This window comes from Motacilla alba, chromosome 14, assembly GCF_015832195.1.
Source record: "Motacilla alba alba isolate MOTALB_02 chromosome 14, Motacilla_alba_V1.0_pri, whole genome shotgun sequence".
In the NCBI taxonomy this organism is placed as follows: domain Eukaryota; kingdom Metazoa; phylum Chordata; class Aves; order Passeriformes; family Motacillidae; genus Motacilla; species Motacilla alba.
In genome coordinates, this window is record NC_052029.1 from 684,768 (window position 1) to 754,879 (window position 70,112).

At 54.9% G+C, this 70,112-nt stretch overlaps 1 protein-coding gene across 2 annotated transcripts; it reads right to left on the reverse strand.

Moving 5' to 3' along the window:
- Positions 1–22,051: 22,051 nt before the first annotated feature.
- Positions 22,052–54,999, reverse strand: NTN3 (netrin 3). Of its 2 annotated transcripts, none has more exons than XM_038150915.1 (8): positions 54,863–54,999; positions 53,984–54,095; positions 44,150–45,145; positions 37,696–37,884; positions 31,830–31,979; positions 30,831–30,884; positions 23,999–24,073; positions 22,052–23,729 (listed from the first exon to the last, which is right to left on the reverse strand). In XM_038150915.1, the coding sequence occupies exons 3-8, from the start codon at positions 45,114–45,116 to the stop codon at positions 23,401–23,403; spliced, it is 1,764 nt and encodes a 587-aa protein (XP_038006843.1). In that variant the 5' UTR covers positions 45,117–45,145; positions 53,984–54,095; positions 54,863–54,999; the 3' UTR covers positions 22,052–23,400. The 2 variants fall into 2 exon arrangements, with proteins under 2 accessions (XP_038006843.1, XP_038006842.1); XM_038150914.1 differs by lacking the exon at positions 54,863–54,999 and adding an exon at positions 54,516–54,614.
- Between the last annotated feature and the right edge of the window lie 15,113 nt (positions 55,000–70,112).

Genomic DNA, 70,112 nt, shown 5'->3' on the forward strand with positions numbered 1-70,112 from the left:
GGGTGGAAGGTTGGGAGGGGGCAGCCCCGGGGCTGGGCGGCTGTGGGAGCGAGGAGTGGGAGGCAGCCATCCCCACACACCCAGCGTGTGTGGATCTGGAGCTAATCAGCCTGACACAGGATGCTTGGGTGTCTGCTGGGGCTGGGCTATGAAAGCAATTGCTCTCAATAAAACGTTTCCCTCCTCAGTTGCATTCGGAAGTGAAGCTGTGAGCCCAAATGTCCTCAGCTGACTTTCCTGGTCCTTCTGCCCCCTCTGAGGGGAGGAATTGACTGAGACTGGTGCAGACTGGTGCAGCTGAGCAGGAGCACGTGTGCCTTCACATCGCACACTGCAGGTGCCCCCAGGCCAAGTCCCATGGCTCAGGGCGCCGGCTGTGGCTCCAGGCAGCTGAGCAACTGGGTCCTCTCAGGTGCAATGAACCCCCTGAGGTTGTGGGGACAGCCCTTCCCTTTGTTCTTCCTAGAGAAGCTCCTGTTGCAAGAGGAGCAGCTGTAGGGCTGTATGGTGGTGAGAGAAAAGGGATGGAATGGCACTGGGAATGGTGGGGAGCAGCTCTGGGCTGGGGCAATGGTGGAGCACAATTCTACTCAGTGCCTGCTCTCCTGCTGGAGGTAGAAATTGTCCCAGCTGGCTGGGAAAGTGCTGGGTACCAGGTAGAGGAGCAGATGACTGTGGCTGTCCCGGGGCACCTCGGGGTACCCCTGCCCCCTCCCAGCCGCTGGTGGCCCTGCTGTTCCCCACCCTTGCTCCTGATGGGCACAGCAACTCTGAGAGCAGCATGAGATCCCTGTGTGGGCACAGCTTGGCTTTGCTGTGCAGCGCCCTGGGAAGGGCAGGCGTGTCCTGCAATTTCCCCTGCCCACAGCCCCGACCACAACCAGTGATGTCCAGGGTGGCCTCCTCTCCCCATCAGACACATTTCATTTTCATTTCTGCACAGGCAGCAGCACTTCTGTTTGGTGTCTATTCCCAAAATCTTCAGGTACCAGGTGTGAGTTCCGCAGCTCCAGATGGTGACTTGGCGTCTCTTCCCTGCACTCCTGCTCCAGGCCAGGCTGCCCCAGGACCCCTGGCTCACACAGCTTTCCACCACCTCTCACACTTAGTGACAATTTGCAACAAACCCAGTGAGGGGGAAGATTTGGGAGATCCTGGGGAGAGGGTGATGTGGAGAAGCAGAATTTGGCCTGTTCTTAAAGGTCTCAAAAAAAAAATAATTCTTGCCTGTAAAAAAATTAGTAATTTTAAACTGCAGGCAAATGCTTCACATTCCTGAGCAATGCTGCCCTCTGTTTACTGCCCTTATTGTTCTCAATGAGCTGGAACCGTGGAAATGAATATTCGCTCTGACCCCATCCTTTGCCCTGAGAAAGAAAGGAAGCAAGAAAGCAGGAAAAAGAAGCAAAAAAACCCAAAAAAACCAAACCAAACCAAACCAAAACAAACAAAAACAAACAAACAAACAAAAAAAAACCCCAAAAAACAAAACAAAACAAAAAACTCAACAAAAAACTGCCGAAGGAAAACAGAGTCATTCTCCCCGTGATTGAGTGAAAAAATAACATGGGAGCGTGGAAATAGGGCTGCCAAGGCGCAGCAATTGATTTACAGCGGGATCTGAATGCCGTCACCGCTGCAGCGCGCTGGCCGTCCCCGCCGGGGTGGCTGCTGGGCTCCCCGGGGCTGCTCGGGGCACCGCGGAGATGCTGGCCGTGGGACGGGGGCCGGGGCTGGCGGGGGGCTGGCAAAGGACGGGAGGATTTAAAGTGCAGCCCGGGGCTCCTCCCGCTCGGGTTATCTCCGGCCGGGGCGCGCTGCAGACCACACAGGCACATGCCGGGGTGAATGTTAAGGCTCCGCAGGACCGCGGGCAGCTCACGGGAACCGGCTGGCGCTGACAGGCGGCCTCGGCTCGCCCTGGGGCCGGCGGGGACACACAGTGAGGGGACACGCGCGGGGGGACGTGCTGAGGGACATGCCACGGGCTGCAGGAGGCGTTCACGGGGCTGCAGGGAGAATGTGCGTTAGCAGCGACTGCGCTGGGCGCAGAGGATCCGCTCCATCTGCCTGAGGACTCCAGGCTGCCCGAGGCCAGGGAGCAGAGACCCTGCCCAGAAGAGGACTCCAAGCCCCATTGCTTGGCTTTCTCTCCCCTAGTCACCCACCAGGCTGGGAAGAGCAGAGATGCCAGGCCAGTTTCAGGCTCTGTGCCAAACATCCTTATGCCCACAGCAAGCAGTTCCTGAGATTCCAGTTTTGGAGGGGACAATTACTCTGAGTCCCTGGTCCCCCCAGCACCTATCATCAGCAGATCTCTTCAGAGGCAGCAGTGGATGCTGGGCAGCCCAGAGTGGGGGACCCACCTGCCCCCACCACGGGTGAAGGCAGCGGCAGCTGGCAGGGGGAAGTCCCCGTCCCTCCTGTGCTGCCTCAGTTAATCATCACGTCGGGTAATTGCACGAGTGGCCAAGAGGGCAGCAAGGATCTGACTGCAGGTGTGGGGCTGTGGACGGGCACAGAAAGCTTTTAACTGGAATAGGGTTACAGTCAGGCAGCCCAGCAATGCCAGGGATGTGAGGAATCCCCTACCTGCTTCAAAAGGACGCTTTCTTTATAGTCTAATTAAAAAAAAGGGCAGTGGTGGGGGGGGGGGACCAGAGTGCACCTGTGCCGGCAAACACCCGGCCAAGAAAGGGGGGGAGCGAGGGCCTGAGCATGGAGCAGGAGCGAGGAGGGTGCAAAAGGACTGCACTGGAGGCCAGTGGCAAAATGACAAGGGCCGGGATGGGTCAGCACCTCCGGGACTCCACAGCACCTCTGCTGCCAGTCAGTCGTGCCAGGTAGCCCCTGCTTGGTTCCACTGCGGCAGTGCAGGGCACACAGCCTTTCCAGCTGTAGTCAGGTTGCCTTCACCCCCATGCAATGACATCCCTCTGTCTCTTACAGGTCTAGAAAGCACCCCCACAGTTGATTTATTGGCAAGGTTTAATATTAATGTGTAGGGATTAATCCTAGCTGGGTAAAATGGTGTGAGCTCTATGCCCTGACACAGCTCCTGGGCAGTGCTCTGGACAAGTTTCAGACAGCTCAGCTTTTCCTTTCCTTTTCCTCAGCTGGTCTTATTGGAGCTTGTCAGGGAAGCTTATGTGGATATCAGGAAAAGGTTCTTCCCCCAGAGGGTGCTGGGCACTGCCCAGGCTCCCCAGGGAATGGGCATGGCCCCGAGGCTGCCAGAGCTGCAGGAGCATTTGGACAGTGCTGCCAGGGATGCCCAAGGTGGGATTGTTTGGTTTGTCATGTGCAAAGCCAGGAGTTGGACTGGATGACCCTGATGCATCCCTTCCCACTCGGGAGATTCTGTGATTCTGTGATTATTAGATGGGAAGAGTGTTTTAAAATTGATGTTTCAGTCAAAATGACTCCTGCAGTAAATCAGCTTAGGTAGCATCAAGGAAAAATTTCCAGTAGGAAAGAGCAAATTATTTTTAGGTTTAATGGCGGTGAACCCTGGCTTTGAGATTTGTATCTCAAAAGCTCCTGCTCTATGTGGCTCCTGCTGTGTCCAGTGAAAACAGGGCTGGGGGTGCAGCATTTCCCACCCTTACTAGAGAATGCATGGGGATGGAGCAACCCTGAACTCTCCATCCTTCGACTGACTCCAGCTGAAATTGGCTGGTGGCTTTGACAGTTACAGAGCTGGACACAGAGACATACCCACACATACCATGAGTGCAGGAACTTTGAGTGCTTTGGAAACCAAGCCAAAAAAGAAAGGAAAAAATGAAAAAGAAAAGGATGAAGCAGAGTGGAATCATGTGCTGTGGGAGCAGTTTGGACCAAGAGCCCAGCACGGGTTTAATGAGATCATTTCACACCTCTAATTAAATAGGTGCAACTCTCTTCAAGGAGGAGGCTTTGGGCTCTGGGACACCCCAAGGATTTGCAGGATGGAGAAGTCAGGGATGGAGGAGAGAGGCTGTTTGCCCTGGATGTGTTTGCTGGCTCTGGGGAATGGAGTCATCTCTGAGTGCATGCAAGTAACCCCAGAGAGGTTGTTTGTATGTAGAGAACTGTCACATCCCACTTCCACGCTGGCACGCCATAGGGATGGACACCCCTAGATCCTCAGATACCCAGAGGTATGCTAGCAGCACCTTGCTGAGGCCAGGCTGGGAGAGGTTCCCCCCTGCCAAACCTCAGTTTCCCCAGCTGTGATGTGCAGGCGGGACCCTAAAGATGCACTGCAAGGAGCTGAAATCCAGCTGTGTGGGAGAGCTGGCTCTTCTTGCAGCCTGTCCCTCCCTGGCCCCCCCAACTGGGACATGGGTTTCCCAGGTGTTGCTAAAGGTTCTGCTTCCCCACCTCACAAGTGGGAATTGGGTGTCATCCTGCTGACACCTGCAGCAGTGATGGATGTGTCCTGTGGTCACAGCAGCCAGCACAGAGCCCAGGATGGGCACTGGAATCTCACCCCTAGGAGTGATGTCCTGCACCAGGACACAGCCCCAGCCTGTGCCCACCCCTCACAGGGTTGGATCTGGATGAGGACACAGCTGGATGTTGAGGCAGCAGCATGCTGGAGGATGCCTGGGTTTGGGAAGGCTCCTGGAGCCTCCAGCAGCCTTCCCTTTGTCTCCAGAGCAGAGGGGCTTTGCTGTAGCTCCTGAGCCCGTGGCTGCTGCAGGTGAGCGCATCCACTGCTTCACTGTAGCCCTGCTCGCAGCACAGGCAGAGTCCTCTGGGGACAGGGGTGGGAGAGAGGAACGGGATGGAGGACAGCTAAGCCTTGAGCTTCACATGTTAATTCTACAGCTTTTGGCTTCACCTTGCCTCCCCTCCCTGCCTGGCAGCTGGGATCTGCGTGGACCAATGCCAGAAGAAAACAAACGCCCTTCCAGCCTGTCATGGGGGGCAGTGAGGCAGGAGGGGGGGAGCAGAGCTTAGGTGCTGTGCTGGAGAGGAACAGCCCTAAAGTCCCCACTGTGGTGCAGGAGAGGAGCGGGTCTCTGGGTCATGAGGGAGATAAAGCCCCCCCTTCCCAGACACTGCACCCTAGTGATGTGCACACTGGGCCCCTCTTCCTCCATCCCCCTTTTGCAGGAGCAGGAGTGGCAGGAAGTGATGTTCTGCCTTGGCAGCAGCATTGTGGTGGCATTGCAAGGTGGCATTGCACGGTCCCATCCATGCTGTAGTCCCATGGGAGCTGTGGCACAGACGGGGTGCAGCCCTGCCACAGAGCTGTGCCGTGCTGTCCACTTCCACCCCAGGACCCAGTGAGGGGACGAGCAGCCTCATAATCCCCCACCCCACTCCTGGAGGGGGATGTCTAGGCTGTGGAAGGCAGCCTGGGTCAGTGCTGCCTCCAGACACTCCCCGTGCTCTTCAGATGTCCAAGGCAGATCTTGCAAGGACTGTCCTCACGGCGTGATGGATCTGTGCCAGTAAGAGCTGCAGGCAGCTGGACATCTGTCTTCATCACCTCCTGCCAGGCAAGGTCTGGGATGTGCTTCCAGCCTGAAGTTATTTTCATACCTAAGTCTCTTTCTGAGGCAGTGCAGCTCCTGGATTTTCAGTACATCCCCCCCTGGCCAGGGGCCTGGCATGTTCCTGACCCCTGCCCCTTGTCCCTGCAGTGGGAAGAGAGCCAGTTCCCTGTCCCCTGACAGCTCTTCCCCTGGGACAGCACACTGCTGCTGCCCTGTGCCAGCAGTGACACAGTGCCTCCAGAGCCCCCACCTCGCATGGGCAAACACATGGAAATCTGTCCCCAAAGCTGATGTGCCAGCTCCGTCCTGGAAACACCTGCTCAGATCCTGTGAGCGTGGCACATGTGCGAGCTGGCTCATCCAGGCCCCTTGTGACCTGGCTGGCAGCTCCTGGCAAGCAGAGCCTGTGGCAAAGCTAACACTGCCCTTCCTAAAGCTGTTCCTTTCTGTCTCCAGTGATAAAGGAAAGTTCTGGGGAGAGGTTGTGGAGCCTAGCAGATGCTGCAGCAGTTTGAAGCTGAGTTTAAAATTTGGCTGATTTTCCACTCTGTGTGATGGTTCCTCAGCAGTTCACATGTCCCTGCTCTGCATCGAGGCCCGGTGGCTCAGCACAATGGAGTCTGGGGTGAAAACAACAGATTTGGTTAAAACATCCCTCCTCTGAAACCTCAGTGCTGCATAGCCCCTCATGGTGTCACCGGGTGCTCTGCACAGCTCCTGCCCCCTCCCATGTGATGAGCTGTGCCCTTCCCTCAGGTTATTGCTTTGGCATGCTGCACCCACCCCTGCTCCAACGATCTCAGTGTTGGCCACCATGGGCTTCCTCCACACCGTCCTGCTCCTGCTGCTGCCTGCATCCTGCCTGGGCCCTGCCTGTGGCCTGGCACAATGTTTTTCCTCTCAGGCCCCTCCGATGATGCTGTGCTGGAAAAGCCCTACTGCCTGGCATAGCATGGGGAGGTGCTCCTGGCTGGACATGCAGCTCCATGATGTCCTCCTTGTCCAGGAGAGCTATGAGAAACTTGAGCCCAGAGGAGAACCGAGGGGTAGGGGGAGCAGGAGAAGGGAGGAGGGGGAGTTTTCCCTCCTAATTTCAATAAACTAAATGAAAGGGGTGGAAAATTGGTATTTCATGCAAAACTTGGTGAGAGTTAAACCACTTCCAGATGCTGTCTAAGAAGGTTTTGCTCCAACTTGATCTGTTGCAGATAAAGCTGTAGACGCTCCTGCCAGATATTTATTACAGAGCAGAGTTTCCAAGCAGTGCTGTGATCCAGGTGGCATTTTGTGCCATGCTGTCTCTTAAAGGGAGCAGAGACCACTCAGACACGTCCCTCCCGAGGACAGCACTGAGCAGCTTTTGGTGAGGACAAGGTGGGGCAGGGGGCCGGGGTGGTAGCAGTCCCGTGGAGGACTAGGAAATGGCAGATGCTAACATGAGAGACCCCTTGTCCCTAGACACCACTCTGGCTTCACCCCCTTACACCATCCCTTTTCAGCAGGACTATCCCTGGCTTTTCCCTCTGCTCCTAGCCTGACCTGCTCCAACCTCTGTGGGCTCTGCTCACCTTGGTGGCACCCATGGGCAGGTGGAGAAGACATGGAAGGGCAATCAGAGGTGACAGAGGGCTTTCCTTCCCATAACGTGGCAGAGCAGGAGCTCCCTTGGTCATGGCCCTGAGTGAGGTCCAGGGCTGGCACAGCAAAACCCTGCAGCTCTCAACCCCATAGACACCTTGTGCCCACCCCAGCAACCCCAGGATGGGTCTTGCCACTCCCTGTGACTGATGCACAGGGTGATTTTAAAGTTGGGGAAACTGAGGCGTAGCCAGGCCAAGCGTAGATGATGAGCTGACTGCACTTCTGGGGCTGCTGCTCTGCTCCACGCTTGCTCACGCGAAAAAAATGAGGGTCCCACGGCCGAAGCACAGCTTTGGCGCAGCCGGCAGCGGGTCCAGCAGTGGGTGCAGTACACCTGCCCAGAGCGGGAGCATAGCCGGCATTCCTGCCCCCGGAGCCCCCTTCCTGCCCCCCCGCCGCCGCCGCTGCGCCCCCGCTGCCTTTCGGCCTCTGCTTGTTTTCTTAGCAGGCGGGTCCCGCGCTCTCCGAGCCCAACAATTTCCTGCCCGGGCGAACGCATTCCTCTATTCCCCCATCACAGGTCACTCCTGCCACCTCCCCACCTTGCTGCTGGATGCTGCCGCTCTCCACTGCTCGCACCACATTACCCCTCTCTCCTCCCGCCCTCCTGCCTCAGTTTCCTCAGCTGGGACCCCCACGCTCCTTCTGGGAAACAGAGCAAAGCCTATGGACACGGGATGCTGCAGTCAGCATCTTTCTACAGTTTTGGAGTGCTAAAAGAGGTGATGTTTGCCCCCGTTTGCCATGTCGGGGGGCCGGCCAAGCACCAGTGGGTAGGTAGTGACTTGGAGTGCAATCCGAGAGACCCATTCCAGCCCCAGCCTCACCATCAGCTTCAAAGCACTGCTGGCAGTAGTGAGGGCAGTGGAAATGTCCCCAGGCTCATCGCTGACAGCTGGTCCTGGAGTCCTCCCTGCCCCCCAGAAGCAGGATGTGCAGAGCAAGGTGATGCCAGGCACTCTGCTGTCGCTGGGGGAACAACACACAGGTGGGCTTCCCCACTCTGCAAGTTGGGAAAGCCAAAAAGGGAGCAGAGCAGTGGTGAGACAGTGACCTGGGATAGACAGTGACTGCCAGGGACATCCATGGTGACACTGGTGGGATGGGGATATCACCTTGGAGTGCAGAGTCCAGGGCTGATGGAGCTGCTGGGGGCAATAGTGGGGGTGAAGCACTGGGCAGAACTGGACAGAACCCAGCAAGTCCACTTTGGAGACCAACTCTGCGTCACCTAGGGACCACTGAGTATAAGGTTTTGGTATGAGCCAGAGAGACCCTGTCGCTGGGTTTGTGCTGCTGGCAGAGGGTCCAGGAGGTGGAGGGCAGGGGCAATGAGCACAGTGCCAGAAGTGCCCTTGCCAGCTGCCCCCGGTGCGCTGCCATCACTCCAACGCACCCATAGCCCGAAAAGAAAGAAAAAACCCCGTCCCACCCGTCAGGAAACCTCAAATCAGGGCCAATGTTTTTGAAAGGTTTTTTTCTTCTCTCTCCTTTAACACATCTGCCAATATAATCTGACCTTTTCCATATAAATAAAGCCCGCGCGCTTGGGCTTTGATCCCGTGCTCTAAATTTTCTATTTACTTAATTGGCCCATCCAAGGGCTGAGCGACTCGCGGGCCGGCAGCTGCCGCCGCCGCCGCATTCCTGGGGGCTTATCGCCACCCGCTCACCTGGTTGTCATTACCACGGCCCCGGCCCCACGCCCCCGCTGCGGCCACCTGAGCCCGGCTGCCCGGGCACTGCGCTCCCCTCCCACCCGGCCCCCGGCCCCGCTGCCGCGGGGTGGGGGCACGGGGGTGGGGACATCCCGCGGGGGTTTCACGGAGGATCTTGCTTGGTTGGTTTTCTGTCACCCCACTCCACACCGCCTTCACCTCAGGAGGGCAGCTTGCTCCAAGGGAGAGGGAGCCCCATGTAACGTGAGGCTGGATCCCCTAATCCCATCCCTGTATCCCTGTGGAGGGATGGAGTGTCAGAGATTGCCCCAGGCAGTCTGCGGAGGGTGGTCCTCCAGAGAGGGGACCAGGGCTTGATTTACTCCTCAGAGTTGCTTCTGTTTCCATACCGATCATATCCTGGTCACCCTTCCGTGGATTAAGGACCATAAATGTCCCCACACACAGCAGGAGGGAGCACAAAGCCTTGCTGTCACAGGCGGCTGAAGGCTCTGGGCACTTGGAGAAGGTGACCCCTGAGCAGTGGCCATCTGTTCTCCCCCAGACTTTCACCGCTGATGCACCAGGCCATAGCAAGGACCTAGCCCTTCTGCTGCAGGTCTGTACTGATCAGCTGGGAGAGTGGACACCTCCTCAGCAGATCCCCACTGTCCTGGCCATGGGGAGCCCAGCCCGGGACCTGCAGGGCTGGGACCAACAGAGATGGGAGGACTGTGTGTCTTTCTGCAATGCTGCCTGTGCAGGGTAGTGGGGGCTATGGGCCATGGGGAGATATACAGGTCCCAGGAGTGGACTGTGACTGTGCTCTCAACCTTCTAGCTATTACTTTTTGGTCCAGGAAAAAGAAACAAGTGCAGGGAAGGCTGTAGGCAGACTTGGACATGTGGCTTGGTCTGCTGGCTAAGGTGGTGCCTGTCCCAGCTCTGAAGAGGCAGAAGATGCTCCTTCTGCCCATGGTTATTCAGTTTCTTCAAGCATTAATAAGGGCCTGAGTGGGCTTTGGTACCCTCCAGCTAGCAGGTAGATGTGGAGAGCAGCACCCAAAATGACCCCTCTCCACGCAGGAGTTTTTGCCTGCTCATTTGCAGGTGTGACTCAGAGCCTCTTGTGGGCAGATCCCAACCATCACTGTGCAATGCCTGCTGAGGTGACACATGCAGGCAGAGTTTGGTGATGGGAAGGTTGGATCATCTGTCCTTAACTTCTTCATCCTCCTCTCCCCACTCTCACTGGAAGGGGAGGCAGGTCTCTTCTTAACCTGGTTCGGCTCGGTAGGAAGACATTGGTGGTCATCCTGCACCAAGTGTAATCTCTGATGTGTGGAAGGCCTTCCATGAACCCTGGAGGGCTCCTCCTGGTACCTGGACAATGCTGAGGCGTGAGGATAGAATCCAGCTCCCAAAACCTCCATACAGCTGGGCATAAGGGTTCCTGATACCCACCATAATGAGATGTGGGAGCAGAAAGCCAACTACAAGACCCTAGACAGCACCAGAGTTGGACTGACAGCAGAATCATAGAACCATAGAATCATAGAGGGACCTTAAAGATCATGTAGTTCCAACCCTTGCCATGGGATGGAACCTTTCACTGAATCAGATTGCTCAGAGCCTTGTCCAGTCTAGGCTGAATACTTCCAGGGATGGGGCACCCACAGCTTCTCTTTCCTTATTAATTCTCATGACAGTATGAATGAGGGAAGAGGATGGTCCTGTGGTCCTGGCCATGGTGACTGCCCTGGACCAGCAGAGCCCTGTAGGATGCTGAAGAGGTTAGACGAAGCCATGGGTTGGCCCTGAAGTAACAGCACTGGGAGCTGAGGCCAGAGGCTGGGTCAGGCACAGTTGGATGGACCTCAGCCTCTGCAGGACACCCAGCATGGAGAAGGAACTGTCCTGGCATGGCAGGTACCACCCAGCACTGCTCTTGTCCTGAGGTGCCAGTCCTTCTTCTGAGCAGCCAATGGGGATTTTCATCTGACCAACTCCCCAAATTCGACTTTTTCACACTGTGGTTCATAATTAATACACCAGTGGTGGGCAGAAGGAATATTTAACTCCCAAGTACCTCTGTGTGGTGCTGCTGGATGTGCCATCTCAGGTGATGGATGGGCACCACAGGGTGGGAGCAATGGACCGCATCCAGCATGCTGCAGAGGGGCACCCCCAGGAGCTGAGAGCTCAGGCAGCTGTGCCAGGTCCAGCCAGGAGGGGTGACAGCTCCAGCTGTGTTGTGGGACATGAAGCGTGTCCGGCTCAGGATGGATGTCACCCCCTCGGCTACACCAGCTCTTGTTGACCCGCTCTGCCTGCTCCCCCAGGCAGCCCTGAAGCTGCTATAAATCCCCGCAGTCATTGGCACTGATGCCGGTGAGTCAGAATGACCAGTGTGCCCAGGATCTCCTTTCTCCAGGGAAGAGGCTCCACGGCCTCCGGTGTGCCGGTGCCCTCCCTGCCTCGCTGGCAGCTGTCTGCTCAGCTGTGCTCACCAAAGGATTGAAAGTCTTTCTTTGCTTCTCCAGTAAAGCTTTGCTGTCAGGGATCCCAGATGGCTTTGCCTGCTGAAGCCCTGTTCCCAGCTCTTTGGAACCTCTTGAAGATGCCTCCTCCACTGCCTGGCTCTGCCTCGTCCAGTGCAAGCAGCATCACTGTAAGCTCACCTAGCCTCTCCACAGCCCTCTGCTTGGTGAACCAGTGGTTTTCAAAGTAACAAGCTTGGCCCATTGGTGCCTCACAGTGACACCCGTCGAGGTCCTAGACAAACTACCCCTTCCTCTTGGTGCCATCCCAGTGGGATGATGTGGGCAGCACAGGAAGAGCAGGACAAGGAAGAGGGGAAGGAAGCTAAGGAAGAGGGTGTCGGGTGGGATTTCAATATCTGACATGTTGATGTTTCCCAAGTAAAAGCCAGTCATTCAATATCTGGCCAAGAATATTGGCGTCTTGCTTAAGAGCAACTCCAGATGTTCCCAAGACCTTTTTTCCATTATTTTATTTATTTCATTCTTTTCTTTTCTCCGCTCCCTCCTAGGCACTCTCGACTCACTAAATCAAGGGAGACAGGCTTTTAACTCTCTGGAAAGAAATAAATGACTCAATGGTGATATGAAACAAATTTTCTGGAACCATGTGAGCAGATGTGTGTTGGGGGAAGGGAAAGGAGGGAGCAAGGTGAGTGAGATCAAGAGAAAGAGAGGGGTTCATCTACATGGGCATCTCTTCATCATGAGGTGTCCCAGCTGGATGTACAGCCTCATAGCCAGAGGGATGTGCAGTCTTCACATGTAGGGCTGGCGAGGACAGGATTTGTGACTGGAGGAATAAAGGGAAATGGACCAGTTCCTGCTTCAATGGGTTGACAGGTTTTCCTCTCTCCAGTGTAATTTGGTCCAGTTCTTACCACCTGGAAGTGACTCAGAGCCAAGGAGGTCAAAAGAAGGATGAGTCTGGTATGTTCATGACACTCATCTGTAGAGGTGATTTATCATCCCTGATAGGAGTGGGAGAATGAGCAGCCAAACAGCAAGAAACTTGGGAAAAGAGAAAGTTTGGCAGGAGGAAGGGAGAGGTCAAAGGTGAGAGAGATGAATGAGAGAAAGATGGAGGACGGCAGTGAGCATGTGAAAGGATGACCGGGATATATGGAAACGTGGTTTCTCAATCAAGTTCCTTGACTCTTGCTAATGTGCTAGTCAGGCGTGTAGTGTCAGTGCCCACCGTGTGCCACACAGGCAAGGGCTTCATGGGCCTCTGATGGCCTAGATCTGCCACCTCCGCAATCTTTTGGCTAGACAGAATTGCTAGCACTGTTCTTATCTCCCATTATCCACACGATCCCCTCCTGAGCCATCACCTCCAGCTCTGTCCTTTTGTCAGTGCTGCTTTGTCTGGATTTGAATGCTCCCAGCCTCTTGCAATCCCACACTTCCTGTGGTAGAAGGGTGGTTTGTAGATTCTTTAGGTAAAGCCATGAGACTGAAACCATTTGCTTTCTCCTCTTCCTGCCATTTTGTTCCCTTCTTGTTCCCTTTGAGTTGAAGAGCTAGACTGCTGGATGACCACTGCCGTCAGCCGAGAGAAGGACCTGATCACAACCTGTGTATGGTCACAACAGGCCTGAAAGGGCTCACCTCAGAGAAATGTGCCATTAAGAGGCAGTGAGGATGGTAGAATGCAGCTCTACACCCATTTAACCCACTTGAGAGACCTGCCACTGGCTCCAGAGCACCCAAGGAGCCAAACACCTCTGGTAGCACTCAGCCCAAAGCCCTTTGCAGGACACATCCCATTATTAGCAGAAAGCCAAAAATTCAGCAGGTGAGGTTGATGTTTTGGCCTGGTGAGGTCCAAGCTCCCCAGCTGGGGAAGTTCCAGGTGCCTCCCTTGTGGCAATGATGGAAAAGCTCCCAGCTTTGATAGAGCTTTCTTGCTCAACATCATCTGAGATATCTGGGTCTCCGAGAGGTCTGGGGGTTGGAGGTGCACACACATAACCTTGCTGAGCAGTTAGTGCTGTGCTGTACACACTTGAAGCTCACGAGAAACCCTCAGAGACCTTCTGTCTGGCAGTAAGAGCCCTTCAGAACATGATAGAGGAGATCTTGAGAAACCACAAGTACTGTCCAGCTAATGGCTGCTCACATGCTTCTGCAGAGCAGTTCAGCTCATTCATGAGCAGGAATTCTGTCTGGAGCTTTGGAGCAGGAAAAGATCCCGTGGGATGACGGCTCCGGGGCTGCCGAAGAGCAGTAGCCTGGTTTCCACACCAGCATGTAGCCTACACCAGTCCCGTATTTCATCCATGCCCAGCTCCATCTTGGTTTTCAAGAGCTGGTTAGGAAATCCCCAATCCAACTGGTTTTACTCTCTGAAAAAGCCAGTTTGCCTGAGCTGAGACAGCTAACTGTCACTCTCCTCAGCATCTGGCCCAGTTCCCTGAAGCTGAATCCCTGCATTTGGAAAGCCCTGGGGAGGCTCCAGGTGGGTTCGTGTGGTTCCAGTCCTGTCTGGGCTGCAGGTGGCCTGCAGTTCCTTTGGGCTCCAGCCTTAGCCGTGGCTATGAGAGCATCCAGGCTTCCTGCCCTGGAGCAGGGTCTTGGCTCTTGGTTCCTTGCTATGCAGAGCAAGGCCGAGAGACCGTTCTGGCTCTCAGGAGGACCTGCACTTCAAAATTTTCCAAACAAATCACTTGGATTATTTCTAACTGACATTTTTTGGAGGGGTTTCCTCCCGCCAGAAAGGAAGGACTTGATTTATTAATTTTTCAAAAGTTTTTCATCCAAACTTTCTGAAGGCTCAAGTGGGGGTGGAGAGAGGGACAATGAGTTTGGGCAGACCAGATGCACCAGCCCTGCCTGAAGCTGGCAGGCACAGGGGACTTTGTGCGGAGGCTCCCGGCTCCTCCTCGCTGTTCTCAGCTTGCAGATGAGTTCTCTAGGACCCCTTTGAGTGCCCACAGCCATCCCAGTGCCCTCCAGCACCCTGGCACACGGGCTGGCGATCAGGCCACTATCAGCCCTGTCCCCTCAGCCCACCAGTGGTTCTGGCTAGGACGGAGACACCAGTTCATCTATGAGTAAAATCCATATTTTTATGCTTTAATGTCTTTTAGCTTTCCCTTTTTTACCTTTCCCTTTTACTGGAGGAACTGAGGGGGATTTCCAGGCCATGGAATAGGACCCATAACCATGTCCCTGCCCTAACCATGGGGCACCATATTCCTGTGCCAAGGTGCAGACTCCAGTCTGTGTCGACGAGTCCCTCCCAGCTGAGTCAGCATCAAGGAACAGCAGGCAGAGTGGTGTGTCTGCAGCCCTTTAGCATCCCCCACCTCCCCAAAATTCCCAACATTGGCAAGCACCATGGGGGTCTGAGAAGGGAGAGATCAGGACCTTGCTGGGAGGAGCCTTGCTGTGCCCATCTGCCCCCCTGTCCTGGGATGGGTGGCAGAGGAGTGCTTGCACTGGGGATGGGGAGAGCTTGGGTGGTCCCTAAACATTCCCTACTCTCCCATCATCCTCCCACTGCCTGGTTGTGGAGTGGTTCCCACCTCTTGCCCTGATACTGCCTTCACTGCAGGGAGGTGGAGGCACCTGAAAGGCTTCACCACAGCTTCTTTTTAGGGGACCTGATGGTGACACCTCTTCCATTGGCTGCTCTCTCCTGTACCAGCTCCTGGCCTGTGCCCCTGCCAGCAGCCCTAGGAGCTCCAGGTGCTCTTCCCAGCAGTGGAGAGCAGTGTTTGAGGCTGACCACCCTCTCCTGCTCCAGGGAATCATAGAATGGTTTGAGTTGGAAGAGACCTTAAAGGATGTCCCTTTCCAACCCCCTGCCATGGACAGGATACTTTCACAAGACCAGGCTGGTCGGAGACTGATCCAATCTGGCCTTAGACAGTGGCTATGGGAAGTAGGTCTTCATCCCCACCCCACACCGTGGAGTCTTTGAGGTCTTCACTCCCACCATCGAGGCCATGCAGTGGGAGAGGTGGTGGCAGCGTGCTTCCCAGGAACAGGAGCCATCTGGGCTGGGCAACGAGGGAAACAAAGCCCTGAGACACCTGCATCCCTAGGAATCACACTCTTTACAGGGAACAGGGCAGATCTCTCCTCTCCAGAGAGGCTCTGAAATTCAGATGGAAAAAAAAGTATATTTTCCAACCATTATATTTAGTGAAAAGAGCTGTTCATCCGCTTAAAATATAGGTGACAAGTACAAAAGGTATTTGTCATTCTAGAGCAGGCCAAATCTTCAGGAGATCCAAGATATATGGAACGCACCCATGGCCCAGCTTCAATCTGCTCTTACACTGTAAATTCCAATTACATCATGCTGCCTTGTTTAAATACCGTGAAACCTGGCTCATGCCCTAAGTATGTTTTATATATTGCCACATCCATTTGAAATAGATGGGCAATGTGTTTTACGGCACATGTGCAAATATCTCCATATTTTTCCATCTGGGGGTTTATGGGATCTTTCAGAAAATTAATAATGGGGCTCAGAGGAAATGTTCGACTTGGAGGCAGTAGCGGAGATTTATGGCTGTCCCACTGGATGCCAGGGAAAAGTCTGAAAGCACCCGGAGCAGACGAAGGCCCCACGATTTCACCAGCCATTCCCTGAGAACTAATTTTGCATAACAGTCAGGACCAGGAATTTCCCCCTGCAGCCAGCAGGTTGACAGGAAGAGATTGCTCAGGAAGTGAGGAGCAAGGGAAAGGGATGGGGATGGAGGTGCAGGTGGGGACCAGCATCCTGGGGGCTGCTGCCAGTGGCTCAGATTTGGGCAGGGCACGGGGACAACTGAGCCTTGCTGCTGTGGGGGTGGCACTGCCTGGCCACTCCAAGGGCCCGCTTTGGCCACCCTGCCTCACTCCCAGCTCCAGGTGTGTCACTATCCGCCCTCATGGACAAGATTGTGATGGTTGGTTATCTGATCTCAGGGTACAAAACACCAACACGGCAAGGGGGTTTGCAGTAACGAAATCAATGTACTTTATTGAACAATCACAGCAAAATGCATTGGAGGGAATTGGGGAGAGAGAGAGAGAGAGAGAGAAAGAGAGAGAGAGAGAAAGAAAACCCTATAGGAAAGGAAGGAAAGGCAGAGTAAGTATATCTACCAACATAGAGGCGATGCAATTCTTCGAGGTCCAGTCGGTGTCCAGTCGAGGAGTCGCCTTCACGTTGGGGAGATCTCGAGAATCTAGCTGACTCGAGGGGTTTTTTTATATTGAAAGTTGGGAAGGAGGGGGGGGAAGAATACAATAGTCTTATGATCTCAACAGTGGGGAGAGCTATTATTTTCCTGGTTCACTGCCTGCAGGCAAACATGATCAGTTCGATTAGCTGTTCTCCCCACACACACTGCCCTCCTCCCCCCAGATTACAGGTTTCAGTCCTTGAGGAGAAAAAGAGTCTTGTCCACATAGGGGTTTCTCCCATCTCAGTCCATCTGCCATGGTGGTTGTACAGTAGATGAAGGGTCTTCTGTGGAGACCACCAAAGGGTCATTCCAGAAGAGAGTCCAGCCAGGCTTGGGGGTGGAAAACTCCAGGCCATTGTTACAGAGCGATGCAGGCGAAGGAAGGTCAAGATGCTCCTTGTCCTTTTCACTGGGAGCAGTGTAGCGTGAGGTACAATAACTCAAGTTCCAGTCCCGGGAACTTGGCGAACCCCCACCAAACCAGGATGTAGGATCCTCTCTCTTTCAGTGGTCTCAGTCTTCTTTCACGACGATCGTGAGGCAGATGAGAAAGCAATCTTGGGCAGAGTCTTACAAGGTGCCTCCTGGTTTTGCTTGAAAAGGGACAGTCTGTATGTGTGTGCTGGCCAAAGCCACCTCATTTCTGGCTCAAGAGGCCAGCTAGAGGACAGCCTAGAGTTGTGGTCTGCTGGGTTTCCTGATGGATGAGCTGCCCCAGCTGCCCCAGCACAGAGAGCACCCAGGGCTTCCAGGACAGTGACCTGAGCAGCACCAACCCTGTCCCAGGGCCACGGGGATCACATCATGGGTGGCCAGCAGGGCTGGGAAGGGACACTCAAGAGTCACCACATACCAAAAGCCACAAATGTCCCTGAGTCGGGTTAGTGACCCGAAGCACAGTCCTGGAGCTTTAAACATTGGAGATTACTTTCTCCCACTGTCATCTGTCTGGCGGGACACAGGCAGGGGTCAGGAAGGGACAGACAGGATGCCAGCAGCACCTGGCTTCTGCTGCTGCAGAAGTCTCTGTGGGGATGTCAGTGCCAGGGAGAGACACAAATCCAGGCACCTTTAGACTCTTCGAATGTGCTGAGCTGGGTTTGCTCTGCCCATCTTCATCTCCTCACTCCCTGTGCTGTGAGCAGGACCATGATCGTCACTGTGGCCAACCCAGGGGTCAGCTGGTGACTGTGTATGCCTGGGCTGGCTGCTGCCTGCTCTCAGACAGAGAATTCTCCAGGACCAGCCATCTTCTGGGAGTGCCACCTCTCCCTGCTCCTGCACAGCTGATGGTTTCCCATTGTGCAGATGTGAGGGAGGGAAGCAGTGTGTGGTGTTTATTTTGACAGTGGAGAGGCTGATTCTCCAAGATTTTGGGGTAGAGCATCTTGTCGAAGAGGAAAACATTGTCTGTTTATTGAGTCTCACAGTGGCTGTGTAAACAGAGGATCAGCTTTGATGGATGCTGAGGATCCGATCCTGCCCCATGCAGAGAAATCATTGATTTCTGCACAAGGATGCCGAGCCCAAGGCATGGGGGTACCAGCATGGCTCTGATGGGGCAGCAGCACCCCTGGGTGGATGTTCTTTTTGTGCCATGACTCCTGTGCCACTGGCAACAACACCACAGAGATGCCTCTGGGCCAGCTTGGGGCATGTGCAGGGCCAGGGCTGCGGCAGGGCACTGCTGGGGACCCCTCTTCCCTCCTGCCTCATCCTCTCCATTGCCACTGAGGTGGGAGAAAGCCCGGCAGGAGGGAACTGACAGGTTTCTCCAGATGGTGCCCCGCTGACCCCAGCTGTTCCTTGTCTTCGGCTCTTCCGTAGGAAAACACGGCTCAGGCCAGCCCATCGATTAATGGTTTCCTCATGTTCCCCCCACACAGCTGAGAGGAGAAGCTGTCTCCCTGCTCCTCAGGCCCTGCTGAACCGAGCCCCCTGCCTCCCTATGCCCCCAGACCCCACACAGGTACTGCATATCCTGTTCACACAGGGAGCATGTGTTTAACCACTGAATTGTGCCCTTGTAAAGATGAACAAGGAGATAGGTTGGATGAAAGACTACATGAACAAATGAATGAATGCCAGGTAATTAACGCTGATGTAATAAGTGTCTCCAAGGCTGGTAAAAATACACTAGGCATATTGAAGAACAGCACATTTCTAACAGCTCTGCAAGGACAAGAAGGGCTTGGAGCAAGTAAATTCCCCAAACACTTGTTTGACATGGTCATGAGTGGGAAAAGTGTGCCCTGGTCCTACAGCCCCTCTGGAAGCAGCCTGAGTGGGTGAAAGAGCCCTGGTTGAGTTTGGTAGGACAGGAGTAGGGCTGGGAATTGCAGAGGCTGTGTTTTGCTTAGGAAGCAAAATTTAGGATGTTAACAGGACTTGTAAGGGTGTAAAGAGCCAAGTAAAACACCATGCTTGGGTAAGGGGTGATGGACAGAGTGCTGCAGTACCAAGGGCATGGGACAGAGGATGTGTCACTGATTGGATGGACAAGATGTGGTTGATTGGACACATCACCACACCTGAGAGTGGCAGCAGGCCACGGTTGCCTTGTACCATGTCCACAGGTGGCAAAGTATGACATGTCCATGTTACTGACCATAGCAGCCTGAAGAGCATGGGCTGGCACAGCCACCATCACTGCTCTCTGACAGCTGAAGCCACTACTAAGATCCACTTGGATCTGCATGGTAGCATGAACAGGAGTTGCTCTGTGTACCAGAGAGCATCAGGGGAACAAGGAGAGCAAGACCAAGTCAGACCACAACATGGGTCACTCTAAATGGGTCTTGCCCCTTCTTAGAGGCTCAGCTCCTCACCAGGAAGAATATTCCCACACCCCAGTATTGAGCTGTGCCCTGTTGGCCAAGCAAGATGCTCTTTGCTTGATCTTGTTTCACCTAAGGAACGTGTTTTCCTGTCTGATGCAGTCAATTTTATTTATGTGGACTTTGGTTACCAAGGGCAAAATAATGGAAAATACTTTACACATACATCCATTTGTCTGTCCACTCAGGCTGGGGTTCAGCTGTTCAAACTCCTGTGATCTCTCATGAGTGAGCTGGCTGAAAAGCACAGAAAAAGAGCATTGAGTTTTCTGTAGTATTCTCACAATTTGTGTCTTTCCTTGGCCAAATACTGGGTTTTCATGAAAGATGTCTCCTGGCGTTTTGAAATGAGAAAAATTTCCAACAGCTGCAAAGTTCAGCCCCAAAGCAGGGGGGAAATTGCAAATTCGGCCTCTCTTTTAGCTGCCTCTGTGTCTCAAATGCTTTGCCCCAGCTGAATACTGGGAAAAGACGTGTTAAATAAAAAAACCCGGACGGAAATGTGCGTGGTGGTTTCAGCCCTTCCCACATGGGCCGGCATTTGCCGCCTGCAGCAGCCAGAAGCTCGGGGCTTCTCTGCACAGTGAGCTCGGCCAGCTGCTGCACGGGGCGGGGGATCCCTGCTCGAGGAATTGGGCGTGCACCAGAGCACACCAAAGGCTTTTCAGATGCTTTGCTGAATTAATACTTTTTTCCTTGAAGAGCTATTTTGGAAAACATACGGCTTTGTAGTGCCAAGCAGAGCTTGCACTGCGGTCTCTCTCTCTTGCCCTTGCAAAGCCCACAGTTGTTGGCTGCAGCCACCAGGACTGTGTGACATACCCTGCTGCCACCTGAGCCCCCTACCCTGTGTCACCCACGGCCTCTGGCCGCTCCCAGTGGTGTAAAGCACTCCCCACCACCAAAGGGATGGACAGGGCTAGGTGGGTGCTGCGGATATGGAACTGCCCTTGGATTTGCAGCCTTCCACCAAATGATGCCTGTGCTGGTGTGTGCTCCAAGCCCTGCCCGATCTATAGGGCAGGATGAGCAGCATATCTGAGCAAATCCATGGTGCCTCCTCCACTGCCCTTGGTGTGCTGGCACCATACAGTGTCCCAGGCACAGCCAAACCCATGTGCAGTCCCCAGTTCCCAGCTGATTGTGCCAGGCAGAGGGAGAGGAATAAGAAATGTGAATTCTTGCTTTGGACATGGAGGTGACATAAGCAGGAGAAGTCAGGAAAAGTCCTTCAGGGATCAGATTCAGTGAAGAATGTCTTCCTCAGTCTAGACTCAGTGCAGAGTGGCTTTGTCCAGTCTTTCAACCAGGATTTCAGGACATTCCCCAGCCAAAGGGAGAGAGGGAGAGAGGGAGAGAGGGAGAGAGGGAGAGAGGGAGAGAGGGAGAGAGGGAGAGAGGGAGAGAGGGAGAGAGGGAGAGAGCTCCTCTCCTCAGCACAGACCATGGGGTGGGGGTTCTGCTCTAGCATCTCTGATCCGCCCCAGCAGGACACTGAGATGCCAGCTGGGAGCCATCCTTCCTCAACAGTCCAGATGGCAGAGGTGAAAGAAGAGGGAAGAGCTGCTGGGAGGATAAATGGAGAACTCCGATCACCAAATTCCTCAAAGAGTTTGAGGTGCCCCACTTGAGGGGAGGAGAAATCAGGTCCCAAAGTAAACCGTGGAGTTCCCTGCCTGAGAAGGCTGTGCCCAGTGTTTTTGGGGAACACAGACACATTGTGCATCTCCTTGCTTAGAGAAACCACGTGCTGCTGAAGCCCTTCCCTGAGAAGTATCCATGCCCATGGAACAGTGGTGCTGCCCTGGTCTTTCTGGGTGGTGGCTGCTGAGAAGAGGGGTCAGAGACCCCCCACACCCAATGCAGTGATGTTGAGGGATGATCTTGATGAAAGTCCTGTCCTTGCACACCCAAAGGCTGTTCCACCACTGACTTCTGTGTCAGGACTCTTGCATTTGTCCAGAGAAGCTGTGACTGCCCCGTCCCTGGAAGTGCCCAAGGCCAGGTTGGATGGGGCTTGGAACAACCTGGTCTAATGGAAGGTGTCCGTGCCCATGGCAGGGCTTGGAAGAAGGTGACCTTTGAGGTCCTTTCCAACCCAAACCATTCTGTGACTGTTGGGTGTATGGGGTTGGAATGAGCCTGAGCCAAGGGCAAGTCTGGTGAAAGCAGCCATGGGAGGAAGAGGAGAACTGGGTGGCCCAACTACATCAAGAGTCATCTCATGGTAGAGGCCAATAGTCTGTGACAATCCAGCAAGAGTAGCCAGGGATGGGAGGGTCCCCTCAGCTCAGAGAGGAGGAAAGAGGGTCTGTGTAGGGAGGGGGATAATATCAGCTCATCCAAGCCCAAGTGGTCCCACCCACCCATTACCCCTCAGCTTCTAGCCTCCCCACACCTCTGCCTATGCCCTTTGCAGGCACCCAAGTACCCATGGGACCTGAACAATGGCACTGCAGGCCCTCTACATCTCTGAAGTGTCACTTCCAGCATCTCCAGCAGCTTCACCAGTGCACCTGCATGTCCACACAGACATCCCCAGGGCCTAGATCCTCACTCCCCAAATTCCCTTGTCCTGAAACCCAACAGTGCTCTACTAGTCTCTTCAGCTGGAAGCTCCAGCACCACCCTGGGATGCTGAAGCCCAGAAGCACCATCCTGGAATGGGGAGTCACACAAGCTGCTGTGGACTGGAAAGGGCAAAGTGTCACGGAAGACCACTAGGCTACAAACCCCTCACCGAGCCGTTCAATAAGCAAGGCAAGGTTTGTGTGGAAAGGAAAGTCTATTGTCAGAGCACCTATTATTTCTATTTGTATTTATTAAGCCAAGGCCTCTACAATCTCAACATGGGAAGATACTGGTGTCTGTTTAACCAGAGACTAATACATGGTGAAGAAGATATAAAAGCCTAGAGGTGGATCAATGAAAACTCTTCTCTCTTCCTGTCACCTCTGCCTTGTGCATCTCCTTGGACAACCTAGGCCAATTCTTCCCAGGAGAGCATACAGTCTGGCCAGCTCTGAAGATGCACACCAAGGCAGATGGTCACTTGGTGTCATCTCAACAGAAACTGGTGGAATTATGTCAGTTGGTACCAGGTGAGAATACAGGCACATAGATCTGGGTGGATGAATGATTATACATGACGGCTCTGGTCAGGCTGGCCAATCCAGTTCAGGTTCAGATGGAGCAGGTGGACATGGGAGGGGAAAATGGTGTGTCCAGGTCTTTCTCACTGGGTTGTCTGGACTAGGCACCAAGACAGTGGCAACCAGGAGTTGCCAAGTCTATCCCTTTCTCCCTGGTGGACACAGTCCTGCCTGGTAGTGGCCACCAGCACACTGCCAGGGCTTGGCTTCTCCCTATGGCACTGCAGCACTGCACAGGTCCTGCCCCAGCCAGCAGCACTGGTCCGTGTGAGCCCAAGGTCACCGGGGAATCAGGCCTTGTAAAAGTTCATTTGTCCTTCTTGATGGAGGTCCTGGGGCTGAACACTCCGCAGCACTGGACAGTTTCCACTCAGCCTGCCCACACATCGGAATGAGGGACAGAAGACTCTGCCCTCCTGTTCTTCCTGGGCAAGGAGAAAGGCAGAGAGAGGTCTGGCAGCAGACCAGAGTGAGGAAGAACCATACCCTGGATGCTGGAGAAGGGAGAGCTGTCAGCTGAGATATCAGCACTGGGCAGAAGACAACTGTGTTAAAGGGAAAACAAAAGCCTTGAAAATGAGCTCCAGAATGCCTGGAGCAGGGCACCAATCCCCTTCAAGCTCCTTCAGGTGACAGGCACCCACAGGACCTTGCTCCACTTTGCTCCTCATTAAAGGTTTGTCATTACTGCATTATTTTTAATACACACTTAGAGAAAAGGACTGACACACACACCCACCGTGCACACGCACACAACAGGAAACCATTGCCAAAATATACACTATAGACAAAGAGTCCATTCACACTGTGTATATGTACAGAGTCTGTGGGTGCAGTCTGGCAGCGCCCAGCTGGGCTGGAGCTGGACATGGGGGACAGGGTGGGTGCAAACCCCTCAGGGCTTCACACACTTGCCCTTCTTCTCCCGCCGCTGCAGTTTCCGAAGGCGGCGTGTCCAGGCATCCCGCCACTGGATGACCAGGCTGTTCTTGTCGGCCATCAGTCCGGGCCGATCAGTGGAGTTTTCGCTGATCCCCATGACCAAGTACTTCTTGCTGATCTGGATCTTGGGGCACTTGCAGGACAGGTCTTTCAGGTGGATCCACAAAAAGTTGTCACCGCGCTTGACCCGCTCGTCACGGCACTTGTAGACAGAGAGGATGTTGATGGTGAACTTGGCCCAGTTGGCCACTGTCTCCATCTCAAGGATGTTCACCTGGACCACTGAGGGTAAAAAGGGAGAGACACAGTGATGGGGGATGCTTTGCCTTGCTCCCCAAAGGAAGGTTGGGGACAGGAACTGCCCTTTCCCAGCAGCCCCACCTGCCTCATCCATTGCAACTTTGGGAGGGCTGATTTGGGGACCTTTCTCCATAGGGAGTGTCTGAGTGTCTCACTCCCCCTGGATGGTTTCATCTGCCCCACCCACAGCCAGCCCTCATCTGCCTCTGGGCCAAAGCCCAGGATGTCTTAGGGAGGTTGAAGGTCCTTACCATAGTCCTTCTTACAGTACTTCTTCATGTTAATCTTGTAGTTGCCCTTGGCTGGTTTGCAGTAGGAGTCACAGTCTGCAGCAGAAGAACAGTGAGTTGAGCACTGAGGGGCCTGGGGGGATTCATCCCACCACGGGGAAGAGCAAGTGGGGTGGAGAGGACAGCAGCAAGACCCAGCCTGGCAGAAGGTGGTGGGTCCTTGACTCCTCCTGAGCCAGGGTCTGAGCTGGGGACAGGGGTCTGTTGAGTCCAGCTGCTCCCCTGGCACCTCACAGGGTCTGTGAGCTCAAAGACCAGCACGAATGGCTGATACCACATCAGCTGGGAAGAGGAACCAAGTGGCCTTGCATGCATTGAGAAGACTCTCTCACTTGTGGTGATGGTGTCCTGCAGGGTAAGTCAACAGAGGGGTAGTGGAGGAAGCCTGGGAATTCCTTCCAGACACAGAATGAGATGGATGGGAGGAATGCAAGTGAGGTGATAGTGGCCTCCTTGGAGAGCTGGCAGGGGCTATGGCTAAGGAGAGTCAACAGAACAGCTGTGACTCTGCAGTCTTGGAGGATGTCTTTCCTCTTGGGAAAAGAGGATTTGGCACCAGTCCCACAGTCAGCCGCACAGGGGACACATCCAAAGGCAGGTGTGACACCAGACCAAGGGGGTCATGATCCTCAGAGTGATTCTGCTCTCAGGGGCCAGAGTGGTGGGAAGCACCCTCAGGGGACAGCCCCTCCAGGGACCTCGTAAGGTCCCACAAGTGGGGAAGGGGACTCAGGCTGTGGGAAGGAGACAGGTGAGGAAAGTGGCTCTGCTCTACCACATCACTCCTGTTGCCCAGGCATCCCCTGCTCAGGCTGCTCCAGAGGGGCTGGGGAGGCCACCAGGCTGTCCTCCGCCACTCTGTTGTCCCCTAAGGCTCCTATCCTCCAGGAAGATTTTTTCTGAGCATTTATAAAGTCCCCAGATTTGCATCTGAAGCAGAGGGAGGGCAGGGAATGCCTCTTTCCTTCTCCCCAAAGCCTTTGATCCCAACAATTGCCGAAAGCAGCCCTGCTCTCCTTTCTTTACTCTGCCATCTTCCTTTGAACATCTCAATTTGTCTCTTTCCAAATGGCATGTTTTTTTCTGAGCCCATCTTTCTTCTTTTTTCTGCCTTTTGCAGGTTCTCCCTCTGGTTTGGCCCCGAGTCCCAGGACAGAGCCAGCAGCCTCTAAAGTTGTCTTTGTTTGTGGGTTGCCACAGTGATCACTGGGGATGGAGGCAAAGCTCTGGGGGGAAGACGGGGAATAACAGAACCCTGTGCCAAGGGGAGGAGGAGAAACAAGGAAAGAAAGAAGCCCAGGAGCAAAAACTCACCCGGGGCTCTGCTGTTCTCCTCTCTGCCCAGCTCCTTTTTATCTGGGACTTCATGCCACCTGTTCCAAATTTGTCAGTGATAGAAGCAGTGCAGCGTGAAGCTAGTTCTTGGCAGAGGGGGATGAGCTCTGATTCTCAGTTCAGCCCCCCCATGCTGCCACACTGCGCCTCTCTCTGCCTGGGCTGGCAGAGCTGCCTTGGCCCTGCTGCCTCCCCTGAAACTGCCGAGGTGGCTACAGGGGAGGCTCAGAGCCTCTCCCTATGGGGGGTTGGCTGCTGAGTGTGCTGGAGTCCTTGGCAGTGGCACTGAAGGTGCTCTCACCCACTGCATCCCTGGGATGTGCTTTAGCCTCAGCCTGGACCCTGCTGTCTCCCCGAGATGTGCTACAGCCTCAGCCTGCTGTGTTCTCTGGGATACAGCCCCATCCCAGAGCCCGCAGCACCCCCTGAGACAGGCCACAGGCCCAACCCGACACACCACTCTGCCCTTTCCTGCTCCATGAAAGGGACTCTGGGGAGAGCCCCCCACCTTATTTTGGGGCACGCCCATCAGGACATGAGCCCCTTTCCTCCCCAGGCAAAGGGGCACAGACACCATCCTGCCCCTGGCAGCAGTTGCCACAGGCCTGCCCATGGACACCAGGCATGGTGGGGTGGAGGGTGGCATGGCCTGGGGGCTTGGCTGGAGCGTGGCCTGGGCTGGGGTGATGGGTGCTTTGCTGGTGGAGTGTGGGGTGATCTGTGGTGGGAGGAGGCTGTGAGGCAGCTTCAGCCAACCTGCCACCCCCTTCCCTTGGCAATGGGGATGAAAGAAAAGCAGAAAGAAATTCTGTAACTGCCCTGGGCTCCTGCTCATGATTAACAGCATAACACTGTGATTCAAAGGAGCTAGAAAATGGTGTTGGGAATTAACAATTTAGGATTAGTTTAGGGATTTTTTAAACCACGACTTTGTGCTGTGGAAGAACATTCCTCAAGTGTAAAATCAAGTCCTGTTCTCCTTATCTAAGAAACCTGGGAAGGAAAAAATGTCCAAATAACTGGAAACATTTATGTTCCTTGGCCCTGAGCACATGGCCTCCTCCATCCCTGGGTGTGGGGCAGACATGGGTGCTGTGGCTGGAAAGTGGCTAGGGATGTCAGGGCAGAAGGATTCTGCCTGCACCTCCCCAGACTGCCTCTCCCTGAGCATCCTGTCCTGTTCCTGCAGGGTTTTGCCATGGGAGGGCTCTGCTCAGGAGCCACCCAGTCCCGATCACAAGACAGCTGTGCAGCGTGGTTCCATCCTCCCTGGGCTGCTGTGTGCCCGATGGGGTTGCTCTCACAGACAGGCCCTGAGAGCCCATGGCTTTACACATTTCGCAGGGCAGTGGGGAGAAGAGCTGCTTTACCGGCCTTTCTGCTGTGTCTGTGCAGCTGGATTGGGCAGCCAAGCTCCACAGAAGGGCTGGGGGTCAGCAGAGACCTGACATAGCCCATGGCAACAAAGTGCACCCACAAACCCTGAAATGCTTCTGCATCTCCAGGATATGCTACAGCCCCATCCCTGGCACTGATGTATGTCTGGGATAAGTTGCAGAGCAATCTCTGAGACTGAGATATCACTGGGATGTGTTACAGCCCCAGCTCTAACACTGCTGCATCCCTGGGAGATGCTACAGGTGCAGAGTGGGAAGAGGCAGCTGAGAACCAGAGCCACTGGCCTGGTGTGGGCATTCCCCATCCCCGTGGGGGAGCGCGTGTGTGAGAGGTGGCAGGTTTGCACATCTGGTTTACTTCTCCTCTCCTTGAAAAAAAGGAATATTTTGTTTTAAGAGAGAGGTAACTTAATCAGGTGCTATGGCTGCAAATCTTTTACTGCTTACTTTGAATTCCCTTAAAGCCTTGTTTTGCACTCCACGAGTTTTGTTAATTCTGCTAATGGGGAACATGGATTTTATTTTTTTTTCACTAAGTGGAAAATATTTTAAGATAATAGTAATAAAAATTATGAGAAGTGGACCCAGGACATTTCATCACCAAGCCAGTCAGTTGCTCAAGCACAGACATCAAAGCTGGACCTCAAAGGCTTTGGAAGATTGAAAAGGCAGGACAAAGCTGAGAAAAGTGATGCAGAAGATGGCAATGTCAGTGAAAAGCCTGGACACAGCCAGGGACTGAACCCCAGCATGGAGGAGGATGGGGAGAAGGCAGGAAGCCCAGCACCTGAACATGGCAGCCCTGAACAATGTCCTCCTGTTCCTGTAGCCAGCACCTGCTGCCAGAGGCAGGGTGAGAGGTGGGGAAATGGGGGGAGAAGGGGCTTGGAGGCTGCCTGAGGTGCTGAGGGCCCCTTGGGGAACGCCCTGCTCAGGGACAGCTGGGGGCTCCTGGGGCAGAGGGATGTAGGCAGAGGGGCATCAGGGAGCAGGCAGGGTGTGGGTAGAACTGGCAGCCATGTCTGCAGGACAAGCACACCAGGTACAGGTAACCCTGGCAGTGCAGCCAGGGCAGCATCACCCCCATCTCTGATCCCCCCAGCGGAGGGAACAGCAGGACCCCCACTGGGTCCCCTGATCCTCCAGTAGCATCAGCTCTGGGCAGAGGCAGCTACATTGCATTAAGGATATTTGAGCCAGAAGCTAGAAATCTTAAACCAACAAACCCACAGATAAACTGGAGGCAGTTTGAGGTAGACTCACTCTGCTAAAACAGAGCAATCAACCCAGCTCTCTGACAGTGCTGTTTATTTTTGTGCAATTGAACAGCACAGACATCATTGTGAGACTGTTCCTATTTATAAAGCATTGGAAGGGAGTCACCTTGATTAACTCTGCTCCACACTGCACTCTCTGTTGGCAATAAAACCGGCCAAATCTCTCATTCCATCCCTCCTTTTTTTCCCTTTTCCCAAAGCTGGATGTTCTCAGCTCTCCCCTCACAGCCAGCAGGGTGGGCAGGGCAGGCAGCAGCAGAGGTGGGGGTGGTTTGTCCTGTCCCACACAGCTCCCCCCAGCAGTGGTACCATCACTTCAGCTCAGCATCTTCCCATCGGGCAGGATGTGCACTGCAGGTCTCATCACTCCCCCTCTGCCACAGTGAGGAGTGAAACCTCTGCCAGATCCAGGCAGGGCTGCTCCTCACTGTCCTGAAAACATCCTCTTTTCCAGAGCCTCTAGGGGCAGGGCTGTGAGGGCTCAGCAGTGCCCATAGGTGCTGGGTGGGGTGCCAGGCTGTGCAGAGCTCCCAGGCTCAGCACTACTCCTTGGGGTCCACGTGTGCTAAGCCAGCACCATTCTGCAAGGAGCTACAGGCTCCTCCTTGTGCATCTCCCTTCTCCATCCCCATCCACACACTGTACTCCGGCCAGAGGAACACAGAATCATTAAGGTTGGAAAAGGCCTCCAAGACTATCGAGTCCAACCTTGACCCAAATACCACCATGCCCACTAAACCACATTGCAAAGGGACACATCTACTCGCTTTTTGAACACTCTCAGGGATTGTGACTCCACCACTGCCCTGGGCAGCCTAGCTCACTGCCTGACAACCCTTGCAGGGAAGAAATTTTCCCTGGTGTCCAACCTGAATTCCCCCTGGCACAGCTTGAGGCTGTTTCGTCTTGTTCTATGACTTGTTCCCTAGGAGCAGAGCCTGACCTCCCCCTGGCTGCCCCCTCCTGTCAGAGAGTTGTAGAGAAGAGGTCCCCTCTGAGCCTCCTTTTCTCCAACCTGTGCCAATTCATCTCCTTCAGCTATTCCTCATCAGACTTGTGCTCTAGACGCTTCCCAAGCTCCTTTCCCTTCTCTAGCCATGCTCCAGCCCCTCAGTGTCTGCCTTGTGAGGGGCCAAAAATTCCATCTCTTCAATACACCTCGTCCCTGGCTCTCCTGCAGCCAGCGAGTTCATGCACAGGACTGCAGTGGCCATCCTGGAATATGTTCCCAGAGGCCTGGAGAGCACATCCCAGGCACACACCAGCCTGAGAAGAAGCTGTTGGCATTTTCCACTGCCAAGGCAAGGTGGTCATGGTAAGGAGAGGTGGGGAGATGGATACAAACAGAGCACTGGCTCTCCAAGAAAGGAGTAGGCTTCCTTGGGATAGATGTACCCCAAACTGGGCACAGGGAAGTTGCTCATTAAATATGGGTGTGAGGAACTGGAGGGGCCCCTGCTGTCTTCACAGGAGCATGTGCCATGGGATGCAGAGGAGGATTGTTTGGGATGTCTGTTCAACACAGTGGAATGCAGGGGCAGACCAGGCTCTTGGGGACAGCAGGAAGAGGGGTGGCCCAAGGAGGGAAGCAGCTGCTTCTTTCCCAGCTTTTCCCCCTCCACCTGGCTTGAAATCCCTACAGGGGATAGACCTGGGATGGCTGGGAACAGCCACACTGCAGTGCTGAGGGGACTGCAGAAGGAAGAGGAGGGGAGGGAGGAAAGCCCTGCTACAGCCCTCTTTACCCTGCTGGATGCATTCTGCAGCACTCAGAGGGCTCAGCATGGTGGCACTGGATCCAGGGGCTGGCACAGCACTACTTGGTGGCACTGGGACGTGCCATGACACAGAGGGAGTACAGGACACTTGGGTGGGACCTTGGTCCCTGGCCAGACTGGAAGAAGGACCCTAATCCATCAGCACAAGGAGCATCCGTGCACCCACCCAGCAGTGCCCAACCCCAGCCAAGCCTCTGCAGGAGCAGAAGTGAACCTGCAGCTTGTGCTGAGATGTCAACCTTCCCACTCCAGTCTAGGGAACCAGGGCAGCTCTTGAGAAGCTCTGAGAACCATGGCAGCAATGCCTTCCTAGCCTGTGCAAGGCCTGCAGTCTGTCAATGGAGCTGTCACCTCCCTCTGGGTGACCACATCAGTGACAATGGTACCTCCATGGTCCAATTACCCATGATCCCATCACCCCGTGCAGCCAGGACAAGCAGCTCATACCCAGACCCTTGTCACCCATGCACCATGTCACCATGTCCAAGGGGAGACCTGGCAGCCTGTGCCCCAGCATAGGGGCCCCAGAGCCTGGCTAAGATCAAGCAGACCCCCTGTGCCCCAGCACCTCCCAGAGAGCTGGGGTCTTGCAGAGGCCAAGGACACTCAGGAGAAACCTCTTGCACGGGCGCTGATAAAAGTAGGTCAAGCAAAGCCAGCCCCTAGGCACCCACTGGTGCCATGTGCCACAATCCCTGCCTTTAGCTGCTAAGGCATGGAGAGGCCCCACTGGGCTGCAACCCTGCTCTCCTCCTTGGAGGCGATGGAGGAGGCCTTTCCTGAAAAAGTCCATCAATCTTAGTCAGTTCCTTTCTAGAAATACACAAGATTTTAAATCTCAGTCACATCTTTCACCAAAATTTTTTACCAATAATTTTTTGCCAAATGGTTTGGTAGAGCTCAGCCCTCCCCTGTGCTGTGCCAGGAAGAGGGAAGGTGGGATCTGCTCCCAGGTCTCTGGGTAGGGCTGAGGCCATGGACTCGGCCAGGGACACGGAGCACTTACCTGCAGGTGCCTCTGTGCTGGTGACCAGGGAGGTGGGGTTGATGGCAGGAATCTCTGGAAAACAAAGGGAGAGGTATCTTAAGGATGAGATCCCCAGCTCTGGGGATGACAACTGGGCAAAAGCCCTCTGAAAATGGGCCACAAGGAGATTTTGTTGGTCACAAATGAGAGATGATGGCATGAATCTGACCTGACCGTTGCAGACCATTGAATAGATCTGGGGATGCACAAACTGAGCTCAGTAAATTGGGCTAGGCTGAATTCTGCAATCCCCAAGGGCTCTAAGTAGTTGTACGGGGATGTGTGCTCCAGGGATGGATGCTTCCCGAGTGCTCAGCTCATCTGAACTGAGTTTGGGCATCAAACAGGTGCTTGGCTGATCTCAGCACGCCTCAGGCTGCCCAGTGCAGGGATAAATGTAAGAAAAAAATAACACTTTCTCAGGACTCTTGGCAGCAAAACCTAGGGAAATTTCTTTTCTAAACACAAATCTGGGGAAGAACAGAGAGAGAGGAGCCAGCTCCACCAGTCACCTGCACTGCCACTGCTCCAGCAGCCCAGCAAAAGCTGCAGAGTGGGACGTTGTTCTTCTGCCACTTGGGTCAAATTCAAACCCACTGTGATGATAAACACAGTTTTATGCTGACCACAGGCTCTGGCCTTGCCCCAAAAGTGACTGCACTCAGGGCTCAGCTGGGTGAGGAGAGCATGTGCTGTAACAAGGATGAGACCCAGCAGAGCTGTTTCAGACACCTGGAAGCACTGACCCAAGGGGTCATCCAGAGCCTCCTGCACTAGGGCAGGTTAAGCCCAGGTCACCCAAGAAAGTGACCAGAGAGTCCTACTTGACCACTTCCCAGAGAACATCCGTAAGGACAGACAGCCTCTTGTCTGAACCTCCCACCCACCACAAACCATCCAAGATGAGCGGGGGACCAAGGGGCATGCCCTAGTGCCTGTGGGGGTCCCTGAGTGCAGGGCAAGGCGTGGGGCACTCACTAATGCAGGGGGCCACTGGCGAGCGGCTCTGCTGGTAGCCCTTGGCACAGCGGTTGCAGGTGAGGCCGGTCACGCCGTCCTTGCACGGGCATTGCCCCGTGGTCTGGTTGCAGGTCTTGCCGGCTGCACCGACTGGGTGGCAGTCACAAGCTGGGTGGGAGAGAGAGAAATCATTATGTGAGAGGAGAGGCACAACACAAACCCCAAACTGGACCCAAGGTGCAGTCCCAGAGCAGTGAAGAGGAGGGGCACCCTTCCAGAGCACCACTGGAAATCAGTTGCTGGGGCTAGCACAGCACAGACCCAGCTGGACCCATGGGTCTGGACCAACTGTGTCCCTACACGTGCTGTGAGCAGCACAGGCAGGATGCTCAGGAAGAAGACCTGGAGCCTCTGCAATTCCCACAGGTGTCTGCAGCCACCAGCTCTCATTTAAGATCTTCTCCCACCTCAATTCCAGGGAGATGTTCCAGTCACAGCAGTAAAAACCATTTTCTCCACTTGTTCCCTTACCTCTGACTTTTCAGTCCATGGAGCTGAACCAGCACTGGATTTTTACACGAACCACAAACCGTGTCTTGATTTTAGAATGAAGCTGGTTTTCTCAACGTTTCCTAAGCTCATAAGCCTCGATGCCCCTCCTGACTCCTGGAGACACTAGGTAAAAGATGACCCCACACCTTTCTACCACAGTCTCTCTAGGGACGAGCCACACCTGAGGTGGGTGAAAGTTGTCTTTGCTCTCAGAAGAATGCTCCATCACGTCACACTGGATGATGGAGCCACTGAGGGTTGTCTACATGGAGGGATGTGGGAAGGAGATGCTTGCTCAGAGGAGGACCTTCCAATATGCTTGCCTGGAGCCGGGCTGGCAGTGAGCTGGAGGAGGTTATCTTGGCCTCCATCAGTGTAAGAGCTGAATGTGATTTCAAAGCAAAACAAAAACATCTCCCCCACCCACCCCCACAGCCCCCTGATGTTACCGTTTCCCTAATTTTCACCAGATGGGACTGGTGGGAGCACCATGGCACTTGAGCCCCCCTCCTGCACAGCCAGAAACCAGAGCAAGCAGCCTCTAATGGGGACCAGATGCTCCATCCTTATCAGATCTTGGCTAGAACTAGAAGCGGACATCTTTCTGACGGGGATATTTTGGGGGCTCAGCTGTCATAACAAATGGCAGCAAGCAAGGGAGTCTTGGCATGACACAGGACTGTTGGAAACACAGGGCCTTTCTTGGGCCCCAGTGGTCTGTTCCTGGTGTAAAGTTTATGGACAGACATAAATCTCAGCCCAATCAGGATCCAGTCCATCTAAGCTGATCTCTCTGCATGCGGTGGAAGGTGGATTTCAGTGGATTTCAGTGACTCCAGAGGTTTTACCCAGATCAGTAAGTAAGGCAGCTTTGCTCATCTTAAGTGCACACCCAATCATTGTCATCAGAGTATGAGCTCGGTCTCTTCCAGACCAATCTCTGCCCACTTGTCCTACCATAACAGGATTTCCCACAGTCCCACAAAAATACACTGCTCCCTCCCGTTCCCATGGGATGAGCATCCCAGGCAAGAGTGCTTCCCCTGATGGGTCCCGCATTGCAGCACGGTCCATCCTGGCACTGCAGCTTTAGCATCTCTGTTCTTCCTCATCCCAACATAACCTGTGGAGGGGGCTGGCTCAGGGAGCCTATCCCAGCCTCAGGGAAGGCAGGCCTGGGGGCACGGTGCAGCTCTGCACTGCTGCCCACACACTGAGCCCTGCTGCTCCCAGCCTCTGGCTGCCAGGATCTGGCCCACGGAGCTTGAATGGTGGATTAAGTCACTAGCTTGGAGCTTAACTCATCAAGCTGTGCTTGCCAAAAAGCATGTCTTGCACCTCATTTTGAGGGTATTTTTGCATCTTGAGGCTTAGCTGCTACTGCTTCACCAGTTTCATTGGAGAAAGGCTCATGGTTTACAGCTTTGTTTAAATTACTGGGATTAATGCACAGCCATCCTTTATTTGACTTTTCAATTAGCACCATTGAATTAATCCTGAAGGTTGCTCTGCCTTTTCCATCCTCCCAGCTTTTCCATCCCGCAGGGTCCAGCAGTGATGCTGGCAGTGGATGGAAGCACTCTTCACTCACTGGCCAGTGGCCGAGGGCTCTGCTCAGTTTGACACAACCTGCAGCTGGTATTTCTGTGCCTATTTCGAGGCTGCTGCATCCCAGCAGAAGCAAACCGTGGTTGAAGAGTTATTTAGTAACACATCCTGGAGTTTGTTTAAATAGGATGTAGTAGTTCCTGGCCTCTGGGTTAGTGATTTGCCTCCTGAATATTAACTGAGCCATCTGCAGCCTGGTCTAGTGGAAGGTGTCCCTGCCCATGGCAGAGGATTGGAACCAGATGATCTTCAAGGTCCCTTCCAACCCAAACCAGTCTGTGATTCTATGAGCATCTGCCTTCATTGCAATGCTCAGCCTCTGCCCTGGGCCAGCGCTGTGGTAGGTGCAAAAGCCTTTGTTCAAATCCACAGCACACTGTTCCCATCCACCTGCTCCATGCCTGCTCTAAACATCCACTGAGAGGATCCTTGCCTTGCCTTTTTCCTGCAGGAGTGTAGGCACCTGAGCTGCAGGTAAGGGACATATCTTAGGAAAAAACAAGTCCAAATTCTCTTGTCACACCTCTATGTATTTATATGCCTCTCTGGGAGGAGCAGCTCTCCATTGCCAGCACCTGGGACCTTGCTCCTCCTCTAAGGAGCTCCCAATCCCAGCAGATCCACCTCTGTATAAGGGAGGGGTGGAAATGCTTTCTGCTTTACTGAAGGAGGGGCAGCCAAAGAAGAAGCAGCATCAGGGATTTTATTATTAACTCTGTTCTCTGAGGGAGAGCCGGAAACTGGCTCCCCAGACCCAGGGTACCACTTTTGCTGCTGGTACCTCCTCAACATATGCACCATGGCAGGGGTTGGCCCTGTGCACCTGTTCATCTGGCTCGGCTGAGCTTTGCAGCACTTCCAAACCACAGGCAAACCCTGCCAGCCCTCTGGAAGCAGCCTCCCCTGGCCAGCCTGGCAGAACCCTGCCCATGGCTTGGCACAGGGACCAAGGTTTGTCTGTGAGGGGGCACCTGTCCCACTCCTCTGCTCCTCTGCAGCCCAGGCACTGCTGGCTGCCATTTCTCCTATGCTGCAGCATCTGCACTCACCCCATGCCATCAAGTCCTGGGCATCCTGGGATGCTTTGCCCACCCCGTCCCCTCCAGAGGAACCACCTCAGATCAGAGATACTTTCCATCACTGTAATGCTGCACAATTACTACCCTGTGAGGGTGGTGGAGCAGGACTTGCACTGACAAATGGTGGGCACATGCAGGTGGGAGCAGCCAGGCCCCCTCTGTCTCCCCCATTCCTTGCAAGCAGAAGGACTTGAGCCATAGCCAGGTGGGAAATACTGCAACCTGCATCTGCCCTGCTCCCACAAACCATGCTATATTCAGTAATCCTCCCTGGTCCCAGCCATACCCAGCTTGCTTGTATAGGTTTTGGCATTTTTTCTATTATTGCTCTTTGGTAAGGGCTCTCTTTCCCATCTGGAGAAGAAACAGAGCCCAGGGAAGTGGTGCTGGGGGCCCTGGAGAGGTGAATGCCTGGAGGGCGTCCACTTTGCTTGGTATTGTATCAGTTTTGGAGCAAAAATAGAAGGAGCTGGTCAAAGAATTACAGAATATCCCAAGCTAGAAGGGACCAAATATGATCATTGAATCCAATTCCTGTCCCTGCCCAGCCACCCCAACAATCCCACCCTGGGCATCCCTGGCAGCGCTGTCCAAGCACTCCTGGAGCTCTGGCAGCCTCGGGGCTGTGCCCATTCCCTGGGGAGCCTGGGCAGTGCCCAGCACCCTGTGGGGGAAAAACCTTTCCTGATCTCCATCCTAAACCTCACTAACGCAAAGAAAAGCAGGAACTGTTCCTTGGGGAGCACTGGGAGGTGAGGTGCTGCCTGCAAGAGATGAAGGGTGAGGTGGAGGCAGCACAGCCACCCCAGTGCCTCTCAAGTGTTGGGGGAGAGCCGGGGCTGCCTGGCAGCCCTCAGCACTGGATGGAATCCTCATGGAAAAGAGAATTTTGCTGCAGCCGCCCCAATTTGGTGGTGCTGCAGCAGGAGCTGGGGGCTGCTGCCATCCATCCCTGGCCTCAGCAGAGCCAGGACCCCACCCGGTAATGGAACACAATCTGGGATGCTGTGCCATAGACCATAAGGATGAATGCCTTGTCCTGCCTCCTCCTCTTCCTCTCTCCCAGTGTCTCCCCTGTGTCACCCTGAGGATGCTGGCTCCTGGCACAGCTTGGGACCTGGCTGACACCTGACACAATCTTCATCAATGGTGTGGTGCCAGGGGCTGCCATGCCCACAGCCATAGTTGTGGCATGGCTTGGCCAAGGCCATGGGGTGGAAACAGCTTGTGGTCCCTGGGAACACGGGCTGTGAGGGGGACGTGTCAAGTCAGCTGCTTGGGTTGTTGGAAATGATTAGCCCAGTTTGCTAATGAGCTGGCTGCAGGTAGGACTCCTCCTACCAGTGCCCTCTCAGCCCTGCTCCCGCTGTGACACTGCACAAACATGGGAAGTTTCTCCCTTTACTCCATCCTCTCAAGCATTCCTGGTAGTAGCAAGGATGAGAAGAGGCACTGGCACAGACCAGGCAATGGAGGGATTTCCTTTATTATATCCCAGCCTGAATGAGCCAGACCTCCAACAGCACTAATGCACCTGAGAGGGGAGCCCCAAAAGTCAAATCCTTCAATTCAGGTTCATGCCCACAATGTTAGTGGTCCAAAACCAGCTCCAGTAATTCCTGAAGGCCCTACATAAACACATGAGCATCGTGTTCTTGCAGAAGTGAAGGGGCCCAGTGCCCAAGTGGCTGCAGAATGCATTGGAGAGAGATCTGAGAGGGACACTGTGCTCCCTTCCAGGAGGGACTCACAATCAAAAACAGAAAAACAGGGATCAGGGATGAATTCTCAGCCTCTGAACAGCCATGGCTGACTTCCTGCCCATCTGATGTTCCAGTCTGGATCTCAACAGTCCTTAGGGACAGGCAGGGTGATTTCTTACCTCAAATTCTTTGGTGAAACTATTGTTTTGAAAAGGCTCCATAGACAGGCTGAGCAGGGAGAGGGAAGAGGAACCAGACAGGCTTGGCCAGGAGTTAAGAGGAGGGAGAGGAGAGGTACAGATCCCATGATGTTTGGCACAGGCTAGGGACCTTGAGAGGTCAAGCTGCAGTTTGATGGCTTGGAGCCAGTGTGGCTCCTGGCCAGCTCAAGGCCAGTTACCAGGAGCCACGGCGCTTGGCATCTCCTCCAAAACAGATCCCAAGAGCCATTCCACAGCTGAAAAACACAACGTGGGGTCCAGCCCCACGGCCCACCTGGGAGATGTGACTTTCACCAGTATCCCCAGCCCTCCAGAGCAGGGAACCCGTGCTCCAAGCATGTCTATATCCCAGGCACCATCCATATCAGAGACAGGTTTCCAGCACATTTAGTCATGCCTACTTCAGCACCTCCCCAGCATCTCTCCAAACACTGACCAGTGGAGATAGTAACTGCAAACACACCAGAACACTCCCAGGCTCCTGGCAACCTGTTCTCTCCCTTCCTGTAATCCTCCTCCACATCGAGTTGATGCTGAGCTCAAGGTGCTATCCCTGCCTGGTGCCCTTGGGGTGGTAGAGGGGATCAGGGTGGTGGTGGCTGGAGCTGACCTGCAGCTGCCAAAGCGAGCAGAAGGAGATCCCAAGGATGGGAAGGGAGAGCAAGGAGACCGAGAGACATTCTGTCACTCATCTGCCCCCACGGAGCCCCCCCCAGCTTACCCTTGCAGGCTTTGCGGTCAGTGATGGCCTTGCTGAGGTCGCGGTAGAAGCCCTCCTTGCAGTAGTGGCAGTGCCTGCCCGCCGTGTTGTGCCGGCAGTTGAGGCACACGCCGCCGCTCTTGCGCCCTGACAGCTTGAACAGCTCCATGTTGAAGCGGCAGCGCCGCGCGTGCAGGTTGCAGTTGCAGGCTGTGAGGGAACGAGAGAGGATGAGGGCTGAAGGTGAGATTCAGGACCCTCTGGGTGGGCTGGAGCTGCCCTGGTGTCCCCCACTGCAGTGGGGATTGTGCTGGGACTGGGATGGGCACAGCACAGCACAGTTTGTCCCAGCATGCCATCCAGATGTGCAGCACCCACCACCCTGTAGGGCCAGAGCCAGGGCAGAGGAGGAAGGACATGTGTAGGAACTGGCACCACTTGGCTGAAGGCAAGCAAGTGTGGGATGGAGGGCTGCAGCTAGGAGGTTTGGCAGTGCTGGCTGGGCACTTGCAGCCCCATGGTCCCCTCTGCCCCTTCCCTGGCAGCTGGCTCTGGTGACAGAGCCCACCCGGCCTTCCAGCAGGATCACCCACCTCATGCCAGGCTGTGTCACAGCCCTCCCCTGCAACTGAGCCCCCAGCTCTTTATATTTATGGCTCTATCTTGTGTGCATGAGCCACACAGACAGAGAAACCCACAGAGCAGCCCCTGTGTGCTCACATCCCTGTGCGTGCATGCACAAACATGCACAAGCACACACGCACACAAACGTACCCATGAACATGTGTGGACACAGACATGCACCAAAATACTCCCAGAGCTACACACGTGCCCACAGGCAGGGACACACAGATGTGCACAGAAACATCTGCACACCCTTACATGTGCACACAGAAATTAGCGCCGGGAACCACACAGCCCCCCGGCCGATTCCATGTGTGTGAGATAAAAAGGCAAAGCACTGCCTATTCCAACTTAACACTCTTGCAAAAAGATAATGGGAACAAGATTTCCTTTGGCAAAACGTGGCACCCTGCTCCCCCAGCCCTGGCCCCCTCCCCGTGCTGGTAAATTGAGGTCGGGTGAGAGCTTTTCCAGGCGTACTGTGAAATTCATTAACGTGTCGGCCCAGATTTAACTGCCTGGGCCTGGCCTGTGTGAAGTTGCCTCCCCGCAGCCAGCGGAGCTTCGCCCCGCACAGATCAAACACTGCCTTGCCTGCCCCGGCGCTCTGGCCACAGGCATGCTACAGGGAGAAAGAGCAAACCCCAGCCATAAAAAAGAGGTTTTTGGAGGCTTGAGCTGAGCAGAAGGTTAGTGCCAGCACACTCAAACCTCAGCTGCCCCCAGAGCTCCCCTGAGTTATGAGATTAGTGAGAAATCACATGGCAGGCATCAAAATAACACCCAGTGTGGCTGTAGCGCTTGTTCCTTTTGAGCTATTTTCTTTTTCCCTGGTGACAGTGGAAAATAGGGATTTTTAAGGCAAATTCTGGGTTGTGGTGGTGTGGAGATAAAGCAGCAAATACTGCCCAAGGCCCCAGGTAGCACAGGATGCTACTGAGCTGGGGATGTTGACATTCAAACAGGCTTTGCCAGGGCTGGAAGAGACACAGCGAAGTACCCTGACAGCCAGGGTGCCCTTACAGGCACCAGATAATGGGACAGGGACAAGACAAGGTGGTTTTTGCCACAGAGCTGTGGCAAAGGAGCAATTTTTGGGAGGAGAGGGGCCTTGTTTTCCCCTTGCAGCGCTCAAAGGCAAGTGAGGTCATCTGAAAAGGCAGTTCTGTGTCCCTCTTGGAATGCCCCCAGCACCCTCTGGGGAAGGAGAAAGGCTGGCAGCCCAGAGGGGAGGTGATGGGCAGTGGAGGAGAACTGTTGGGTAAATGATTCGCTGCCCTCGGTGCAGGTCCCTCTCTGTCTCCAGTTTAATTGGTGACAGAGTAACTGGCGGGGCCTTCTCCTGGCATCATTGACCCTGGCACATCCTAATCTGCCCCAGGGCCACCTTTCCCTCAGAACATGCTGCAGACCCTCTGATCATCCCAGGAGCTGGGTTTGGGGAAGAAACCTCCCTTGGTAACCCAGCATTATTCCCTCTCCTTCAGGCAGAGGTGCTGCCTGCTCTGGGCCGGACTGGGTAGCTGCCAAGCCGGTATTCCAGACCCAACAGGGGAACCTGGCTGGGCTTGGCCACCCCGGGTTGGGTGGCTGTCCCCACTCAGGGACAGGGTCACACCAGCACGTACGGCAATGCCCTCACCCCGTGGCGCAGCCATCCGGAGCTAATCGGGGCAGAAAGGTCCCTCTTCTACCCAGCTAAATACTGTCACTGTTCCTCAGTACTGAGGCAGTTGTAAGCTCTGTCTGTCTCCCGTTAATCACTAATTAAAGGCTTGAATGTTCCCTGCTGTTTGAGGTATTAATAAGAATTTAATTGCACAGTTTGGGGCTAATTACCTGGTAGCTCGCTTCCGTCCTTGTACAGTATGCCCAATTAAACAATCATATGATCAATTAAACAATCACAAGATCTAATAATTTGCAATAATAGACTAATTAAACGTTGACACCTTGCAATGGAGCAATCTTTTGTCTCCCTTTTGATAGTGTTTGAACCCCTTCCCAGGCCCTGGCCACATCAATACCTCTCCTCCTCCTCCAGGGTGCTGCAGATGTAGGAGCCTGGAATGACAGCACGAGGGGCTTTGGAACAGAGACCCTGGCAAGGGACAGGCAGCGCCATGCACTGAGGCACACATGGGGCAGGCAGTGGAGCCCGCAGGCCAGGAGCAAGGCTCACCACCCCTACAAATTCCCTGGGAATAATTAGAGAAGGCAGCTGGATCAGCGAAACCCTAGACCGGCTGCTGCTGCCAACCCGCAGCGGATTTGAGCTACGCCCCTGCTTTGGCTGGAGGAGAGCCTGGCTGGGACACAGGGCAGCATGAGGCTGCACCTCTCGGTTCCATGGCAGCCGAGACCAGAACAGCCCCTTTCCTCTCATCCACGCTGTCCCTCCATCCTGGGGAAGGTGTTGGGGGAGAAGGGCTCACTCTGCTCCTGCCGAGAAGCAGAAGAAGCAGGAGAAACTCCCAAGGGGCTGCGCGGGACAAGGCTGAGGCATTCCAGCCCCATCCCGGGAGGAGCAGGACTCAGGACGGTCAGACAAGTGTAAATCTCCTCTGCACTCCAGATCCGCTGCGACTCGGGGGGCTGGGGGGGGCTGGGGGGCGGTTGTCCAGGGGTGGCAGGGGCATGCTGTCCGCTTGCCCACCTCCCAAAGCCACTCGCCCTCCCCATGCGCTCCCCAGGAAAGGACCGTGGCTGGTGCTGCTGGGAACTCACTTGTTTCCAGCACGTCTACTGGGGAGCAGGTGCAGAGAACCCTGTCAGGGGAACTCCCAATGGAAGGGAAAATGTACAGGAAGGGGCACAGGGCATAAGGGAATTACATGTGATCCTCCCAATCCCACCACCGCTCCCGGGATTGGTGTTTTCAGGCACCGACATCCCGGGTGGAATACCCCACATCCCCCCCCCGAGCAGCCTGCGAGGTTTTCCCAGGAGAGCGCCACCCCTTTCCCGCTGAGGCCCCGGATCAAAGCAAGCCCCGGGCATTATCCTGGTGCTCCGGAGAGTGCTCCTGCCGCGGCGGCCACAAAGGGAACAAGGGCTCCCGCATCACCAGCGAGTGCATCAATTACTTCCAGTGACTGCCTCGTGCTAATCCACTTCCCCTCCTTCCCCGGGCCGGGGGCTTGGGGGCCGGGCTGCCCTCAGCAGCTCGTGGGTGCAGGCTGAAACCGGCAGCAGCGGAGGTGTAAGTCTGCAGAGATAAAGATGGGGGGTCCCCAGGATTCTGGCAATCCTGCTCCTGCCAGCCGCTCTGCTGGGATTATCCTTCACACAGCCTCTCCCAGGCTGAGGGATACATTGATGGGGACATGTCCCTCTTCCCTGCCCTGGACACAGAGAGCATCCCAATACTGGCAGGGCAAGATCCGTGTGGGACATGAAGCCCCTATGGTGTGTCAGGAGAGCCTCCCGTGCCTGCGGGCCGACGATCTCCAACACCAGGCACGGGGCCGTGCACTCTGCCATACAAAGCTGGCACGGTGCCCTCTTGCCAAGCCAGCAGCTTGGCAAATCCACTGTCACTGTCCTGGCTGCGACAGCCCCAAACCTCCCTGCTTGCCAAACTCATGCTGGCCTCAACACTGCAGCACAGTGATGTCCCCACGAACGCCACAGTCACCCAGCGGCAGCCGCGCTGGGGCTGTGCCCTGCGCCAGTGCTCTGACCTCAGGCAGTACTTGCCTGTTTCGCCTGTGCATTTCCCAGAGGCACAAATTCTAGTGAAACAACAAATGTTTGTCCTCACCTCCAGCTGAATGGACGCATGTCCCAGCACTGTGACATGCTGTAGGACATCAGTTTGAACCCGTGCTGGAGCAGGCAGAGACTCCCATGCACTGGACTGAGAAAAACCCCCATGCAGAGTGCTGGGGAGTACAGAGCCAAGACCTGACACATCCCAACATGACCTGAAGCTGTACCAGCCCCATAGATCCATTCTCACCCCCTTTCAGGGCGCTGGGATCCCCCACCCTGCCCTTGGGCTGTCACTGAGCTGCCAAGCCCCAACATCCACCCACTATCCTCCTCTTCCTCCCCACTCCCCAGCTACGTCTGACATCCACCACTACGAGCCAGCATCAGCGCTGTCTGACCACAGGACAGAGTCAGAAACCCCGCAGCCCCCAGGCTGAGCAAAGGGAACTTCCCGGGCAGCCTCTCCTTTTAATTGGTGCTAATTGCTGCGTCTGTTCGTGCTGGCTGGGGAGATGTCATTGTTGAAAGGCACAGAGGGGAAGGCTCAGGAAGCTAATCCAGCTTTCAGCCGCTAAGCCCTTCGAAGGCGGGTGATGGAGAAGCTCTTTCAGGTCTCTTTAGAGAGGGCACAAAGCCCGAGAGAGGGAAGGGAGAAAGAAGGGGAGCGAATCAACAGGAAAAAAATATTTTCACACGCAGCTCGGGGAAGGGTCTTTGTGTGCGGGGCTGTCGGGGGGGGGTTGAAGGGATGGCGCTGCGGCCCCGCCTCCTCTTCCCTCTCTCGTTTATCTTTTCAGCTTCATCTGCCAAAAGGGTGACACAGCTGGGGGCTGGATGCTCAGAGCAAGGGACCCTCACCCCGCCCTGGACGAGATGGACAGAAAACCTGCAGATGCTACTCAAAAACGAGCCTACTCTGGTTTAACCCCTTCAGTGCCAGCAGAGCCACCTCCACTGCTATCGAGCTGCTTTACTGGAGGATGTGGCAGTGAGGCAGGTGCAGAGTGCGGGGCACAAGGGAGCAGCCAGTGGGGTGAGGTCCTCCTTGTGCCCTGGGGGTTTCCATGGGCTCACGCACCTGCTGAAGGCCTCCCCTGCCTGACCTGCAGCAGCCTTGGCAGGGTGCAAAGTGAAGGGTTTTTTTCCTGAGCTCCAAAACTCATCTTTCTGAAACAAGTGGAAAAACACAAGGGCTGACACATTCCCACAGGGCAAGGGGGGGCTTAAAGCATCAGCTCCAGCACTTGCTTTGAATCCACTGCCTTTTTAGCCATTCTTAGAAGAAATCTGCTGTAACATGTGTATATTGAAGCGGACAGCTGGGTTCTCAACAAGACATCGATCACAAATACTAACAAGTCCTTCTGACCTCTGGCACATCCACTGAGCCTTTCAGAGGCTGATTAATGGTACAGCTCTCCCTTGTCTCCATCTTCCTGCCACCCCCTGAGACCTGGGCTCCTGTCCAGGAGGAGCAAAAGGCTGTTCCTCCCTCTCCCAGACGTTCACAGGGCTCTGGCATCCCCCAGTTCCATCCCAAAGCAGGACAAATAGCAAAAGTCTCCACCAAAATCCCATAAAGATTCATGAGCAGGAGAGCCAACCAATACCCGTTTGATGTTTTGGAAATGTTTCATTTTGTGACAGTATTTTTAACTTAGGGAAACCTTTGCAAGGACAGACAAGCTAAAACCATCACACAGACTGAACATGAAGGATGAAATTTCGAACTGGGAACCTCAACCTCTGCCAGGTTTTTCTGCCTGCTCCCCATCCCCAAGCACATCTCACAGGGAACTCCTGCGATTGCCCCTCCAGCCCAAAGACAGCTAGTTTGCTGCCCAAGGGAAAAAATTCCAGAGGGGCATCCCACACTGAGGTCTGTTGACTGGCTGGAAGACACCAGTGATTTTTGGGAGGGTTTTGGTGCTTTGGCTCATGGTGTAATCACTGACAACTGCTGCAGAGACAAGGTAGATGGTTGAGCATTTCCCAATACTCCAGCACAGGAGATGCTCCCCAGCATCTCTGAACAAGCACACTCCATTGCTTTGGCTCAGCACCCATCACTTCCTACCCTGATGACCTGTTTTAGCATTTCAGCCCCAGAAAACAAAAACGTTTAAAAATGCCTTACCCAGACACTCATTGGCCTCACGGGCACTAGCCCGCTGCCAGGGCCGGTCGTAGTGGAAAGGCTTGCAGCGGTCACACTCGGGTCCCTCTGTGTTGTGCTTGCAGTCGCACACCAGCTTCTGCTCCTTGTCCTTAACGCAGCGTGCTGCGTGCCCGTTGCACTTGCAGCGCCCGCCGACCTGTAGCTCCCCCACGGCATAGTAGTAGGGGGTAGAGCCCGTGGCCCCCTCCTCCTCACTGGCGTCCCGGCTGCCCAGGTCCCGGAAGAGATGCGGGCGGCTGAAGACCACGCGGATGTCGGTGGCCGTCACCCAGTCCTGGAGCACGGGGCTGCTGTCAAAGTCCTGGGCCGAGGGTCGCCCATCGAGGGTGCTGAAGGCAATGAGCCCCCCGGTGAGTGGGTAGAGGTCGGTGAGGCCATCGGTGCACAGGGCCTCCTGCTCATTCTGCTTGGTGACCGTGGCTTTGCTGGGCTTGCCGTAGATCTTACGGCACTGGGAGGAGTAGTATTGGTAGGGCACCCACGTCTTGCCATAGTCCATGGACTTGAGGATGGCGGTGGACTCAGGCCGGGGTGAGCAGAACTGGAGGCTGACGTAGACCACCTCAAACTTCTTGCCGAGGGAGAGGGTGAGGGTGACGTTCTGGGGTGAGTGGTGGAGGGTTTCCGAGCGCCAACAGGTCATGTTGGAGGCGGTGTTGAGGTCAGTCAGGTAGGCGGGTGGGTGGGCTCGGCGGGGGTCCGAGGCATTGCAGTGCCGTGTTGGGGGCTTCCCGCATGTGCTGGAAGCTTGAACCTCCTTCCCAAAGGCAGCATTGACAAATTCAGGGATGCAGCGTCGAGGAGCACCGCTCTCATCATAGCAAGGGTCTGGGGGGGTCTGCTGGGCCACGAAGGGGTTCACTGTCTGGGACAGGCCCAGCATGGCAGTGGTGAGGAGCAGGCGCAGGAGCTGCAGGACCTCCATCCTTCTGGGGAGAGGGAAGTGGTTCCTCCCTGGAGGAAGAAGAACAAGAGTGTGTGGTACCAGCAGTGTCATGGCTACAGCACCACCCGTGTTAGGAGGGCTGGTAAGGGATGGAAAATTGCCCCATATATGGTCCATCACCTGTACCCACTGATGCAGTATCCTGGGAGTGGGGCAGGGAGTCAATTAGTTTATGTTGCCTCATCCACACCAATCCCTCACTGCTAATCAGAGGGACTGAAATACCATGGAAATGGGAAAAGGGCCTGAGTTTTGGTTGCAAGGGGTTGAAATCAGGGTACAGCCCTTCCCTGGCCTCTTACAAACTGTCCTGTGGTGACAGGTATGTTCCTGTCTGCCATCAGCCCTGTCTGTCACACAGTTCAGAGACCCTGTTACTACATGGCTGACAAGGACTGGTGGTGGGGAAGAGTTAGGGAAGATCTTTCAGATACAACAGGAGCTGCAAACCCCAAGTTATCCACCTGTGGCTCAAAATAGCTCCTGATAGAGCAGGAGAAACAGACAGCAGCAAAAACACCTTGAAGGCTCATTGTGCAAGAGGCAGGAGCTCATTGGGATGAAGACCTGGAGCTCCTGAACACACCACTACTTTCTTTGCTGGCTATGGGCACAGTGGCTTCTCCAAGCCAGGGGCAGGGTCCCCTCCGTATTCCTCTGCCACACTACCCAGCAGCAAAGGAAGTTATTCTGGCCTCACCCCCAAGAAATCCAGGTCTGGGTCGGGTATGTTTGTTGACTGGGAGAAAGGCCAGGACCAAATGCAGGATCTGGCTGGGCCCCTCTCACAGCAGCTGCAGCACAGGGCCAGGGAGCTCCCAGGTGATGTGGCCCCAGGGGATGTGGCCCATCTCCTGAGTTATTGGCTTGAAGAGTGGAAGAGCTCTGGAGGTCACATTCTCTCCTGCTGGCTCTGAATGCATGAAGGACCTTCTATACAATGCAGATTGGCCATGTTCTGTTCTTGCCATAGCAGACCCCTGAGCCTCCTGGTGGCATCAGCCTTGCCATCCCATGTGTTGTGCTGTGCCAAAGCCAAGTTGTCCAGCCTCAACCAGCCCAATGCCATGACCAGGCAGGAGGAGGGAGTCCTCTGATTGTCCCCTCTCCCACTAGTAAATCTTTACAGGATGACTTGTGGTTCTCTCTGGGGAGCGGAGCTCTGCATGACCTAGCCCAGTATCCCCAGCTCCAGCCTCCACCTACAGCCCCAGTGCCACTCCTGCCTGTCCAGCTGCCCACTCTGGCCAAAGGAGGCTCTATGGAACAGCCCATTTCAATGATGCAGGACTTTTTTTTTTTTGGTTTGTTATTCCATTTTGCTCCAAAGAAAAAGGAGCCATGACTGTGGAAGAAAACAGCCTCTCCAGGCTGCCAAACCGCTAATGAGGGGAAGCACCTCCCTACCCAGCCACAGTCAGCCCAGCAGCCACTGCCTGTGCCTACCAAGGGAGCAACAGGGACAGGGGTCTCAGCCCATCCTGGGATATCTCCCCCAAGGCAAAATCTGCCCCTGCCACTTCCATCCTGTTTCCTCATTGCTTAATCCTCTGCTGAGACAAAAAGAGATGTGAAAAATTGGCAGATCCCTTGGTGGTCCCTGCATCACCCCAGCAGCACAGTTCCAGCTTTACCACAATGCTGCAGAGGACATGTTTTTGGGGACATGTCAGCCCATGGCTTGGTGACTTGGCCAGCAAGACAAAGGATACTGTCCCTGGAGTGCCCAGAGCATTGAGAACTCACTACTTGAGGAGTGTGGCTGCAAGATTAGAGACTGCAGGGATGTAGCAGTCACCACCCAGCAGAGGAGGTGCCATGCCACAAGCACCAGGCAGTGAGGAGCACTCCCCCACTGCAGGCAGCCTACAGGGCCCCGTTGGGACTCCTGGTCCCACTGCAGGCAGCCGCCTCCTGGGCAGGAGATGAAGCTATGGGTGCTGCCAGATCCCTGCATCTGCTTGTTGAGCAAAGGCTGCAGCTGGTGGAACCCCCAGAACAATCCTGACAGGATGATCCCCAGCTCCTGCCTGGTGCTGAGCAGTGCACAGTGGGCACAAGCCCCTGCCAGCCCCTTGATAGAGCCCTGCTCCTGTATTCTCACCCACTAAAGGGGCTGCTGATGGACCCCCCTCAATGCCTGGCAAGACCTGGCCGTGCACATACCTGCAGAAGCCAGCACAGCACATTCGGCCCTGCCAGCTCTTTCCCCCTCACTATCCCCCTCCAACTGCATGTCCCACAGAGGGCACACAGTCAGGTGCTGCAGCCATCACCTCATATCGCACTTCCCACAGAGCAGCACTAGCAGGGACACAAACCTGTGGGAAAACCTCTGCACCTGGAGGAGAGAGAAGAAACCCCCAGGGGCCCTCAGCAGCTGCATCCGTCTGCTCCAGGGAGAATCAGGATGTATGGAACAAGGCATCTACTAAACCCTGCCAACAAAGAGTCTCCTCCACCTCCTGTCTGCTATGTGGCAGCAAGGTGACATGCTCAAGCAAAGGCCTTTTAATTTCCTCTCTGGTAAGACACAAAGGTGTGGGGAAACCCTTGCCCAGGGGAAAGTGACAGCAGCAGCATCTCTGGCAGCCAGGGGAGAGGCCACAGGTGAAGTTGTTATGAGCACTGGAGCAGCAGGTCTAGGACCCAGCATTAGGTTACTACTGGTTTAGGCAGGCATGGGGGCTTGAGCATCTCTTACTCATCCTCCCTGCCCCAGTGGAGCTTTGTCCCTCCTGCCAGTCTTACCAAAGCACAAGTCCCTGAGGTTCAGTGTCTAAGTTTTGGTGGCTCTGCTGCCGGGGAGCAGCCATTGGGGAGCCAACAGTTGCTCAGCTGCACATCAGCACTGTGGAGGCAGAGCAGGAGTGGAAATCATTATCATCTGCAGGACCACACACAGGCACGCACACTCCGTGCTCAGCTCACCCCATTATCCCACTGAAAGAGAGCTGGGGCCAGTGGTCTCCGTGGGCCTCACCTCCGTATTGGAGAGGAGGGCAAGCTGCAATCTGCTCCTTTTCATGCATATTCAACATGACCCTGGGACTGTCGGCAAGCTGCCAGAGAGGCCTGGGAGTGGGTATTTCTCTCCCTGGTCCCCATCTGCCCCCCCCTTTCTACTTCCCATTTTTGCTGCCCCTGGTTCCGATCAAATGGAGACAGTGCTGACTAAGCAGAAAGAATTGGGATGACCGCTGGGTGCCGAATCCAGCCCAGCACATTCCTGGAACTGGCATGAGGAGGGACGTGAGCAATGGATCCCTTTCCCAGGGACAGCATCCCAAAGGTGTCCCTAGCGAGGCTTTCAGAGGTGGCTGCCAGCTCCCAGCCACCAGCAGCAGCCGTGGCCAGGGGGAATGTGGCAGTGGGGCTCACCCTTCCCGAGGAAGAGGCCACCCTCCCACTATTCCTCAGAAGCGGCTGCATTTTTGAGGTGGGCGATTTCCTCACTCCTCCACCCCGGGAATGCTAACAGCCGTGAGGGCTTGGAAGGAAGTCATGCTGCCGGAGCACTTCAGAAGTGCTTAAAAAAAAATTAGCTTCCACATCCAACACCTCCACCCCCCTTCTCTCTACAACCACACGCTTCCCAGAGCAACCAGCAGTGTTTCCCTGCCTTGTGGGAGACTTGTCAGGGCAATGCTCCAGCCCACCATGGGCTTCTTTTCCATCATCTTTGCAGGAGGCGGTGCCACCAAGGGTGATGCTGGGTGCAGATGCATGCCTGGAGTTCCAGGTCTCCCGATGCTGAGCCATGGGGTAGGTGCTTAGTCTCCAAAATAGATGGATGAGGCAAGTGTAGCAGGTGAGGCAGGGCAAGGAGAGCAAACTTCCCACAATGTGGATGCTGGTGCCTACAGCAGGCCCAGGATCACCACCTGGCAGACCGGGGCCACAGCGACTTTGCTGAAGTAATTACAGGATTAGGTGGAACAACACAGGGCAGGGAGGGAAGCGGGTTATTAACCAGATTTGATCCCAGGACCTTTGCAGCACAGGTGCAGCCTTCTCCAATTAAAGTGGAGGGGAAGGCACGAGTGGTGCCCTGCTGTCGGAAAAATGTGAGCTTAGAGGGCAGGTGATGGCTAAAGCTGAGCAGCCAGCACTACCCTGGAAGGGGATGGGAGAACCCCAAGGAATGACAGGGGAATGGTGCTGCATTCCTGCCAGAGACCTGTGCTCCCCCATGTTGATGCCCCCGCACCGATGCTGCTGCCACACAGCAGCCCACTGCGTTTCTCCTCCAGGACAGCACAGTGCATGGGGGAATTGCATCACTTGAGGAAAAGACATGGCCTCACTTGGAACTGGTTGAGATGGGAATGACTGGTCCCCATGAGGTGCTGCATCAGCCTGTGCACAGAGATAAGGTCCTGGGTGCCAGCATGGGGCAGGGATAGAGCCACCCACACGCATGGGGCACAAACATGCACAGCAAAAGCCATGGATCAGGAGGCAGAGATTCCTGGGCAAGGACCAAAGAACCTGAGTACTTGAGGGGGTCCAACAACTAAGACTCTTGGATAAGACTGATCCAGGAGGAGTGCTCGTTCCTGAACTGTGTCATCCCCAGTAAAGCCCACCAGCATCTCAGATGTCCTCTGTGAAGGAAGCCACTGGGAGGATGGGACAGGATCCAAAGTAGAAGAGAAATGTGCTCAGAGAAGCTGAAACCAGGCACAAATGACCAGAGCATGTCCCTTAACCAGGGTGTATCTGCTGCTACAACCTGCACATTTCCACCTTGTTACAGGCTCTTTGTAATGAGGGCATCTGCAGCCCCTTGCCACACGTGCTGGGGGAGCCACCCTGTGCAGTTCTCCCCCAGCCCATGAACAAGATCCATCCTGGGGGGCGCCAGGGTCCCTGGATACCCAGTCCCTCTCCCACCATGCCGATGCCAGCTCGGAGAAGCTTAATTCCTCCAGCCAACAAACAGAATCAGGCCCAAACCCTGCTCTGGCCATGGATAAATCATTCCATGTGTTTCTGGGATATAAAAACACAACTGAGAAGTATTTAAGGTGAAAGGAAAAGCTCCATGAAGCCAAGGTACTGGTCCAGCTCAGCTTTCCAGAGGGAGGGAGTGTGCGCTGGGAGAAGCTGGAGGGATGCAGTGTGGCTGGGAGTGCTAATTGCCTTCCCAGCCACTAATGGAGCAACTGGTGCCCACTTGGGACATGGCTAATGGCACAAAGGAGATCCCTCACTTTCCTTTACAAGCTCACTCATCTCTCCTGATATTTAAGTATCAGAAGCTTCTGAGTGCTTATGGCCCCACATCCGCAGGGCTGCCCATTCCGCGCAGCCCCTCGGGCTCAGCCCCCTGCACACACAGCTCAGGGGGGCAATTACACAGCAGCATCTTCCTGCAGCAGGCACTGCAGGTGATGGATATTGCAATGCACTCTTGGCAGGTCGGAGCCAGAATTACACAAGCCATACGATACCCTGTCAGTGCCAGGAGACGTGTAGAAATTACACTGCACACAGGAAAGGATGGGCCAGATTCTGACCTCAGTGCTTTGGCATCAGCCCGAAGTAACTCCATTCACATTGGGCCAAACCAAGACGTAAGCAACTCCATTCAAATCTACACTGGCATACCTGTGGTCAGGATCTGGCCTGGCTTGAATTAGTTGCAGCCTGATGTTACAAAAGGCAGCAACAGAGCCCAGATTTCCAAGGTTATCGAAAACAATCAAAAAAATAAAAGAAAAAAAGAAATTTACCATAAAACAAACAGTCCCCAGGCTACTCAGCTACGTGCATGAAGCTGTCAAATGCAGGATGCTCAGACACATCCCTGCTCACCAGTTTCAGTAACTCATAAGCCATGTTGACCACAGGAAGGAGGGACCAACACCCAGCATGGGTGTCCTGCTGGGTTCCCCATGCCCCCTCTGCTCACCACTGGGTAGAGGTGGTCCTGCTCTGGGCAGAGGAGATTTCAGCATAGTATCACCCATATGATGAGGACCTAAATCCATTTTGCTGCAACGCTCCTTGCATCCCCCAGCAAGTGCAAGTTGGAGATCTCCTCCTAAAGTTCCCAATGAAACAGCAGCTTAAGGAGACATTTGAAGGCCTTCACCTTGCAGGACAAGCAAGCACCACCTAGATGCATTTGGACTCAATATTCCTTGTGGGTCCCTTCCAACTCCGGGTGTTCTATGTTTTTTCCTACCCCATTTATTAACCTCTACTACATCTTGACCAACTTTACCCAACTCTAACCTCACTGCACCCTCCCAAACCCCTTTGCACATTCCTACCACAGTGCCTGGCTCTACTGAGTGGTCTCAGCAGAATCCCTCAGGGTGCAGAGGGTTTTCCTCCCACTACTCCCAGTAGATGCAAGGGACTCAGAGTTCCAGTCCAGAAGTCCTCATTGCTTCCACTCCTTTCCACTCCATATGAGAATAAAGTGATCTGGTTTCCATAACATCCCTCATTGCATTTTCACAACATGCCGGGCACAGATGTTGAAAATAGTCTGGATGAATATTTAAAATGGTATTCAGAAATGACAACATTTGGCCAGCTTAGAAAGATCTCTCACATTGGGCAGAGAATGGCTCACAACAACGGGCTGGAAACACACTGCACTTTGACATCTATTTTTTTTACCCGCTCTCTGGCTATTGATACGATATTTCATGCCCCTGGTGTCCCACTGTTTGTTATTGCTTGAGTGCCAGCCAAGCCTGCAGCATTAGGAAGAAGCTGTCATGTACGTTTTTAAACATCAAGGGGTAAAGTGGAATATGGAAAATCTGTCGCATTTCCATACCAAGCGCAAGTGTCCTGCACAGGCTCAGGGAGGGGCTCAAAGGGGCACAAAATAATTGCTTCCTTATGGGGCAGGGCCTGACTAACCAGGGTGGGGGAACAGGAGGCCTCAACACCCTCGACATGCTGGGCTGCTTCCCTGCTGAAGACATCTCAGCACACCCCCCAAGGTGTGCACTGATGCTCACCCCCTTCTTCAGGGCTGGGGAAATCCCCTCTCAGAGTCACACCTCTGCTAGTAGCCAGCCAAGGTGGGACCTCCATTCCATCCAACCCATCCTGAAGACACCATTGTTCTGGTGCTCAAAGAGTGGTGGAAATGCTCCTCAGCCTGGATGCCTAGCAGCTTGCATTTCTGGTGAGCATCTTGCGCTCAGCTGCATCCCTAGGCCAGGCTTCTCTCTTCCACAGCCTGCAGACACTCATCAGCTCCTTCCCAGCTTGGCATTACACCTGCCCTCTTCTCTTCAGGGACCTACCTTTCTTCCACACACAGGTAGAAGAGTAAAGGGTGCTGGGACCCCTTCAGCCCACCCTGCTCTTGGACTGCTGGATCTCCTGTCCCCTCATCAGCCCTCTCCAAACAGGTGTCAGAGCAGCACAGCAGCTCCCTCTGTTTTGTAAACGGGATATTGCAGAAAAAGAGAAAAAAAGTTGCCCTCCATCCATCCAAACAGCTTGGAGGCTGTTTCCAGCACACGGCCAAAGCCACATCCCTCTACACTGGTTACAGAGAGCTCTAGCCTCTCCTGGCTCTGAGAGACAGGCAACAGCAAACTTGGCAGGGGAAGAAGGATCTGTGGCATTTCCAGCCATACAGGGTGTGCACATCCATGTCTGCACTCAGTATTGTCTCAGCCTAGCTACTGGTCCAACACAAATGGCATGGATGGAGGTGGGGATGCTCAGCCTGGCTTACATCACATACATTCATGGGATGAGCTCCCTAAGAGAGAAGTATTCATGCCCAAGTGCTGCCTAAATGAGCATCAAGCCAGCAGGACCCAGCACTGCCAAAGCAGCTCATGCTCCTGCCCACAGGGCCTTCCTCACCCACCCTGCTTGGTGACACGGCAGACTGCCAAGCACCACGTCCCCATCACACCAGTTAGTCCTCATCCCAAGAAAGGTATTTCCACCCACCCACTCTCCAGTGGGCCAGGGAAGCTGCAGGATGGCATTTTGAGGAAATGAGGTTTCAGCAGCTCCAAGAGAAGAAAGCAAAAGCAAGCCCACCAAACACAGCCCAGCTTCTCTTCCCGTGAAGCTACTTGCTCTCACATTCACTGGCCAGAACTCTCACCCAAGCGATGGTTCAAGGGCCAGGTGCTTGGGGTGCCCAGGGTCTCACCCAGTCTGGCTCCAGAACTGCAGTGGAGCAGAGCACATCCCACGGGAGCCGTTTCCAAAGGGAGCCGACCCACCCCGCAGAGGAGTCTCTCGGGGCAGCCGTGCTGGGAAGGGACCGGCGATGGACCTCAGCCTGGGATGGTGACAAGAGCCATGTAGCCCGCCCAGGTGGCTTTGTGCCGGCGGAGCCCTCACGGGCGGAGAAGGGCCTGCGGTGGAAGCGGCGGGCAGGGGACCACGTGCATGCCTCGTGCCCGGTCAGCCGGGGCTGGCACCGCAGGCTCGGCCCGGCAGGGCTCTCGCCGCTGCCCGCACCGCAGCCGCACGGAGCGGGGCCGGGCTCCGCCGGGCTGCGCCACCGCGGAGCTCCCTACAGCGCCGAGAAACCCTGAGCCGGCCCTGCGGGGCGGCGGCAGCGAGCCGAGCCGAGCCGGGCCGGGCCGGGCCGGGCCGAGCCGAGCCGGGCCAGAGTGCGGAGCGGCGGCAGCCGGAGCTGCCCGGGGACGGGAGCGGGGCTCGGCGGCGGGCGGGCGGCCCCGCTGCAGGGAGGTCCCGTTCTCAGCGGTGAAAGGATGGAAAGGGAAATAAAGGGAGGGTGAGTGCGGGGGGGAGAAGGAGGAATAAAAGGCAACGAGGGAGGGAGCGGTGGGGAGGGGAGCGGGAGCCCGGAGCGCCGGGAAGTTGGGAGCGCAGCTTACCGCGGCCAGGCAGGTAGCGGGGCCGGTCTGGGCGACAGGTCCGGGAGCGGCGGCAAGAGGAGCTGGGGCCGCGGCGGGGAGGACGGCGGGCAGGGGTAGCTCCTTCCCGGTGCTGGCCGCAGCACGAAGAAAGGAAAAAAAAGTGAAGAAAAGAGTGTGTGTGGGGAAAAGCAATGATAACAAATTTCCAGGGAATCGTACGTGGGGGACGAAATAAGGCGAAATAGTGGAAAGTGGGAGCGCTGCTCCCGGCGGTGCGGGCGGGTCCCAGCGCCGTGCCCGCAGCCGGCCGCGCTCCCGCCCGCTCCACCGTACCGCCCGCGGCTGCTTCGGATGCGGGAGGGAGGGGGGAAGCGTCAGGGGAGGGCGAAAAAGGAGAGGAAGGGAAAAGAAAAAACACCCCTTAAAAAAAAAAAAAAAAACAAAACCGAAAAGAAAAGCAAGAATTGGCGAAACTGAGCCCCGACCGCCGCCTGGACGTGGAGTAAAAGGACTCCAATAAATCCCGAGTTGAAAAGAAGGGAAAAGTCACCTCCCCGAGGAAATCAGAAGCAGATTTCGAGCCATTTAATCACATGCAGGGAGGTGTGTGCGTGTGCGCCGCCCGCCGCCGCTGCCAGCCCTGCCTCCGCCCTCCGCCCCGCCGGCAGCCCAGCGGGCAGGGCCGGAGCCGACCGGGAAGCGGGGCCGCCCCACCGGCGGGCAGCCCTCTCCGCGGGGTCCCGGGTGCCGCCCCACCGGCGGGCAGCCCTCTCCGCGGGGTCCCGGGTGCCGCCCCACCGGCGGGCAGCCCTCTCCGCGGGGTCCCGGGTGCCGCCCCACCGGCGGGCAGCCCTCCCGCCGGTCAGCGCCGCGGGGTCCCCGTGGCCGCGGTCCCACCTGCTGCCCGGCCAGCCCTGCCGCACCCCGGGAGTTCGCTCAGCCCACAGCGGGTTCATCCCCGTGGAGTGCGGGTGGCTGTCGGCCGTAGCCCACCACGCCGAGGGCTCAGCGGTGCCGCAGCCAAGGCAGCCGATTATTCTCCCTCTGCTTCCCAAAGCAAATGAGGCATTTACCAGGCGGAAGCAGCTCCTCTTATGGAGAAAGCTGGAGTCTCCGCTCCATCCCGTGGTGCAGGGGCTTTTCACGCGCTGCTGCACCAGAGTCGCCCTTGGTCTCTGATTTTTGGGTAGGGAGGGAGAGAAGCGGGGCACTTATTGCCTCCGAGCTGCCCCCGGGAGCTGCTCTGCTATCCCCAGACCACCTGGCTGGGGCAAGCGGGCCACGAAAAAGGTGAAACTAATTTAATCAGTTTGTGCGAGGCGGTGGAGGAGAGCAGGAAACTCGGACCTGGATTCTCTTTCTCCCACTGGGGCCGTGTTCACAGCCTTGCAGCCCCCACATCTGCCAGTTTGGCCTGGGGAACATCCTCTTGCAATTGCCCTTACAACGGATGTGAGGACTGAAGCACCGGAGGTGGGAAGAAGGGCAAGGTGCCAGGACAGTGCCCACCCGTTACGTTCAAAGCCCCCACCCACCATCACCCTTCTCCCAGGGGACCCCCGGTTACCCACATCCTGTTGCTCTGGGACAGCAGGTTGCAGGAGCAGCTCTCCCAGCTGGCTGGCAGATGCTCGCTGAAGGAGCAGACCCCCGCTGGCCACAAGCCCCAGGGGAATTGCTGTTTGCTGCTCTCTGCCTTGTTGCACTTAAGATGTTTGCTCTCCTATTGCAGCAGCAGGGACGTGGATAAGCAAGAGTGAAGTCACCAGGACAGAGGAGACCTGGGCCATGAGCAGGGAAACATCAAGGCTCTAAGTCCAATGCTACAGGTGTCTTGTAGCCCCCTGTCTCTCTCATGGACACTTGTACATTTGGAGAGCTGGTCAGTCAAGCCAGAGGCCATAAAAGCAGCTCCAATGCAGATCCCAGATGAGATGCTAGTGCAGGGCCAATGTTTGCTTTGTGTGGGATCACATCAAACTGCAGGACAGAGCAAGGCCCAGCATTGCCAGGACAGTGTGGCACCAGGGACAGGCTGGGATGATGAAGGCAATAGAGAAAAATGAGGCATGGCTAGAAGATCATGAAGTGACATGAAGCAGGAATTGTCTAAGGGATGGATCTGAAGGCATTTTCTTCACCAGGAAACACAAGGACAACCATGAACAGGAGCAGTGATACTGACCCAGCCTGGCCTGGCTGTTCCAGGGTGGTGCTGAGTTGGGGGGCTGCATCACCACAGCCTCAGCGCTGCTGTTTTCACACCCATTGGACCCCCACCCTTCCATGACTCAAACATGATGTTGGAAGTGCTGGCCACCATATGGAAAAGTCTTGGCACCACTCTCCACAGGCATTACATCAGTGAAAGCCCAATTGAGATGGGCAGAAGCTGTTTCCTGAATTCCTGTTTCCTCTGTTCCCACTTCATAGGATGGAGAGCCTGAGAGAAAGATATGAATCTGGGTTTGGCAAATGGGAGTGCTACAGACATCAGCAGGGATGGAACACTCACTGAGGTAGGAATCAGACTGAGACCCTGTTGGTGTTCCTCAGCATGCTGACATCACTGAGTGTTTTCTGCCCTCCTGGGCAGATCTGGCAGGACGAGAGGACAAGCATGCTGTGTTGTTTGTCACCCTGTGGTCCGCAGGAAGCTCTGCCCGTCGCAAGCTCCCATTCTGCATCCATTCCTGCTCCTTGTGCCTCATGAAAGCACAGCATCTGGTGCCAGCCAGGCCTCTCAGTCAAAAAAGGATTGCTGAAAGGACACAGACATCCACAAGCTGTTGGAGCAAAAGCACCGGCACCAAGTCAGCTGGGGCAGATACAGAATTGTCAGATGGGTTGGAGGGACCTTAAAAGATCATCCAGTCCAATTGCACAGCAGGGATATCTTTCACTAGACCAAACTGCTCATTCAAACTTATCCTTGAGCACTTTCAGGCATGGGGCAGACACAGCTTCTTTGGGCATCCCGTGCCTGGCCCTCACCACCCTCACAGGGAAGAATTTCTTCCCAATATCCCATCCATCCCTGCCCTCTGGCAGTGGGAAGCCATGCCCTGTGTCCTATCACTGCAAAGGCCCTCTCCAACTCTGTTGGAGCCCCTTTAGGAATTGGAAGGGGTTCTAAAGTCCCCCTGGAGCCATCTGGCCCCCAGCCTGATGCCCTCTTCTACCCTCTGTACCTCACCCCCACCATCCCCCCCTTCCCCTGCAGCACACGCTCAAAGCCAGCCCAGCCCTGCAGAGGACTCCCCTGGCCATTGCCTTGTGCTCACAGAGCGGCTCAGACCCAGCACTGGACAGCGGAGAGAGGGCAGCGGAGAGCGGAGAGTGGGCAGCGGAGAGCGGGCAGCGGAGAGTGGGCAGCGGAGAGCGGGCAGCGGAGAGTGGGCAGCGGGCATCGGAGAGAGGGCATCGGAGAGCGGGCATCGGAGAGTGGGCAGCGGAGAGCGGGCAGCGGGCAGCGGAGAGCGGGCAGCGGAGAGTGGGCAGCGGAGAGTGGGCAGTGGGCAGCGGAGAGTGGGCAGCGGAGAGCGGGCAGCGGAGAGCGGGCAGCGGAGAGTGGGCAGCGGAGAGCGGGCAGCAGAGAGAGGACACTCGAGCCCCGCGCACCCCGCCGTCGGTGCGCGGTGTTCTTGCGCTCCCTGCCGGCCCCGCCGCGCGGCGAGGAGCCGCAGCTGCGCAGGGCCCCGGGTGCCCCGGTGCGCGGTGACGCCGGGGCCCGGCACCCCGCGGCTGGCTCGCTTACTGATGAGCCCAGCTGTAATCCAGTCCATAGCCCCGCCGAGGAAGGAGAACGTGTCACAGCGGGCAGCCCCAGCCCCAGCCCGGCGTGTTGGAACGGCTCCTTGAGGTGAAGGCTCATGTTTCCAGACAAGCAAGGAAGAGACCCTACCTACTGCCTCACCACGTCCTTCTTCAACCTTCTCACGGGAGAAGGAAGAGGTTTACTGCCAGAAGGGGGGACTCTTTTTCCTTTGACTGGTCCCAGAGGCCCCTCTCCCAGTGCACTAAAAGAGGAGGATCCCGTTTCAGCCACTGGGAGTCGTCCTCAAGATGACTCCCTAATTCTCATGTTTCTCTTCTTTCTGTGCTATTTATTCTTCCAAGGGCACCTTATCTGCCTCCCTTTTGGGACTATCAGTCTCCTGACAGACACATCTGCCTTCCCACCCTGTGCTCAGAATTTGTCCCCACACATGGTTTCTTCTGGAGTGCAGGTCACAGCAGCTGTTGCCAGAACTGATATGTGACCTTGCAGGGAGGTACAGACACCCTCCTCATGGGGTGTGATTTGCCCAAGGCATCCTGCCAAGCTCTGTCACACCAGTGGCTTGGGGCTCACCTGAGCCTCAGCAGCCCTTGGGAGTCTGTTCCTTCCACCGAGACTCTCCTGCTCACCACCAGCCTTCCCACAGGCCCCAGTGCATCCATGATGCATTTGGGTCCTTCCTTCTTGCTCTGCACAGCTGGGGAACACAGATGTCCTGGGCTGCCTACACAGCCTGGGGTCTAGGTGCTGGCAGCATCCAGCGTTTGAGCACTGTGGGGATGTGGGGGCAGCCCAAATAGGCCCTCCCCGGGGACCTGTAGCCTTGCTCTGGGCCACAACATCTCTTCTCTGCCACCCAGAAAGATCAGTAGGGGCAGTTCACCCTGGTGAAGACAAGGTTTCTTTGTTGAAAGGTGTGCAGTGAGTGTGGCTTGGGGAAATAGAACCCAGTGTGATATCACAAAAAAACCCAGCATACAATTCCATATAACACATATAACCACTGCAGTGACATTACGTGGACTTTGCCCTGCCCTGCCTCTGCTCACCCCATCATGAAAATTGCACAGGCCAGGCACAGTGCTGGAGCTTCAGCTTACAGCCCCAGGCCAAGGTGGGGCAGTGCAAGGGACCACAGTCTGCTAGCAAGGCTGGAGAGATGCTGAACTCGCAGCAGTGTCTGCTGAGGCCATGTTCTGGTGTCATTGCCATTCCCAGTCTTGGACTGGAAAGATGCTGCAGAGGCTGGGGACAATGGGCGACACAGTCCTCAAACACACTCCATGCCCCCAGGAAGTAGCAGTTCTGCCAGCACTCCAGGTCCTGCTCTTCTAGCACATCTTCAGCTCTATGTTATCCCTCTATGGAGACTTTTAGCCCATGGCAAACGGATTTGAATGGTGCTGCTCACAGTGAAAACATTCCTGGACAACGCTGAATGTGATGAGCATGTCCCAGGTCACCCTATTCAGCAAGCAGCTGGGGTCAGGAATTCATTTTGTGCCTCTTTCTCTCTCATCAGCTTCCTGAGCTGCAAGCAACCTTTTCCTGACCTACGACACGAAAAGACGACACGGAAGCCAGGTGAACAAAAAGAGGGACCTTTATTTTCTGACTCCAACTTTTCCCTGAGGGTGACATGCCACCTTTTGAGTTCAATTCTCTCCTCCTCTATGAAAGAATTAGTTGTTTCTAATTGCAAACATCAGAAGGCCCTCAGGGTGACAGAACATGTTTTGGTTCATCTTTATCTAATTCCATCCCCTCATCACTGCCATGGCTGTGTGTGCAGACCGCTCAAGAATGTCACCCCCACACCTTACGTTCCTGTCTGTGCCCCCCTGCTCTGCAGTGACTGCTATGGCACCGATACGTTCCTTCCCCACGGCAGGCAAAGGGACACGTGTGTCCCCAAAGGCGCGATCGCAGCAGCCGCGGGACCCTCCAGCCCCGGGGGTGCCCGGCGGCCGCGAGGTGGAGCCGTTCCCCCGCAGCTGCGGCCGCGGACCTCGATCTGTGCCGGGAAGAGGCTCCGGCAGCGGCGACCGGGTGGATTGGAACACCGGATACACCGGTCCCACTGGGGCACTGACAGCTGAGTGTTCCCGTCGGCGGGAGGATGCTGCGCCTGTCCTCTTGCCATCAGGGGAAGGATGCTGTGCTTGTCACGAGTGGGAGGACGCTGCACGTGTCTCACACGCCTTGTGCCACAGCAGGAGCCTTGGCATGCTCTCGGGGCAACGGGGGCCTCTCAAGGATGCACGGCTGCCCACCAGTGGCATATCTGCTGAGCGGGATTATGAGGCTGCAGAGTGAGGATTTCTCCTGGGAAACATCTCTTGAATTTTAAGAGCTGTTTTCCAGGGGCCCAAATGCTGTTCGTGGGCCTAAAGTCAGAAGCAAAGCTTAGCTCTAGCACAAGGGGCTCATTTAATAAACCTCATCAGCTACCTCAGCATCTTCGTGTGCTGGGGACCCCGCTCCCGTCTGCTCTCGTTTCCCTGCTCCAAGCCTTGTTGCAGGGATTGGAAGGAGTCGGACTCTCTCCTACTGGAGGAATGTGAGCCCTGCCGGCTGGCAGATAACACCTTGTCTGCAGCGTTAGAGGAGCAGGCGGTCACAGCAGAACGATGTGGCAGTTGGAACACAGCGTGTGCCTGGCGCTTCAGGGGTGCTCCCAGCGAGACACCAAGGGAGGAGGTCCACAAACCTGCCTAGCAGATGGAGGCTGTCCTGTGTGAGCCGGGAGCTGCTGGCTCTGGCATGGCTGGGGTTGAGGTTTGGCTTGCATCTTGTTTGCTTCAAACCAATTCAGTGTTTGGGTAGATTTGGGTTGGGATTCCAGAGAGCCTCAGCAGCTTGAGCCGTGCCACTGCTGCTCAGCTGGGCACAGCACAGGGGACCTTGGTTGTCCAAGGGTTGGGGGTCCCAGCCTGCTGCTGGGACCATGAGCTGCAGCACAGAGATGCCAGCCCAGGTCTCCAAGGCAGCAGGGCCTGTTGCTACTCAAACTTGCCTCGAGCAGCTCCTGTGGTTCCAGAGCCTGCTCAGTTGCAAGCAACAGCAGCCACTGTGATATAAACAAATCCCTGTTTTTTGAAATGGTCGTGGGATTGAAGTGCCTGCCTCCTTGTCCTCCTTGGGAGTGCTGGTACATGAGCAGGCCTCTAGAGATGAAGGCAATTCACAGCCCCAAACTTGCCAGAGCTCCAAAAGTGTTTAGACAATGCTCTCAGCCACGTGATGGAATGTTGGGGTGTCCTGTGCAAGGCCGGGAGCTGGGCTCGATGTTTGGGGGCCAGAAGATTCTGATTCTGTGAATTCCTGTGAGGCAGCAGAAGTGTAAGCAAATGATCAAATGCATGCGGCCACACTTCTCCAGTCCTCCAGACTGTCTGGGGAGGTCATTCCTCCACTGCCTCTGCTGATGATCTGGGGCTGAGCTCCCAGCGAGGCAGGAGCCCAGGGGGTCCCTTGGTGTAGCCATGTCAGACCAAGCAGTTGGCATGGGCTTTGCTGAATCAACTAAAGACTTTTGTCTGAAGCTGTCCTTAAAATTAGTCTTTCTGAAAGGTGGTGGTGGTATGTGGCTGGCAGCCAGATGGTTGGGGAAGAACGGATATTGAGAAGAAGGGCTGGGACAAAGTGCTGGGAAAGAGTGACCAGGGTGAACAATGAGAGAAGGAAGGCAGGAGAGTAGAGGTGGGAGGGAGGAAAGGGAAAAAAAGCTCATAGAAAAACATGGTGTGAAGAGGGAGAGAATAAAGATGGTTTGGGGGGTTGAGGGGAAAAGAAACACACAGAGAGTTTTGTAACAACTTAAATTCATTCCAGACAATGTCCAAGGAGCCCTGGCAGCACGGGTTGAAACTAACCCTGCCTTTGATTTTATGAGTTCATTATATGTTGTTTGGGACAGTGATTCATGCATCTTGGCTGCTTCACATTTTCCCTTGTGTCACAAATGAAGAGGGGACCATGAGATGGATTCTTTGGATGGAAAGTATTCCCTCAATTGTTAGGTAGATGTCTCTGTGCCATGCAGAGATCCCAGGAGAGTGGTCTCCTGGGCTGCTCCAGCTCCCTGCACAGCACACAAAACCTCTGTGCCTCATGTCTTGCTCCTTCTTAAAGGGAAAGTACTGGGGATGGCTGGGCAGAAGGATGCCCAGTGGTGGCCATATGTGTTCTGTGCCTGCCCTTTGCTGCAAAGCCCAGATGGGCCAGAGGACGGACAACTGTGAGAGCTCAGACCTGTGTGGGGAGTATATGAAGTCACCAAGGATGCTCCTATGACCAGTGTCGCAGAGCCCATCTCTGCAGATGGTGAGGAAAGGTGACCCCAAGGCCACAGTCCCAGCTTGGGGACCATGCTGAGATCATACTGCAGCACTGCTCTGGGCGTTCCTCACCTCCATCCCCATGCCAAGACCATCACTGCACTTACAGGTTGTCACTGCTCAAAGCTGCAAGGCACTAGATGAACTACAGGAAAAACCATTCAGGAACAAGTTGGTGGCTTCCAGACCATTTTGGTTGGGAATATTTACAACACTAATAATAGGCCCTGGTCAGAAAAGTAATAAAACCTGCCCAAGACAGCATCAAAGTTTGCATTAGAGCTTACTGAAAAAACCCAATGACTTGGTTGGGTATTGTCACTATTTTTAGCGTTCTGTGTCATTTTGGGCTTTCCAGTGAAAAAAAGGAAAAAGTTTCACAGATTTTTAAAACACGTTGGTAGAGAAAATACAGGCCTCCAAAACTGGACACCAAAAGCTCTTTGCCTGGCATTTTCTGGTTTTGATTTAAAGTTTGTCTTCCAAATGAGACAAAGGTCAGCCTGAAAAATTTTGACCAGAAAGACATTTTTCAGTGGTTGGTCCTAGCCTGAGCCCTATAAATGATAGTACTTCTACACTGGCTGTGACCAACCTGAGAACTTCCCATGCTGCTGTACCTTACACAGACCAGTGGAAAAGTGCCTCGAAGATCCACACTTATTGGGGCATGGAAACCTCTGCAGAGGCCTGAAGTAGCTTGAAAGGAGAGCTGAGGCTTCCTTACAAGCTTGCACTAGTGCCAGATGAGCTTCATGATGGACTCCCAGGTAAAACCACCATGCAGAAGCAAATCTTAAGATGTGCTGTGGTGAAGAGGACAAGAAGCACTGAAGTGGGGTGTCTGAAAGCTCAGGGTCTGGCAGGGGGGGACCAACACTCAAGCCCTGCAAGCCCCAGTCTGCCCTGCTCCAACTGAGTTCCAGAGACCCAGGTAGACCGTACTCCCTCCTTCCTCCAGGCCTGGGCTCAGGCACTGCTGTTCCTGAGGGGAGCCTCTTCTGAGAATGCAGCACACTCATTCTGCTGGGATTGCAGGCCAGCATCTTTCCCCAGCAAAAGCTTCACTTCAGGAAAATGAGGAGGTTTTTTTGTTTGAATGTTGTTGTTTTTAAAGAGAATTCTTAGGAAAAACACTCGCTGAGATGGATCAGTTCATGTTCAAAGTTATCCTGAGGCAAAAGGCAGAGGGTGTGGGCTGTGATACACACCCACATCTGTACAATGAGGAAGGCAACAGCGCAAAGCAAAAACAATTGCATGAAAAGCTTTCCAACAACAAAGTTTGCAAACCCACAGAGCCCAGGCTATTTCTTGTGGTTGGTGGGTAAGAGTTCCCAGATAATAGGGCCTGACAATGGAACAATGGGGGCCAAAAGACTCGGTTCATGATTAGGAGTTATATAACAGTGGCTGGCATTTATTAATAACACTCATGTTGGGAGTCATTTTCTTAGTTAGCACTTTTCAGGTTCAGAGCACTTTACAACCCCTGGCTATTCCATATTGGATGCTCAGCATGAGGTGACCTGGAGCATTAGGAACAACTTTCATGCCTGCTTTTCTTGCAGACTTTAAAGGGGAGAAAGGAAAATGTCAAGCAATGGGCTTTCACTGGCTATTTGGGACCTTTCTTGTACCCCACAGTCATGGCATGGTATAAGATCACAAAGGAACATCATTTTGGAGAACAGAGGTTTCTGAGACGTGTTACTGAACCTTAATGTTTACAAAGTGCTCCTTTTCATGGAGAGTGACAAAAACTGGGATTTTTACTGGAACTCAGGAATAAGTTTGGGTGTGATCCCAAATGGGAACCAGCCTTGGAGGAACAGTCCCACAGCCAGCCTGCAGTGATGGCATCTGCCTTCTGGCACAGTTCTGGGAGCAGAAGTGAGACATGCCACACAGACAACCCCAATGGCTGCCTACCCTGTCCTGGGACATGCTGGTTGGAGCAGTAGGCATGGCTGCTCCTGGAGGATGCACTCGGGCCGGGCTGGGCCAGGACAGTGGCTCTCTGTGCTGGTTCTCATGAGACCCTGACGCAGAGCAGTAGTCATCCCGCTGGCGCAGGGGATGAGTGGTCCAGTTTGAACAGGTTGTCTCCTTCTGGTCTGGCTATTTATTGCTCCTGTGACTGTTGCTCATGGTATGTGCTGACCACTCAGCCTGCTCGTGAAAAACAAGAGAATTCCCGTCCAAGCTCTGGTGCCAAGCAGGCAGCGACACTTTTCTTCTGAGCAGGCCTGAGAACCTCTCCTCAGCCCTGGGAGGCAGATGTCTCAAAAGCGGCTCAGACCTGGGAAAGTTGTGGTCCAGAATCAGGCTTTGGCCTCAAACACCCAAACAGCTCATCAGACTGTCCCCAGTCTGCTCCAGAGGCAGAACCGGTGCAGGCAGGAGACAAACCTGCCTGTGTTCATGGAGGCAAAACCAAAGGGCCTCATGGCCCCACAGCTTTACTCCTAACCAGGAGGCATGGGAGAGCTGCAGATTCTCACAGGAGAACACTACAAGGAGAAGGAGGCAAGGTTTGCACCTACAAGGGATAGGACCTTGTGCCTTTTTCCACTGGTTCTAGAAGTGCATGTGCTCCCGTGAACAGTCTTGAGGTATGGAAAGTCACACTTCCAGCAGTTCTTCTTCTAAGAAAGGCCAGGAGATGCTAAGCAAAGCCAAGAGCAAAGAGCCACCCCACGGACAGGGCTATGACGAGCCCCAGGAGTCCTGGGGAGGGGCCTGCGCCTGACTGGAGGCACAGGGCTGTGATGCTGAACTGATTCCCAGAGCCCACTGAGCAGTAGCCAAGCTGATGCACCCTGTAGGAGGAAATCTCTTTTTTTGGTAAGATTGAAATCATTCACATCTGTCCAGATGTGCCCGCCTGCACAGGAGAGATCTTGAGATAACAGATACCGTGACCCTGCTTTTTTTTCATGTAGTCTTTCAGAGATACTGGCAGCACCAGGAGCAATTTTAGCACTTGTAAATCATCCTCCCACATGGGAAAAAACCTCCCACACCATCAGCTAATGCTGTCTGGTGGAGAGCAGATTGCACTCCAAATGCCAGAAGCATTGATGGTTCAGGGACTCTGCTCACTGGCAACCATCTGCCAGTCGATGGCTGATCAGCTCTTCCTCTTCAGACGTGTTTGGGGGCTCACCCTGCAGACTGGTGGTGGCAGACTCCTGGCACAACTTCCCTGCCTGCATGCCAAGTGGTGTGTAGGGCAGGGACAGCATGATGCCAGTGGCTCAGCATCCTCTACAGTACAGCCAAGTACAGGTAGGGCTGCTAGCAGGGGTCACTGGTGACACAGAGGTGGGACTAGGTTGCCCTCAGGTCTTTGGCTGCAGAATGTATTGCTGGTGGTGTCAGGGGAAATCGGGGTGTTTCCTGGGGTTCACGTCTCCTCATGGGTCTGCCTCAGGCTTGGGAAACTCACTTCTGGGGCTTCTTCCTGCTCCTCCTGCGTGCCTTCCCGCACAGCTGGGGCGAATGACAACCAGGCTGGATCAGGAGGACCCCACACAGCATGGCCATGGTCATGCTATGTGACATGGGTACTACAAGGGGAATAGTGCCCCTCAAGGCCCCAGCTGAGGACATCTGGCCCTGATGATCACTGGTGGACTGCCCAGGGCAGCCCAGCATATGGGATCCAGCTGCCCGTGCCTGACTCCAGGTGAGGCAGGATGAGGTGAGACTGGCTGGATGAGACAAGCAGCCAGGCAAGATGATGAGAGTCATTTCAGACCTTTTAAATCAAGACTTGGATGTGCCATTTGCTGCTGAGATTGAAATCAGGACCCTCCTAGCTTCAAAGACGGTGAGCATAAAAGGTCAGATTTCTTTACTGTACGGCCCAGGTGAGAGCTACAGCCAGAACTGTCTAACAAGCAGAGTGTTCCAGGCAGGAAAGCCCTTTCATTATGTGCCCTGAGGTGCTGAACAGAAAAGGATTAAATACAAATTAGTTTTTTACGGGGAGAAATACATACTGACCCAGGCAAGCTGATGAGGATTAAAACATTCTCCTCACACTTACTGGGAAAGGATAACATTCACCATCTGGCCTGAAAGGAACTTCTGGTTCTTTTTTGGCACCCTAATCTGAATGCACAGAGTCTATGGGTTCAAACTGGGTCAAAAGGCTCTGGTGCTGTCTGGGGGAAACCTCTAAAATCCCCATCATGACTCTTTCCCTACAATTTAATTTGTTGGGAAATTGCACGGGCAGAAAAATAATATAGTTTGGTTTGGGGTAAGTTTGGTTTAAAAAAGTTTCCTGCCAATGCCAAATGCAGTTCCTGGGGCTGTTTCCTTCTGGCATTTGTCTCTGCACCCATCTTTCATGCCTTCCCACCGCCAGAGAGGTGCATTTAACAGTATGGCACTGGCTTAATGACAGACAGTGCCAAAGCTGGGATCTCTGGATCTTAGTGGCAACTACTCAATGGCTTATCTTTGTGTGTTTCTCCATCTACTCTGCCTTGTTTGAGGTTTTACCCTGTTGGAGGTTGGGGTTTTTTTGGACTTATCCTTCTGATCATGGCTTACACCTTGGAGATCAAATTGAAGAGCTTTTAAGACAGAAGAAAAAGAACTTCATGTTCTCTGAATCCTTGCCCTGGGCATTCCCTGGCTGTGCTCCAACAGCTCTCAGGGCACAGCAAAGCCATCCTCCCCCCTCAGAGTTTAGTGTCACAGAAGAGGAAAGGAAGAAGCAGGGAAGCCATGATTGGAACTGTAAGTCCACAGGGTTTGTCAGCAGGAATTTGTGCTTTATTTATCAGTGCACTCCTTTATGCCCAGCATTAAGTCCTCACATCCCATGTTTCAGCAGGCTTGCCCAGAGCATGTGAGCAAGAACTCCTATTCTGTGTAGGCATCCACAGAGTCACCTCTTGTCCGTGCTGCACGGGGGGAGGTTTGCAAATGGTTTTCTCAGGCAGATGGGCCACATAGTCCTTGACAGCAGTTTTTAATGAAAAATGGCATAAAATTGTAAAATTTTGATGAAGAACAGGGGGAAAAAACCTGACTGAATTTTCACAATTCCTTTCCCGATTCTTGTCGCACTACAGTTGGTTGACTGTTTCTAAATTCAGCTATGCTTCAAAAATTTCTAACCAAAAAACATAAGGATGTTTTTAGAAAAATGTTTCTCAGTTTTTCCCTTCTGGTTTGGCTATGTGTTTGACTCACTGAGAGGAGACTCCAGTTGTTTTTTTCTGACTAGAATCACACTTTAAAGAGAACATTCCCTTAATTGCGGCTGATAAATCTCGTGGGCACAGATGAAGATAAATCACATTGTGAACCCAGAGTACAAATTCTCAGGATTTAAACATTTGTGTGGTATTTGTTAAGCAATTTGAAGTCTTATTGAAGTAACTGAACTGGACAACAGGGTTGGACCTGGCCCAGGACAACTACTGTGCCCAGACACTAGGCCTGTATGGAATACGGATAGAGGGGCCTGGATGAATCCCACTTCACTCGGAGCACTAATGAAGGTTATATCCTTTCTTCTATGCAGGATATCTTTGGTTGTGCTTCTTCCACTGCTCCCTTTGGGAGGCTGGAGGGATGCTCTGTCAGCCCCTATGGGCTGCCTTTATATTCCAGGCATGCTAAAACTCCTCATGAAGAACAAATTTGCTTCAGCCCAGAGGAGAGTCATGGAGGACTTTGGACTTCTTGTGTCTGCTGCTGCAGCCTCCAGAGGAAAAAGAGGCTCCTGCCACCCTGGGGTGGCCCGAACGGGACCCCAGGGTCAGCAGTGACTGCTTCAAAGCTGAAATGCCTGGAAAACTGCTGCGTGTCCAACACGTCCCATCCCACAGGCGCACAAAGCCCCGGCACTGCAGGCTCGGGCTGCTCCACAGAACGGCACAGCTCCCTGGGAGGGACGAAACCTTCCATGGCACCACCACACTACGACTGCCGCAGGGCACTTGCCAGAGGTTCTTTCATGTCCCATGGCCGGATGCTTGAGGTGGTGCATTCTCCTGCCTCCTATGAAGGCACCTCGAGGTGCTCCGAGCCGTGTGGCGGCACCGGGCCCCGCGGGCTCCGAGCCGTGTGGCGGCACCGGGCCCCGCGGGCTCCGAGCCGTGTGGCGGCACCGGGCCCCGCGGGCTCCGAGCCGTGTGGCGGCACCGGGCCCCGCGGGCTCCGAGCCGTGTGGCGGCACCGGGCCCCGCGGGCTCCGAGCCGTGTGGCGGCACCGGGAACCCCCCCGGACCCAGCGGGTGCAGCCTGCCCCGCATGGCCGCCAGGTGGCGCCGCCCTCCCGGGTCAGCGCGGGGTCGGGGCCGGGGCCGGGCTCTCGGCAGGGCCGGGGCCGCGCTCACGGCAGGGCCGGGGCAGCGCTCACGGCAGGGCCGGGGCCGGGCTCACGGCAGGGCCGGGGCAGCGCTCACGGCAGGGCCGGGGCAGCGCTCACGGCAGGGCCGGGGCCGGGCTCACGGCAGGGCCGGGGCCGCGCTCACGGCAGGGCCGGGGCCGGGCTCACGGCAGGGCCGGGGCAGCGCTCACGGCAGGGCCGGGGCCGCGCTCACGGCAGGGCCGGGGCCGCGCTCTCGGGAAGCGAGGCAGCGGGGACAGCATCCCCGTGGGGCTCCGTGAGGACACTGCCGTGCCGTGTCTGGCCAATGGTCCCTTCACCAGCCTCCGTTGGGACCCCCAGAGCACTGTCCGGGAGCAGGCAACGCCTGCGTGTTCCTGCTGAGAAGCCACATCCCAGCCCGGTCCAGCAGCCTGGGCAGAGGGCACCTCCCGGTACAATTCAGCTCAGGGTTCTGTTGGGTACCACGACATCACAAACACCATCACCATTGTCCTTTATTAGTGTCCTTCTGTATCCAGCTTCATGGTGACGCGTTGACCCACACACTGCCTTTGCTGGCTCAAGGAGGTGTCCAAGACGATTGCTGGCTGCAGTTCCTGGGTGGAAAGGGAGGAGACAAATACAGGCTCTTTCCTAAAATATGGTCGAAGAGCAGAACACGAAGTGCAGCTCAGTGCTTAATCTCAGCACCAGGATGAAATATGGTCTCTGGCCCAGTAAAGTAGATAAACTGAGCCAAGGCTGGAGGCTCAGTCCTTTGTTAGTACCATCTCCTGGACAGAAAGTGTCTTTTGGCAGCAAGTAGAATGGAAGCAGACCGGACAATGCTTGAGGACAAAGCCAGCCTCAGAGGGAATCTGACGGCTCTTTCAGAATCCTCCAAGAAGCTTATGGACTCAAATACCTGTACATGATCCAGTCCATGACAAGGAACTTTTTTCTCAGGCACAGCTGTTCTGTTCCCCACCTCAGACTCAGATCTGACTCTCCAAAGGCTGTCCTGCCATGGCATCCAGGGATGCAGCCTTTACTTCCCTTCTCAGCCTTCCTCTGCTCCACTCTGCCTGCTGCTACCTCCCCATAGGCTGCCTCCAAAGCACCCAATGCTGAAACAGAGGAGCTACAAGGACCACTGGACATGCTGCTGCTCAGTGGGTGGAAGCAGCATCCTGGAAACTCCAGGGTCCCTGCCATGGACCCCCAGGAGCTCTGGCAGCACTGGCTCCAAAGCCTCAGCTTCTCTTAGTGTCATGCAAGACTCCCCCTGGGGAAAGGTCGAGATCTTACCTAAAATGAGGGGATCAGTGAGATTGACTGGGCACGGTGAGATCACTGGTTTCCATGGACGATGTTCACAGGTGACAAAGCATAGCACATGGCTGACCTACTCAGGGTTGTCTATGATGTCCTGTATCTGGATACCCTTCACTCCCAGCTTCCAGATACAAGAAGGAGCCTTTCCCATCACATGCTCTGTTGTGTTGCTGGGACCATGGGCTTTTCTGAGGACTCCTCACCTTTTTTAGGACATCAGTGTGATGCTGGGGAGCAGGATCTCCTACCATATCCCAGCAGTGGTCCATGGGCCCTTGGTCTGTGTGTCCCACTCCAGGTGCCCAGTAGGAGGCCAAGGTTCTTTGGGTAGGTCATTGAAGCTCCTTGGAA

Excerpts from the sequence above, each read along its gene's own strand:
- NTN3 (XM_038150915.1), bottom strand. The coding sequence starts at position 45,116 with ATGGAGGTCCTGCAGCTCCTGCGCCTGCTCCTCACCACTGCCATGCTG. Across the intron at positions 37,885-44,149 it reads TGAGGCCAATGAGTGTCTGG|CCTGCAACTGCAACCTGCAC; the intron begins GTAAGGCATTTT and ends GTTCCCTCACAG. Across the intron at positions 31,980-37,695 it reads TGACCGCAAAGCCTGCAAGG|CTTGTGACTGCCACCCAGTC; the intron begins GTAAGCTGGGGG and ends TCTCCCACCCAG.